This window comes from Castanea sativa, chromosome 3 (genome assembly GCF_040712315.1).
Source record: "Castanea sativa cultivar Marrone di Chiusa Pesio chromosome 3, ASM4071231v1".
Taxonomy (NCBI): Eukaryota; Viridiplantae; Streptophyta; class Magnoliopsida; order Fagales; family Fagaceae; genus Castanea; species Castanea sativa.
In genome coordinates, this window is record NC_134015.1 from 35366286 (window position 1) to 35438374 (window position 72089).

Consider the following 72089-nt stretch of genomic DNA (forward strand, 5'->3'; position numbering starts at 1 on the left):
ATAAACATAGTTTCACAATGTAAATGCACTTAAATCACAACAAAAGGCATTCTCAATATATCAACATTCTAAACATGTCCAACCACGCTTAATTTGCAGTTCTAATCATACTACTCAAATCACAATCTTCAAAGAGGTGCATTGGATAGAGAATTACAAGTACATTCAGCAAAAACCAAAAAGTTAATTGTGCTGATACAATGTAGTTAATTTTCCTAAGATTAGCCGTCAGAACAACAAAAACGTCATCCATGGAAGCATGCCTGAAAAACGTAGACTAATCACGTTAGGAGACAAGATAGTAAACATAATGTAAACATAGAATGAACAACAATTATTTAACCGATCCAGAATTTTTTGCCATCTTTGACCTACCTAGTTTGGAACATAACCGCCTGTGGAAGTGTCACGGGACTGCGAACATTTTCTGCAGTTATGCTCGTAAGCATAACACAGTCCACATGTCTGCTTGGGTTGACTCTCTATCAAATCTACGTCCTCCCTCCGCCATCCTGGTTCTTGATCCTTATTCCTCACTTCATCCATCTCATTCCTTATTGTTGACTTCACTAGTTGACCTTTGGCCTGCAACAATGTTGGATTAGGCAACCACTTTGGCCCCATGGGATCTCTCCACAATGACTCTGACTTAGGAACCACAAATGCATGTGAGTAAGTGTTAAGGGCATACTCCAAACTATAACATGGGTGAATAAATGTGGTCGAATCAATCTTTAGCGCATCACATACTCTAATTGCACGTGAACACGGGATCTTAATGTTTTGCCATTTCCCATAACTGCATGTTCTTTCCGGTAACCAAATTTCATAACTGTGGTTTCCCCCTCTAGTGCTACAATGTTGAGTGAAGTAAATATTTTTTATATTGTATGTTCATTGCTAAATGCCCTGAGATAGTGTTTCTCAGATTTACACCTATTTTTCAACCATGTGGAGAAGGCATATGCACTCCATTTCTTACCCTCCAACAAATCATGAGTTATTTCTTTGTGCCGGTCGTGGAAATATTCAACAAGTTTAGACCAAGTGAACTCACCCATTGCGGCAATAGGAAGGCCCCGTGCACCTTTCAGTACACCATTGAAGCACTCTGATATATTGGTTGTCATTGCCTCAAAATGTCTCTCACCATCATGTGACTAAGTCCACATATCCACAGACTCCCTCATTAGGTATATGTATGGAAGAAAATCTTTTTCCCTGCCATCCTTCCCCATCACCTTCTTCTTGTTCCTAATGGCCTCAATTTCCACTTGCTTAATGAACTCCATAATTGTATCAAATTTAACTGCCTGAGTAGCATATCCCGCTTTCAACGCCATTGACTTTAGAGTCGAGTTCTGAAAATGTGTGTTGAAGTTGCTAGCACATGTCGAAGGCAATCTCTATGAAATACCCATGTTCTTCTATCATCCTCTCTAGGCCAAGTTGCAATGGCATTTTTGATACCAAGATGTCAGTCAGAAATTATGCAAATGCCTTCGTCAGGTATCACATTGCCAATCGTATCTTTGAAGCATTGTAAAACCACCTCCAACTGGACCTTGACTCACAATCCACAACAGCAAAGGCGAGAGTGAATACCTTGTTGTTAGCGTCGGTTGCCATTGCGACCAACAACTTTCCTTGATATTTACCATACAGATGGGTCCTATCAATACTGATAACCGGCTTGCAATATTTAAATCCATCAATGCATGGACCGAAAGACCAAAACACATATTGCAAAAATACAGTGTCATCTACACTAGTGGGTGTGGTACGATAGGATACCTAGGTATTCAGATCTTGATCAATATATGCCATCAGCAACTTTTGCATCCTTTGGTAAGACTTTTCCCAATTCCCAAATATCTTCCCAATCGCCTTTTGTTTCGCATCTCATACCTTGTAGTAAGAAGGCTTATGGCCATCATATTTCAACTCTATCATAGATCTGAGATGCTTAATTAGGGTAGTGTGATCCTCACATAACTTCTTAAGGATGTCTGATGCAATAAAATTACAATTCATCATTCTACCATCATTTCGCACCCCAATCGATATACATGTGTGAGGACCTACATACAAGGTGACCATCCAAATTCTGTGGAGATTGGGCTTCATGACTGCCACAACATACCACCTGCATGACTCATCCACACATTTCATACAAAGTTTGACCTTCGTCGACCTACTGATTATAAAATGTTTGTTTTCCTTGAGGGCACAAATTGTTAATGCGCGCTTCACCTCCACTTTATTGGCAAAAGTCAACCATTTGCACAAATTCATCCCCTCTCTTCAAGTAGACACAAATGGTATCTCAATATTTGAAAGATCAACTATACTTGCCCAAGTATTTGCAAAAAGTGACAAGGCAGGAGGTGCGTAGGCAGGGATTGTGTTCGTAATGTTTTCGACACTAATAACATTGTTTGCATCAAATTCACTATCGTCAAATGTCTCATCGTTATCAATGATTCTCTCAAAGTTTCTAAGATCCCCTCGTTCAATCCTTTCTTCATACTCATCTCTATCAACAAAATCTTCACCGTTAATGGTAGTCTCATCAACATAGTCATCATCATCATCATCATCACCATCATGAACATCATCCTCTACGTGTGTAGAATACTCATATTGAGTATTCAGAACTATAACCTGTAAACTTGTGGTTGTTTGTTGGATTCCTCGATACCAACTTCTGCATGCGGCTCCAACTATATGTACAACTCAATACCATTTACTTTGGGTATTCTCTCCAACTTATAAAACATGATCTTGACATGTTTGTTTGCTTCTATCGCCAGATACTTGTAATTAATTTGGTGCTTTGAGACTTCATGTGGCATACGATAAGTAACTTGTATGTTGTGCATAGCAGGATTCATACACAATTCTTCCATAACTATCATCTTCAATTCATCAAGGGTCTTCAATTCATCAAGGGTTTTCAACCTATGATCAATTTGGGCACAATAGCACTTTATACCCGGCCCTCCAAATGACAATCCCTTGTTCGCATTGGTATTCTTAAGCGAACCACCGTGGTATAGGATTATGTCAATTACAGTCATTGTGAACCTGTTAGAGTCAAGTTACAATGTTAGTTAAAAAACATTTTATCTAGTCAAACTACATAAAGTACAAATTCCAATTCATTCAAAGAGCATGAATTTCATTACACATTCGTTACATATTTCATACCTAAATCATTTTTTAGTCATGCTAAGACTACCCATTTCATACCCAATACCAAAAAAAAAAAAAAAAAAAAAAGCCAAAATCCTTGTAAAAGTATACAACATTTTATCTAATTACATACCCATAACATTTACATACCCATTTCATACCCAATACAAAAAAAAAGTCATTTCATTACACATTCAAAGGGCATGAATTACATACCAATTTCATTACAATTCATTCGAAGGGCATGAGTAAGTCACTCACTTCATTACATACCCATTTCATACCCATTCAAAGGGCATGAGTAAGTCACTCATTTCATTACATACCCATTCAAAGGGCATGAATTACATACACATTTCATTACAATTCATTCATTCACTACCTATTTTGTACCCAAAACAATGATGAATAAAGTCAAAATCCTTGTAAGATCATGATAAAGATAAGAGCCTACAAATGATGAATAAATTTTGATAACAAAAACCATGCAAATGAATACTCAAAAAATTTACACTAACAAGACAAAGTTCTATAATTCACAATATTGGTATCTTAACTAAGTTATGTCAACTATCTACTAAATAAATAGTCAAACTCTTTAACCCACACCCAACAACAAATCATACCCATCTACAATGACAATCAAATCAAAAAACCCTTACTTGAGATATAAATTTGTTGAGAGGGAGGAGTAGTGATAGAGAGAGACAATGTGGTGTGAGAAGTGTGAAAGCTATGGGTGAGTGAGGCAGTGAGTTACTAAGGAGTGTTAGAGGCTGAGTGTTAGAGGGTGAGAGAGTGTTAGCTAGAGAGGCTGAGGGTTATGGGTGATTGATGCGTATCTGTGTGTTTTAAAATTTTGCCTAGCAAAACTTGAGTCTATAAGACTCAAGATCCAAGTAAATTTTAATTAAATATTAAGTCTTATAGACTTGAGATCTATGTGACATTTTTACTCTCCAACTCATCAAGTACAAAGCAAGTCTCTGAGACTTGAGTTTTATATAGATCTCGAGTTTCTAAAACTCGAGATGATAGTTTGCTTAAATCTTTCAAACGTGTATTAACTTACTATAATGACTGCCCTTACTATGCTAGTCACCAAATATCCTCGCATACAGACATGGTAACTAAAATAGAGCCAATGACAATGAAGAAATGAATGCTTATTTAGGATAAATGTTTGTACTTTGTCTCTTGTGCGATGCACGGAAATAGCTACTAAATAAGTTTCAAGAAAAAAATCATTATTTTTTTAGTTGGAGTAGTAAACAAAAATGCATGAAATTAAAAAAAAAAATGATATTAAAAGAAATATCACAGACTTTTATTACTTAGGCTGAAGAAATTAATTTTATTTTATTTATTAGTTTTTTATGGGAAAGAATTAGAGACAGAATGTTGCATCTCTAGTTTAGTTTGTGTTGTGTGTGTGTGTATATATATATATATATATATATATATATATATATATATATATATATATATATATATATATAAGATAGGTTAAAATATATATGTCAAAAGGTGCTTATTAAAAGTTCATAACCCTTCAAATTTGATACTAAAAGGTGTCTATTGAAATGGCATAACCCTTCATATTTGATACACCAAAAGGTGCCTATTGAACGAAAATGTGTCTATTGAATGCAAATGTGTTTATTGACAAAAAATGTGTCTATTGAATGAAAAAGAGTATGTTGACCAAAAAGATACTTATTGAAGGGTCATAATCCTTTGGGTATAAATAATAGTTCATATTTATTTGGTAACTTCTTTTCAACTTCTTTTTTACTTCTTTTTCTCAACTTGGGTATATATGCCAAATTATGGGCCAAAATCTTATTCAACTCTAAAAGTTTCCGCATGTACAAAATTGTGGAAGATACTTTTCTCTCTTATCTTCATTAATCTGACACATTCTTAGCATACAGACATGGAAACTAAAATAGAGCCAATGACAATGAAGAAATGAATGCTTATATAGGAAAAATGTCAGTACTTTGTCTCTAGTCCCACTTGCAAGCTACAGAGTTTTCTTCAATTTTATCATTTATGTAGACAAAGACGAAGAGCAAAATATCATTATCATCACTATGTGACAAGCTGCAAAATCTTTCATGGTTAAATATTAGAGTATAGATGACAACTGATCATTATTGGCCTCAAGGCACTGTCAATTTAGGAAAAGCAGATTAATATATCATTTGAAAAAGAAAATCTTATTACCGATTAATTTTCCTGGAACTTTTTTTAAACACAATGCACAAAGTGCACCCACATAATCCAATGCAAAGACTCCATGAGAGAAGGGATTTGCTTGCTTCTATTTATTTATCGAAACAGGGCAAAACTTTTATGAATTAAAAGTCTCAAAGTTATTGTAGGAAATAAAGTACAAAGATAGGCAAAGAAAAGGAGAAGAACGTACACAAAGATAGGGAGAAGAGAAGTGTTTTATTTTTGTGGGAAGAACTATAAACGTATAAAAAATTTAAAACTAAACTACCCAAAGCCAGGCAGAACGTTGCATTACTTAATTTGGGGATTTTTTTTTAGTCACATTTGCAGAAGTTAGATGTGGCATGTTCAACAAAAAGTAACATTTTTTAGTTATATATATTTTGTAACTTCTACCCAAGAGACAGAACATTGTGCCTCTAAATTAATACATACAATTGAATAGCAACGGTATTAAGAAAATCAAAACGTTTTGCATAAATCACCAAACAAAAAAGACAATGTCTTAATGTTTTTAAATTTAGACGTGTGGCAATAATTTATGTAATCACATGGCGCAAGGAGGAGTAGTTAACAAAAAGTCAAATGTTTCGACTATTAGTTATTAGGCCAAAATGCAAAATTCACCCTCTAAGTTTCACCATTTGTCATTTCAGTCTTTTAAGTTTGGGTTTTATCATTTCAGTCCTCTAAGTTTCATTTCTTCTCAATTAATTTCTTTGTTAACCACCCGTTAGTTGTTGCCGTTATTATTTTTTATCACTCTTTTATCACTTTTCACCTGCAGCTTTAGCATTAACTTGGCAAGGTAATTTTCCAACTTGCATAGTGAGGGGAAACAATATTATAAGTTAGCATGCGATGGAAACAAAATCGGAAACTAGCATCTCAAGTCTATGAAGCTTGAGTTCAGCGACCAATTCGACCTTCAAAAGACTCGAGTTCTGGTGTTGAGTTGGAGCAATATATCCATGTGGAACTCGAGTTTCTCAAACTCGATTTCCATAGAAATATCTACACATGACGATGAAGAAGAACCAAAGAACCAGATTGGAAGCCAAACCAAAGGAAGAATCTGGAGAAGCAAAACAGAGATCTAGAGAAGTAGTGGAAGAGTCTAGAGAAGCAGAGATTTGGAGAAGTAGAGGAAGAATCTGGAGAAGCAGATCCGAAAAAGTAGATGATCTGGAATGAAGAAGTGCAGAACTAGATGAGAAAGTGCAGGGGAAGAAGAAGAAGACTCACGAACAGTATGATCAGAAAGAAAATGGTAGAACTTGAGTTCCACATGAACAAGGAAATGATGGAACTTAATTCTTAAAAACTCGAGTTTCACGTGGATTTTTTTCCACATCAACTGCCACCGCTTGCAACTCGAGTCTTAAAAACTCGAGTTCTATCTTGGAACTCGAGTTTCTAAAACTCAAGATGGTAGTTTGCTCAATAGTTTTGCAAACTAAACAACTAACTAAAATATTAAAAAAAATAAAGTTAGATGCAAAAAAAATTCTCAACTTGGCTTTATGTATGAGCTTAAACTGGATCCAATTTATATACGAAAAGAAAACAACCAAACCCACTTTGTCGGCATTGAAAACCTCGCAGTACTTATCATTAACCCATCAGAAAATTTCATACCCACAAGAAAATCCAACACTTTAAGCCAAACTAAAAACCCAGTTGCCATTATCAAAGTATCAAACTACCTAAACCCACACCCATCACACACCATCGTTGAACCTCTAGGGAAAAAGAAAAACCTGAGTTGTCCATCATAACCTCTGTTGGAAAAAACTGGTTTTGCATCTCATACAAAACACATAGTAAAAGCAACACAAATATCTTGTTCATTCATGTAAGATAACATGGAATATCAAGAATTTTAGAAACAAAGAATAGAAAGGCATACCTTGATGGAGTGAAATTCAAAACAAAAGAACTTCGAACTTGGGAAGACCTTTACTCTTCACCCTAATTCCACAGATGCCTAAGATGCGTGGTCTCTCAATTAGTTCTTGTGTACGTTAATTTTCTTTTGGAAAAGTGTATTTCCAAGATTCTATAAAGAAAAACTGTTTTCTCTTCCTTCTTAATCATACGTACATTTTAACTGCCTTGACAGTTACTTTATTTAATAACTCTTATTAAATAAATAACTGATTATCTAATTGGGTTAACCTTTTGGGCGAGCCTAATTGGGCTAAAGTGTGTGGCTTGGGATGAGACTAAAGGGACTACTAAGGCTCTAACTCCAATGGGCTTCAGACTAATCTGTCAACTCTTGACAAGCCCAAAGTTACCATTAATTATATTTAATACCATTATATAATTATAATTGCACTCTAGGTTTTATTAATTAAATTAAATCCCAAAACTTTATTTTCTAAACAATTAACCTCTTCATGAAAATATTCGTAGTAATATAAAGTCATAATATATAATTGCCATTTTGAAAATCACTACCTCTTGATTCTTGAGTTCCTGGTTTAATCCTTTAAACTATTCGTATATATTTATGAAATTAAATTTCATAAAATATAAACTTTAGTAACTTTTTACTAAAGTGGTCAGGCCTAACACTCTGAATAACCAAATTCATTAAACTTATCTCAAGGAAATATTTTATATCTCTATAAAGAGACTATGAATTTCATCTTGAGGATATGTGTTCCTTTAGCACTACGTGTGACTGTCCAACATACTGAGGTTTTGACCGTTGAATTAGATATCACTCCTGATATATCAAAACAACTTACATTTCATGATTTAGTTCACTATCCTCTCAGGATTGAGAGTTTATGTAAATTAAAATCGTGAGATCTATTATTCATTTGACATTCGTTAGGAGAATAATAAATTTCACATCGGTCTAGTTCAATATGTCTTAACTCTTAAAACATATCAACATATCAATTAGAAGTCTCCACTTCCATGATCAAGACAAATCATCTTAGTTGATATATTATAGTTTTCGCAGATGAAATGTCCACTTTCATCACCGACTACGAACTAAAATTCTGAATTTACAAAGAACTTGTGATCTATATCTTCTGTGACTAAATCACATATTATGCATCTCATGGACTATGTGATAATGTCCAAATATTCATGTTACCATTATTTTAGATAATAATAAAACAATTTTATTAATTATAACATTAAATCATATATAATGTCATACATAGCATCATACAATAGGATTTAAGGCCACACATTTTAACAACCTCTTGGTCCACAAATCATACAACAACAACCATAATTAAAAAAGTGACTCCACTTTGCGATAAAACAATGCCACAGAGGTAAGCATCCATTGCAGGCCCAGCTGATGCCGCCATTCATTCAATCTATTCTCCAACTACCATTCCACCTCACTACTTCCTCTTTCTTTCTTAAAATTAATAAATAAATAATAAATTAAAATTTTAAACTAAAAAAATACAAAACGATGTTGTTTTGCAGTAGATAGCAGTAGCAATTAACAGATTGTTAACAGAGAGGACTTAATTGAGAAAAAAAAAAATGATATGTAAAGAACCGAAATAACAAAACGCAAACTTAGAAGACTGAAATTAAAAATAGTAAAATTTAGACGATAAGTTTTTCATTTCGGCCAGGTTAGGACTTAAAAAGAGTATGTATTTGGAGTGTGGGTTTTGCTTGGGTTGGGCCTGCCTATCTCATAGACCCAGTTGGTAAAAGGTTGGGTGGTGACGGTTGTTGTGAAGTGTAAATAGGAAAAAGAAAAATTGAAGGGGAAATCAATCAGAGTCTGAGTCTGAAGTAGGAAAATGCTGGGTCGCTTCGCCGCCGCAAAGCGTGTCCTTGAGATCCGTGAGCTTCTCAGCCGTCGTCACACATCGTCACCGTTGAGATCCTTCTCCACTGCCCTTAACTACGTGAGTCAATCTCAATCTCTTCTTACATTATTTTTCTAATCTAAAAAGTTTCATTGAATTCATGAGCAGCACCTTGATTCGCCGGATAACAATCCCGACCTTCCCTGGGAGTTCACATCTGCTAACAAACACAAGGTATTTCTATTTCTTCACTCAGATCCCTTTTTAATGAATGGCGATCATTTCTACATTTTGCCTACTTTTTCTTCAATTTTTCATTTTTCATTCCCACTCCCACTCCCACTCCCACATATCCTTCCAGCATATTTCAATTTCCCAAATACACTGTTGTCCCTGAATTTCACATTTGCATTTTTCGTCCTTAATGTTTCAAATTAGCATTTTTAGTGCCTATGTTTAAAAATCGATCGCAATTGGTCCCTTCCATCTACTTATTCAGACTTTGTCTAGCGAATGCTCATTTAAAGGTTGATTAGTTCATATTACGTTAGTCTTGGACCTCTTTGTAACTTTGTGGTCATTCTTGGGGGTGTTGGGATGCTGATTATTTATAATAGAATGTAAAGAAGAAGAAGAAGAAGAAGAAGAAGATAACCAGATTATGAAAAAAAAAAAAAAAAAATTTCAAAGCTTTAGATAATGGTTTTACTCTTTCGTCGCCTGGAATTCAAAGCCTGACAAGCTAAGCGCTAAGTGTTGGGTATTTCCATGATTCATTGAATTTGGAATAAGCTCAAACTGACCCAAGAGATAGGGTATTCAAACTTGATGTGTTTCTTTCTGGCCATACTAGAACCTGTGCACAAGCCTAGTGAACTTTGAAAGTCTAATTGAACTTAATATACGTTTTAAAATCCCTTACTGTTTGCTTAAACTCAAGTTTTAGTAGAGTTTCTATGAAAAAGTGCTGATTCCCCCATTGCAAAGATTTACATTATGAAGAATCAAAATTCCCAAAAATATAATTACTCTCAGTTTATGCATCTGCACGTGCTATAAGGTTTAGTATATTAAGATGCTAATCTGGCGTTTCTTTAAATGAATTCTAACTCAAATGGCACCTCCTCCCACTGTAAGAATAGACTGAAGGGTGAAGTCATGGGTCCAACCCACCTAGTTCTTGTGACTTGTCACTCAATAAAAACATGAATTTGGTGTTTTACCTGTAACCTGCTTTTGCTTGAATTCTATAGCTCATAGTCCAATTAAGCAGAGGTGAAAAATTAATTTGTTGGGAGATATCATTGAACACAAATCTTTCTTCTTCCTCTTCCTTTATTTATTTTTCATTTGGCTTGTTTTTGATATATATATTTATATCTATATATATATATTATGTTAATTAGTTTGGAATTTTAATTAATAACCCAACCCAAGATGTGGGTATTGGCAATCGTTAATTAGCGACAGTGTTTCTTGTGAAGTTCGTATTCTAAGAGTTAAGAGATTGTTTATTTTTATTTTTAATAAGTCATAATATTTATTCAAAAAGAATCAACACTTCCATAGAAAGTATACTTTTTTTTTGGATAAATAACAGAATTGTATTAATCAAAAGTCTAGGTACACCGGGGGTGTACGTGGAAAACAGTACATCAAACACATAAATTACAAAGATCAAGCATTTCTAAAAAATTAGAACAAGGGAAAAGAATAAAGGAAGAACTCCACTCTAGCAAGGTGTGAAGAAGAAGAGATTTAAATTCTGAAATAGACCGTTCCTTCCCTTCAAAACATCTTGAGTTCCGTTCTTGCCAAATACACCATAGGACACAATGTGGGACAGCCCTCCATAAATCAATGCTCCGATGCCCACCGAAGTAACCTTGCCAACCCGAAAATAAATCAGAGACACCATGTGGCATAACCCATTGAAGACCAAATAGAGCCCACACCATAGACCACTTCCATAGGAAGTATACTAGCTGAAGGTTATACAGGAGATCTAAGATGACAATGAACAATAACAGTTGAAATCTAAGAGATACGTAACAAGATGCCCATCAGGTGCTGTGCATCTAATGGGCATCTGTAGTTGTTAGTCTCTCCCTTAGACTCCCACACTGTCATTATGAATTGGTTATTTAGAGTTGAAATCATGCATATATGCCCATTATCCAACCCCCTTGAAAGCTTAGCCTAAGTGACAAGGAGGACTGATTGCGCTAGGCCTTCTTTCTGAATATAACTGATTTGGGTATTCCTTTGGAGCCAGCCTTCTTCTTTGGTAGAGGGATCTAGCAATAGAAGTTTGTATTGCTTTTGAGTTAATTTTATGCTTTACAGTTCTTTACTTACAAAGACCATGAATATTCTAATAAGCTATAAGTAGTAATTGTAAACTCCAATACAGCTATAAGCAATGATGCACGGACACGGTGAAATTGCCAAAACACCTGTGTCCGACACGGGTATGGGTTGGATTCAACTACAAATGTATTGGATATGTGAAAAAAAGTACTCTTTTTTTGGTTACTGGTAGGCCAGGACACAGTGAGGACACTGTCTGGGTACGTCTTAGGCACGGGAGAGGAAGAAAAAAAAAATTTGACACCTGGCAAGCTCCCACCGTAGATCTGTTGTCCTTGCCGCTCACCACTACGTTGCCGGTTGGCGGTCGCTGCCTCGTTGCCAATCTCACTCTCTACATCTTCTTCTTTTTCTTCTTGTCCTTATGTCGCCCTACTCTCCTTCTTTGTCCTCCTTTTCTTCTTTTTTCTTCTCTGTTTTTTTTCTTATTTTGTTCACAAATTTTTTTTGTCTTTTAGACTTAGTTTTCTAGTTTTGTCCGCTTACCCCACGTGAGAGTATTAAGTGATGGACAGTAAATTCAAACAATTGTCTCTTACAGCTTGATTCCACCCACCCATCAAGACACGTGCCAATCTTTTTAACCTTTTGCATCTTAATTTTTTACTTCTTCAATATTTAGGTAGGCCCATTTACATAAGAACATATTAGTATTATTGTTATTATTGGTTAACGACTCTTAAGTCTTAATGTTACTTATCAAAAAAAAAGTCTTAATGTTAGTTGCAACTTGTCTTTTTTTATTTTTTTATTTTGAAATGAAGTTTCTGTGACTTATATAATAAGTCCAGAACTTTTTATTGCCTCACGCCTTGGGTGATACAAAGTCTTGGTGCCTTAAGGTCGTCTTTTACCTTTGACTACCTTGGTCTAGAGTAATTTTCCTTACCCCCTTTCTGGAAAGAAATTTCTTTTAATTAATTTCTTCTGTTTCAAGATTTGTGATTTAGTCGCTATGCTTGGCAGTTGGGGTTTAATGGTAAACAATTTTAGTCTATTGGCATTCTTATTCCTCGTCTATGTTGACACAGTACATAATAATTGGTAAAGGGGGGTGGAATACTAAAGTTTGTAGAAGGGCCCATGGGTGTGGTCTATTTCGTGGTATTAATGATGGATGGGAGAGCTCCAAACATGTGGCCCTAGTGGTGAGTGATGGCTCTTGTATTCTTTTTTGGCATGATAGGTGGGTTGGGGATAACTCACTTAAAATGCTCTATCCTCAGTTGTATGCGTGTTCAAATGACAAGGAAGCTTGCATTTCTGATGTTCTATATTATCAGGAGGGTGAAAATGATAGAATTTGGAATGTGAGAGGAATTAGAAGCTGCCTTTTCTTTCCTTGATTTCATTCAATCTCGGTTTCCTACGGGTGTTGGGTGTGATAGTTCCCATTGGTGCCTTAATGGGAATGGTAAGTTTGATATTCGGTCCTATTACAATAAGATTTGGGGTTCTTCTATCTCCAATTTTCCTTGGAAGGTTATTTCGAAAGTTAAGGTCCCTAAAAGGGTGGTGTTTTTTTGTGGACAGCAGTTCATGGGCAGATCTTTACCTTGGATAATCTTATGCTTAGGGGTCTCTCTTTGGTGAATCGGTGTTGTATATGCTGCTGTAACAAGGAATCTGTGGATCATCTCCTCCTCCATTGTCTTGTAGCTCACTCGTTGTGGGTGCATATGCTTTAGGTCTTCAGGATCCAATAGGTCATGCCAGGTTCTATGGAACGTTTGGTGTTTTGTTGGAGATATTGGCTGGGGAAATTTAATTTGGACATATGGAATATGGTTCAGTTACAAGTTTTATGCGAGAAAACTCTTTTTGATTGGTCTAGGTGCTGGCGTTCCTCGAATTGTTCTTCTATCATTGAGTTTCTTTCGTCTCATAGAATTGCCCCCTTAAGTTCTTTTCTTTGTTGTTGTTTGTTGCTTTTTCTTGTGTTCACCATCATGAACACCTTGTATTTGCTTTCTTCATTAATTCTTCTTGATTAATATTATTCTTATTACCTAAAAAAAACATAATAATTGATAAAAAAACAAAGGATTGAAATGCTCCAATTTATATCTGATGTTATGAAGACCTTTTAAATATCTTGGATTTGATATGGGGATGCTATATAGCTTTTCAAAACCTAAACCTATCTAACCATAGCCATTGATGATGTTGTTTTGTAAATCTAAGGTTTAAAAAAAAAAAAAATTTTAAACCTTGCTTTAACAATTGTAACTTATGCATTTCCAGGTCAAGGAAATATTATCCCACTATCCATCAAATTATAAGCAATCTGCAGTGATTCCTCTGCTAGATCTTGCACAGCAGCAGCATGGAGGGTGGCTTCCTGTTTCAGCTATGAATGCAGTATGTTGGCATGCCTCATTTAAAAAGATCTTGATTTGTATTTGTTTATACATACAAATTTGTTTAGATCTGAGTCAGATCTGCATTTGTTTAGAAATTTAATGATACATCGATTTCATAAATAAAATCTATTATTTGATGTGATACATTAACCTATACTAAATAAAAGTCCTAATTTGCATGCATGCCTGCATTTGATAATGAAATTTTTATCACATGTAAATCAAATTTAGTGTGATTACATGACTGATCCATCTTAATCTTACTTACTTCGGAGAATGTCCATCTTAATCATCATAGCATTCATTCATGTATTTTTCAGTAACTTATCTACTATTTTAATTTTACTCTTAGCCCTGCCCATAGGCTAGTTTCTGGGCCTAAGCAAGCAAAGTCAAAGCTCAATTCTTGGAACTCCGCTGGGAGGCAGTGCCCACTAGAATCTAAAACATTTTTTTTTTGATAAGTAATAAGATATATTGATATAAAAAAGGAAGCACCCTAGTACACAGGGAGTGAACAAGGGGACAGCAAATCAAATACAAAAATTGCAAGAATCTAGGAAATCAATAAACGAAGGGAATGATTGGTTTTGCAAAGCAAACAACCAATCCAATAAAGTTCTAAAAAAGAAAAGCTTGAGGTCTGGAATAGATCTCTCAATATCTCCAAAACAACGACTATTTCTCTCCCTCCAAAGATACCACATTAAGCCATGAGGAACGATGGACCATATATAATCATTTCGATGACGACCAAAGCTGCCTTGCCAACACCCTAACAGCCACAAAACAGTATGCGACATAACCCAAGATACTCCAAATAAACCCAAAATCATAGACCAAAGATCCCTAGCAACGGGACAGTGAAGGAAGAGATGGTCAACCGATTCACCATTACTCTTGCACATGTAGCACCAATCCAAAATCTACACCTTCCTTTTTCGTAAATTATCAATCGTTAAGCATTTCCTTGCTAAAATCTAAAACGTCTCCTTCTCTTTTAATACTTTGACATAATATCATATTACTACATGTCTTTGAAGTATATACCACAGTGTGAATGCTCGTGTGTAACATTACACTATATAGTTGAATGTGATACCCTACTTGACTTTCACTCAATATATGTAGCGCATCCTCTACTATAACACTAGTAGGCTCTTGTTTATTCTTTTTTACCAAGTCAATACTAAGGTACTAGATCTGTGTAGCTAGAAAATTAGGCATAATATTCATACAACTAACATAGTTCTCAGTCATCTCATATTTGGGTGATTACCATCCATTGCTTGATGTGGTGCATTTGTTGGAAAAGGAGTAGCAGGAGCTTTGAAGACACTGAAATTTCTATGCCTAGTCTCAAGCTATTCTTTTTTAGAACCTTATTGGATTGGTTGTCCATGAGGAACCTTTCTTTATTTTCTATTGTTGATTTATTAGATTTATGTAACTTTTGTATTTGATTGTTTACACCAATATATTTCCTGTATACTTGGGTGACTCGTTTTTATGATTTATACAATTTTATTACTTATAAAAAAAAAGGTTCTCAGACTATTGATTTCATTGATATCTAAAGGTGGAAAGATGGCTTGTGTTCAACCACTTTCTACTATTCATTTGTAGTTTGATGGAGAAAATAAGAAAACCAAAAAATTGTGCTCTCTTGCACTCTCTTCTGTAAGCCTGGAAACTAATTCAAGTCAAAGTGCTATATTTTCACCTCTGTTGGTGGAACCTCCAATGCATATTGAGCAATTGACATTCTAACATATCCCAACTACTTCCGTTCATCCTCTTTTGTTATTACATCATCATTGTTGTTGTTACTACTGTTGATTTCAAGAGCTGTCTTGCACACATTATAAGTCTCTCTCTCTTTATTATTTTTGCATAAGTAGATAAAAAAATGGGGCATGTGAATATAATTTTAGTAGATTCCAATCCGGTGCCTTCTGTTTCTGTCCATTCTCTGTCACCACCAAACCATAAAATAACTTAACTAAATTGTGTTTTTGGCACCGCACTTCTAATTGTTAGATGTTGGTTGGAGGTAGTGGATGGTGTTGATGAGTGGGGCTGGGCTTTTGCAAAATGAATGTTTTTCCTTAAAAATGTTGAAGAAGATCGACAAAGATATTCCCTTTGTAATAGAATCCCAGCTTTTCAGCATCACATATAGAATCCTCTTAATAAAAAAACAAAGGTGGTCCTCTGCAATGGGTTCTGCAGTGTTGAAACACATCACTTTTATTATTGAAAAAGTTGAAAAAGTTAAGAGATGAAAGATTAAACAAAAACGTGAGTCTTTCAACCTTTGACCTAAAGCTTCAAATGGGCGTGAAAGCCAAGAGAAAGCTTGATTAGGTAGAGAGAGAGAGAGAAGAGAGTGAGAAAGTGATGGTAGTACAAGATGTTTTCCTTCCTTAGATAAGATGAAGACCAACAGTGTAAAGATGTACAACTTTTAGTGTTACACCCAGTGTCAGTTGATCCTGTTTATATATGAATTCTTAATCTGTGTGCCTGATCAGATTAATGTACCAAGTTGAATTTTGTTCTAATTTCTGTGAAAAGAATTGTTATGTTTTCTAATATGAAGTACCTGAATTTGATATGAAGGCTTCATTCATGCTTTGTTGATAATTAATTATGGCATATAACCTGAAAAGGAGATTATGAATAGGATTTTGGCATGCTGTTACAGAAAATATGAAGAATTGTACTTTTCAAAACTGACACAGTGCTTGTAGCTCCAATCAAATTATGGAAATTCTTAGACCTTCTAGTAATAAACAAATTATTTCCATCAGGCAAACAATTTCTTCAAAATGATATCAATATATGTGTGTGTGTGTGTGTGTGTTTTTATTTTTGGGAGAAATGATGGCATCTTCAATGAAAACTTTGACAGTTAGACACTCAACATCTTTGCCAGCAAAAAAGAAGAGTTTAATAAGAAATTCCAGAAACAAAACAAGAATAAAGTAAAGAAAAAGATATAGGATTGAATTTGGAACAATCAAGTATCAATTTGATTGGATGACTGCAATGAGCGGTCTTTCTATTCCCTCTTTTTGGGAATTTTTAGATTTGTGTTCTTTTGCTTAATGGTTTGTTTCCTTTTGTATACGTCCTTTGTACCATAGGAACAGTTTGTATGCTTCTCTTCTTCTATTAATAAAGTTCTTTTACCTATCAAAAAAGAAAAAAAAAAAGAGTCAAAGAAATATTTGAATTTTATAAAGTCGGTAAGAAAAGCTGCCAACAATGACTTAAAAGAGGTTATTTATAATAGTCTTTAGTAACCCTGAAATCATAACTCTTTATCTTACATAAAAAAATTAATCCTTTTTTTTTTTTTTGGATAAGTAATAGGAGTTTTATTGATTAAAAAAATGTATTTCATGTTCACCAAATTAAAAATAAAATAAAATACACACAAACACACACACACACACACATCCTAAGCATCCAACTAAATTAAAATTCACATGCTAGTCACATAACCTTTTAATATAGTAAAGGCATAATAATTAACAAAATATAATACATAAAACTTAACATAGAGAAATGAAAGACGAGTTTTATAATAGCTATAGGCTTAGAAAAAATGGACTAGTGGGCTTTCTCATCACTGATGCTCCTGCATCACTGGTTCTCTAAGACCTGCCATGTGATTTTTTGTTTGTTCCTTTTGTGTTCATCATCGTGAATTCAAAGTTTTTATTTTTCTCTGATTAATAAAATATTAAAATTGAACTACTTACCTATTGAAAAAGGTATTTTTGATAAGACGAGAATTGCAAAAGGTTTGTACTAAGTAAAAATTTCCTTCCTTCCCCCCCCCCCCCACGCGTATCTCTCTCTCCCATATATTTAAACATATACGTCTAGATAGATAATTATTGTTGATATGCTTGATGCCTCTAATGCATGCGTATGTATAATCGCATGTTTATATTGAATCTCTAAATAATATGTAGGTTTGATATGAGTCAAGATTAAAGTTGCAATTTACTAGGATTTGGAATTTCTAGTTCACAAGTAACTGGATTGTGTGGATCAAAGTGCTTGATTGGGAGGTGAGTTCTATGGATGATTTTTTGCCTTTTCTAGCTAATATTTCCTTTTAAATGAAGATGATGATTGATTGAGGTGGACTTTGAAGAACAATGGAATTTTGACATTCGCTTGTATTATAATGTTCTATGAGGCTCTTCCTCTATCACTTTTCCTTGGAAAGGTATTTGGGGAGTGAAGGCTCCTAGACGAGTTTCCTTTTTGTTTGGACTGCGGCTTGGAATAAGATACTCACTGGGGATAATATGAAGAATAAGGGGTTTGATTTTGTTGATTGGTGCTACATGTGTCGACATTGTGGGGAGACTATGGACCATTTGTTGATCCATTGTGAGAAGGCTCATAGTTATGGTGTTTCATCCTTCGATCTTTTGGGGTTTCATGGGTCTTACCAAGATCGGTGTTTGATCTTATGTTTGGATGGAGGAATTGGTTGGGGAAACACTCGTCAGACATTTGGAATTTAGTACCTTTGCGTTTATTGTGGTGCATTTGGAGGGAACGTAATCGCTGCACGTTTGAGGATGTGGACAGTTCTGATGATCAGTTGCTTGCTTCTTTTAGTGGTTATTGGTTTGATGGTTCTCGGACTTGGGGACTCACTTCTTGTGGCTCCGTCCCATTGTTCATTAGCTCTTATTTTCTGTAATTAGTTCTGTTTCCTGTTTTTTCTTTCCTCTTTGTGTACTTATCTTCTACTTTGTGCTTTTCATGCATACTGTAGTTTTTTTAACATAATTTTTCTTACCTATCAAAAAAATAATAATAATAATAAGACCCATGCAGTAAGCTGCAATATAGAATATGAAGAGTGCAAAATGTGTGATCCTTAGAATATAAGAAATTCTATGAGCCATATGTGTGCTCTTTGTTGGCACACAATGCTCACATGTCTTGGAAAATGGAGTATGTGCTCATGGGATGCCAAGTTCATTAGAGATTTTAATGATTGGGATTGTAATCAGTAGTTTTGTTGTATGCTTTTCTGTACTCAAGCATCCCAAGAAGAGAGGGCCCTTATCATATGAGGTAGAGGTTGAAAGGAAATGGTAGGTTTGATGTATGTTCGTATAATGTGACATTGAGATGCTTGAGAGATGCACATTTCCCTTGGAAAAGCATTTGGTATGCTAAGGCTCCGAAAAGGGCTTCATTCGATTGTGACATTGCATATGCATTATAGTAGCTTGGTTGTTGCATGTGTAGGAGTAGTGATGAGACTATGGATCATTTGTCCTTTTATTGTGACATTGCATATGCATTGTGGGCCCTTGTCTTCTCAGTGTTTGGGATTCAATTGGTTAACGACGAGGATTGTTGTTGTGTTCTATCTGGGTGGAGGAATTGGTCTGGAAAGAAAATCTTCTTTTGTTTGGAATTTAATCCCATTATGCCTGTTGTGGACATGGTGGAGAGAGGAATCATCATACTTTTGAAGATAAGGAAGCTCAGTTGGTTCATAAGAAGTTGTTTTTCATTGGGTTGTTGTTTGAATAGTCTTGCATTTATTCATTCTATTGTAGCTTCCATTGATTCTCTCTCCGTTCTGGTTGTAATTCTCAATTTTTGTATTCTTTAGGCTGTTTTATGTACTCATACTAATATACTATGTACATATGTTATGAATATACATTAAAAAAAAAGTGTTTGTTATGAATACCAGGTCAAATAAATTTGGTTTGGTGGTTGTCGACACCCTTTAACAAACTGTTGGCAAACTGTTGTTAAAGTCAGTTTTCTTTATATTTCTTTTGAAAGTAAAATAGTTCATTCATATTTTAGAAGTCCCTCATTTTTGCATTATCTCATGTCCAAAAGTTCTTCAAATGAAATTTTCTTTTGTTTTTGCACAGAAAATTGCTGTGTGTTTCTATTGCTTTTAATATATTTTTCCATCACCTTGCTCCAATAAAAGACTCGTTATTGCACAAAGAAAATTCTGAGCAAACTTAATGTGACTGAACAGAATGTTTTAATCCTTTGGGAATGTTGGACGATATGTAACTATTGAAAGACTCATTATTGCACAAAGAAAATTCTGAGCAAACTTAATGTGACCGAACAGAATCCTTTAATCCTTTGGGAATGTTGGTGGATATGTAATTATTGATGTAATGATATTGTATTTGAGTGCATCAGGTTGCTAAGGTTATAGAAGTTGCTCCTATCCGTGTATACGAGGTTGCAACATTTTATTCTATGTTCAATCGAACAAAGGTGAGAAATATTTCTTTATTAAGATCTTAACACTTCTGCTGGTACCAAGTACGTTTATGGAAGTTGCAGTTTACCTGCATGGACTTCTTAATTGGTTTTGCAGGTGGGCAAGTACCACCTGTTGGTTTGTGGCACTACGCCCTGTATGATACGTGGTTCTCGAGAAATTGAAGATGCTTTGCTGAAACACCTAGGAGTGAAGCGCAATGGTAAGTTTTATGCAAAATATCTGCTTTAATTTCTCACCCCACATTTGACAAAATCTCTTGATAGTCCTTGAAATTAAAATGCATTTGAAGAATAAGCTTCTAATATTTGTTGTGTGCAGAAGTAACTAAAGATGGTCTGTTCTCTGTTGGAGAAATGGAATGCATGGTGAGTCCTTTTTTCTACTTTTTACTGATTCTAACTCACAGCTTTTGAGCAGGACAGCATGCTTTTACCCTGGTTATGTTTACTTAATTCTAGAATTAATAGGAAACTTATTGGAAGGGAATTGGCGATGCCATAAAATTTTGATAAATGCTATGTACATAACATTTTCACAACACTTTCACAGCAAATCTTAAGTGTCTGGTTATTACTAGCTATTACTAATGCGCAAAAGCTATTACTAATATGCAAAAAAGTAATTTCAGTAGTGGGTTCAAATTAGAACCAATATAAACTTACCACATAGGATTTGTTATGAAAGTGTTGTGAAAATGTTGTGGACATAGCACTTCTCTAAAAGTTTTAAGTTTTTTTAAAACGGATTTTTTATTGACAATTTGTGATGAGTTGCTATCTTCAGGTCCAATTTTTAATGGTTAAAAAAACTCAATAACAGGCAAATTATAAGTGGATAATGTTTCTTACCCCAATTTCCCCATTAAACGAGTTGCTTTTTGACCTCAATATCATGGTATACAAAGAAATTATTTATCACCATTCACCAACTATGGTTGTAAATTGGATCATGAGTTCTTAGCTTTTATGAAATATATTTTTGCTGTTGACTTCAATAGAAAAATGATTTCAAAAGACTTATCTTCAAATACAAAGACTTATCTACAAAGCATGGTGTGCTCTTCAGAATTTGCAATTGTAACTTGATGAGTTGATGTTTTTCGTCATATTTTTTTACTCTTTGAATAAAGTTTTATATATACACACAAAAAGTATGGTGTGCCATAAATCGTTGCTTCTCTGCAGGGATGTTGTGTGAATGCTCCCATGATTACAGTGGCTGATTACTCTAATGGATCTGAAGGATATACTTACAACTACTATGTGAGTCCATGATCATCCTATGAATTTTCTACTTATATATATAGATAGATAATGCATCCTTTGAATTTTCTAAATCATTATGACATCATGATCAAATGGTTGAGAACATTTAGAATTTATTTGAGTATTTTATGTTAATTTCAGGAAGATGTTACTCCCAAGCGAGTTGTTGAGATAGTTGAATTGTTAAGAAGAGGGGAGAAGCTACCGGTAAGGCTCTGGGCATGAATACTTCGGTTCTTATTCCATTCATAATTTTGAGTTCTCGTTGGTTTAGTGTTGTTACTACATACTATAATTTTCTTCTTATATTTCAGCCTGGTACACAAAATCCAAAACGTACAAAGTGTGGACCAGAAGGAGGGAATACTACTTTGTTGAGTGATCCCAAGCCGCCTCCATGCCGAGATCTTGATGCCTGCTAAAGTTTTGGTATTTGTTGTCTCAAATAATGTAAAGCTTGGATATTGTCAGGCTTCCATGAGTCATTGGCTCTTGTTGAATCAGTAAGATTCTCAACCATTTTTAGAATTTCCTGTGCCAGTATGAATCTGGTATACGACTTGGTAAATTTCCTGTGCCATACAATTCCTTGAGTCATGACTCGGTAAATTTACATTCTAGCAGACGAGTGTAAATTGATGTTTTCTACGTGGTTGAACAATTGCCCTTGTAGTTAAGCACTAAGGCCCTGTTTTGTATGCAAACTCAAACAACAGTTTTTAGTGTTTAAATACTAAAAATTGTTGGCAAAAAAAAAAAAAAAAAAAAAAAACTGTGTTTGGTAGGAGTTTTTTATTTTATTTTTTTATTTTTTATTAAGAGTGTTTGAGTTACAGTTGTTTAAAACATGTATTTTGAAAACTCACCATACCAGTTTTTAGTTTTCAAGTAACGTTGCTAAGTGGTATTTTTGTAAATAAGTTGAAAATCATGGGACCTATTGACAAGACTAAGCTCTTTTTTTTCTTTTTCTCCTACGGGCCTACACTTTGTCCTTTTCTCTTATTATTATTTTTTTCTTTCCTTCTCTCCCCTTCAATAAAATAACATTATTTTCATAACTTTTTTTAAAAAAAACATACAATACTAAACATACAATTATGTTTTTTCATATTTTAAAATATGTTAAACATATATTTTGCATTGAGTACTTTAAGCACGTATTTTCATTACATTTTTTTAAACATAGTTTTCACATTATTTTAAACAACAATGCTTGAGTAATACTACCAAACAGACCTTAAGACTCTCATCTCGCTTTTAAGTTTTGAGGATGACAAAATTTTTATGAATTTTAGAAGATAGTCTTAAAAATTGGAACGTTTGCATATGATGTAGCTCAATAGGAGGCCTTACGATGATTCTAAGCTCAATAGGAGGTACTACGTTGGTTCTAATTTCCTTTGTTGTAATTTGTATTGCCACACAGACCAGCACAAGGTACAACTACAAAGTTCACGTATTGGTTTGAAAAGTATCAAACAGGTTTCAAAATGATAGTTTCCTCCTATAAGTAGATAGATAAGTATTCACCCGAAAAAGGGTAGCCAAGAGCTTTATAACTCTATTGATACTTTTTGGTGTTTCTAACAAAAACGTGTTTGGTTTAGGGAGTTTTTATCACTCATTACTCACTTTTCGTAAGCTACACACCAGGTTGTGTTATTTAGTTAAATTTTTGTTTTAAGTTTTCAGAACTTAAAACTAAAAAAATTGAGTTACAGTTATGAAAATTAAGAATAAGTTTTGGTTGTATTCAAGTGATGAAAAATGAGATATTGTAGCATTGTTGTAATCATTTTCACCCATGTGGGACCCATTACAATATCTAGTCTCAATTACACTCCCCTTACGCCTTTTTTTATTTTTTAAATTTTCTTCTACTTTCTTTCTTGTTCTTCTTTTATTTCTTCTCTTTCTCAATCAAACCCATTGTAACTCGTCTCTCTCTCTCTCTCTCTCTCAATACTTTGTGGATAATAAAAAAGATCGACTTCAACAGTGATGGTGGAGGCCCTATAACGAAATTAGAGCTCCAATTTAGGTTTGTGATTTACATTTAGATCAGGTTGAGATGTGCTTTTTGGGCTTGGAATTAGATGTTTAGAGTTTGTGGGTTTTATGGGGTAATTTGTTGTGGTGTTGAAGGTGGTGATGGTGTGAGTGGATCTACTATGGTGGATAAGTTTAATTTTTTGTGATTTGTGCGGTGGTGGACAGAAAATGAAAGCAGTGGTTTGGGTTTTTGAGGGTTGCGATTGGTGTGTTTGTGGGTTGTCAGTGGTGGTAAGAGTGGGGGAGAGAGAGGTTTGCTGTGTCTTCTATCTACTGAGTTTTGAGAGAAATCAAGGATGAGTAGAGGAGTAAGGAAAAAAACAAAAGGGAGGTTGAGAGTTTTGCGAGAAATTTGACATGTGGGCTCCACATGTTGGAGTTGATTTTTGTGAGGAAGTCTTAAGTCAGTTTTCAACCCAAACAAATTATAGTGAGTTAAGTGAGTAATAGAGAATAGATATGAGATATGAATTTAGACTTTTGAGTTATAAAAACTAAGTTATGAAAATTGAGTTTGAGAGATGCTTCAAACCAAACATGGCCTTAGGATTCAAATCTTCCCTCCATTGTAAGTTTGTAACTATCAAGAAAAAAAAAAAATTACAAAAACTCCATTGAAGTCGAAGGTAATGAAGCTCCGCTCTAAATTTAAGGGAAATTCAAGATAATATATCCACACGTGGGACTCATATAGATTGTGAGAGGTAGGCCTTATAAGGTACTTTTTCCCTCCCATGAGGTTTAAAGGAAATCAACAGATTAGTTTGCCTATTAATAAGAGCAAGTCTATAAATACTGAATTGTCCTTCCATTAATAGGAATAAGTATAGTAGTAGAGGGTAGAAACCAAATTCCGGCCAAATTCCGGCTAGTTTGAGGCTGTTCTGGCCATTCCGACATATTCTGGTCAATTTCGGATGGTAATAGACTTTTGGCTTAAAATAAAAAAAAAAAAAAAAAAAAACCTCAGATTGAATGAAACCCATCACTCTCTCGCCATGTCGCTGGTCACTCTTTGCCTTAATGAACCCAAGCCCATTCTACTCCGCCCCCGTTTCACGTTATTGATCTTTCACTCTTTTATTTTCTGTTGTCTTCTAGAGTCTAGTCTTATTATGTTGTTTTTAAGTTTGAACTCTTCATTTGTTTTGCTGTCCTAGCCCAGCACGTGATTAGCTTTGGAAATGAAAAATGAAAGTTGAACAAAAAGTCTAAAAAAGAGTCGGAATTTATTTGCGTTATTTCTTCTCAATAAATTTTTATTTTTATTTACTCCATTACCTAGGAATAATGGTACATGTTAACATTTATTTATTCTAAAAAATCTATTTTTTTGGGAATGCTCAATCCCAGGTCAGGCAGAAATGATACTCGGAACGATTTTTTTTTGGGGCCTTTTTTGGCTTGTCCCGGCCCGGCTTGGCTAGAATGAAGCCAGAATGACATTTTTTAATGTGCGTCCCAAGATACGGCTGTTGGGCCTTGAAGGAATTTGGGCTCACAATCTATTTGTATAGTGGGCTTTTGAATTTCCTACCATGGGTGATGTTGTGCTTGACAGTCCCGTGTACTAGTCCTCCTTCCCTTGTTTCTCACTATCTCTCCCCTGTGTTCCTCGGGGAGAATCGATATCCCTCTCTCTATAATCTTTTCTCTTTGAACTTGCCAACCATTTTCACTGATTCTTCTTTGTCTATTTATAGTCAAATTTAGTGGAATGATCATGATTATTCTCCTGGTGGGTGAAGGAAGGGGTCCAATACTATTACCCTGAAGTGGGGGTTTAGTTGGGAGTGGGAGAAAATGAGTGGCATTGGAACTGGCTCCACCGCTGGGTTTGATGCTCGGCAGGGGCATTCCCTAGGTAATGGAAATGAGGTCCAATACCGTTTCATCTAAGTGGACGTCGAGTGGCGGGAAGGATAAAATGATAGTGCTGCAGGGACCAACCCCGTAGGTAAGTCTGTGATCGGCAGGGCACGTCACAGGTTGCTTCGAGCGCACCTAGATCGGACCTCTTGGACGGCACGAGCATTACTACGTATGGTCGGCACGAGACCTCTATAAGAGTTAGTCCTTATGGGCCTTAGGGCAATTGGGCTTGACATGGGGGAAGGGCCCGTACATTTAATTTTTTGAATTTTTGTGGGAATGCTCTTGCTCGGGTTGGGTAGAAACGGTACCCGAAATGATTTTTTTTTTTCTTCTCTTTTTCGGCTTATCCCGGCGTGTTTTAGTTAGAAATGAAGTCAAATGACTTTTTTTTTTTAATTTTTAATTTTACTATTTTTTTTGGGAATGCTCCAGCCCAGGTTGAGTAGAAACGGAACTTGGAAAGAAAAAAATTTTCCTTCTCTTTTTTGGCTTGTCCTGGCCCGTTTTGGCAAAAAAATGAAGCCAGTAGACTTTTTATTTTTATTTTTATTAATTTTTTTAATTTTTTTTGAATTTTTTGAATTTTTTTTAATCTTTTGGGAATGCTCTAGCCTCGTTGGCAGAAATAGTACTCGGAATGAATTTTGTTTTTTCTCTTTTTCGGCCTGTCCTAGCTCGGTTTGGCTAGAAATGAGGCCAGGATGATCCTTTTTATTTTTTTATTTTTGAATTTTTTCACTATTATTTTTTGAATTTTTTTTGGGAATGCTCCAGTCTAGGTCAGACAGAGTTGGTACTTGGAACAATTTTTTTTTTTTTTTTGGGTCTGTCTCGGCCTTGTTTGGGTAGAAATGAAGCTAGAATGAAGTTTTTTAATTTTTTGAATTATTTTGGGAATGCTCCAATCCGGGTCAGGCAAAAATGGTACTCGGAATGAAAAATTATTATTATTTTCTCTTTTTGGGCCGGTCCCGGCCCAGTTTGGCTAGAAATGAAGCCGAAATGATGTTTTTTACTTTTTTGAATTTTTGTGGGAATGCTCTTGCCTGGGTTGGGCAAAAATGGTACCCAAAATGAATTTTTTTTCTTTTTCGGCTCCACCTGGCCTGGTTTAGCTAGAAATGAAGCCAAAATGATTTTTTTTTTTTAAATAATTTTTTTACTATTTTTTTTGGGAATGCTCCAGCCTAGTCGATTAGAAACGGTACCCAAAACGAATTTTTTTTAGTCTTTTCCGGCCTGTGCTGACCCAGTTTGGCTAGAAATATAGCCAAAATGATGTTTTTTATTTTATTTTTTGAATTTTTGAATTATTTTTTTGAATATTTTTGGGAATGCTCCTGCTCGGGTTGAGCAGAAACGTTACCTAGAATGATTTTTTTTCTTCTCTTTTCCTGTCTGTCCTGACTTGGTTTGGCGACAAATGAAGCCAGAATGACTTTTTTTTTAATTTTTAATTTTAAAAAAATTTTTGAAAATTTTTGGGATTTCTCCAGCCCAGTCGAGTAGAAACAGTACCCAAAACGAATTTTATTTAGTCTTTTTCGGCCTGTGCTGGCCCAGTTTGGCTAGAAATATAGCCAAAATGATGTTTTTTTATTTTTTTTTGAATTTTTTACTATTTTTTTGGGAATGCTCTCGCTCGGGTTGAGCAGAAACGTTAACTAGAATTTTTTTTTTTCCTGCCTGTCCTGACTTGGTTTGGCTACAAATGGAGCCAGAATGACTTTTTTTTTTAAAAAATTTTTTGAAATTTTTTTTGAAATTTTTTTGGGATTGCTCCACACTAATATTCTATGCATTAATTTTTCCCTCCCCAACCAATCCACATTAAGAAATGGTTGTGAGTCTCTGAAATAAGACCTTAAAACTTTACTTAACAATCCATTAAAAAAAATTAACCAAAAGAAAAAGACAATTAATTTTGACCCAACCAAACAAATATGAATCACTCCCTCAGTCACTTTTGAACTTAACAATTCAATCACCTACTCAAATCTCAATTACTCCAACAGTTTTATATTTTCTTTGGTATTAATGAACATGTCAGTTATTATTGTTATTATTTTTTTAATCAAATTATTACGAAGATAAAGAAATAAAATGAGGACATAAAAACAGTAAATGTCGCCCCCTGTTGATGCATATGCAAATTGGGCAACTTACCAAGCGGGCCTAGCAAGCCAGTGGCAATTAGTTGCGGCAATGTGGCTCCAGCTACCCTTTTTCCCATCAAGAACTTGTTTGGACTTTGGAAGGATTAGTGCATGCTAATGTTGACTGGTAATTCGTAAATGGTAATAGCCAAATTTGGTGGATCATGTATGCACTTAGCCACGACGCAAATAGGTATACAAGACATAAGAAAAAAACAAGGCACTAGGCAGTAACTTTCATTTGTGGGAGTCTAAGAAAAAAGTTTATTTGTAAACAGTTTTACCCTCAAGCATTTAGGATTGTACCAAGACTTACTCCTCTCAAATCAAAATCTGGTTCTCCATGCCAAAGTGATTTTAGTATTTTTTGTCTTAACAAAACTCTGTTTAAGCATGGTTCCGAAGATTGGATACAAGCCATTTACGCTTCTCGATGTTTCTACCACTCGTATACACTTCGGCATACAAGCCTACACATCTCAGAGTTTGATAATTTTTTTTTTTTTTCTAAGTTCGGGGTTAGATAATTGGAGTGCACGTGGACACTTCTCGTATATCCATATTTGCATCCCGACAAGCATTAAATCTAACTAGTAAATGATCAAGGCATGTGAAAACTTGAATCTTTTGATACGTGGCATAGAATACAAATATTTATTAAAGTAATTAGTTGTAATATTGCATAAATAATAGACCGGATAAGGCTATTTTAATATACTGATAAGTACAATATAATAACCGAAAAACGATTAAAACCACTCACATCACAAGGAATGAGTTTACGACTCCACATGCTATTGGGCAATACACATCTAGACGAGAGATTGCATAACATAACCATTAAATAACAATAATTATATAAATTAATATAAGATAGATGGAAACATAATTAATACATAAAACCCAGATGATTACGACAGTGGAACATGATCAAAACTAAGGAATGAAAAAAGAAATCCCCATAAATCACGCCCGAAAGTCTTCCTGAAATAGTAGTAGTTGGGGGGGGGGGGGGGGGGTGTTCATAAATTTATGTGGTAAATAAATAAAATTATGATAAGAGTAGTATCATAATAATAGATTAATAATCATTGATCATGCATAAATCATATGTCTCTGTCTCTCTTGCACTCAGGTGAGATTGAAGGGTATCTGACTCTGTCAGTGCAATAGTTGTAGATGGTGTATTTGGTTCGGACCCATTGGAGACGCCTATACTGATAAAAGTCAAGGTCTTGGAACTCTTTCTGGTCCCACCATCTCTTGCCTTGGGTAGCACAAAACTTGGCTTCCACAGAGGCCTCACAACCATCAATATGGAAGCTCTTGTAGGTAGCGATAAATGGGGCCTTAGACCAGTCAGTCTTCTCGAGCCCACCTCTCGTGGCCCAATCATCTGCGTTCCAGAGGCTCGAGTAGATCTTCATGGGTTGGTTGAATGGGAATTTCACTCCCAAATCTTTGCAGTTTTTGAACACTCTTATTGGGATGTCATCCACAAAGAATCTGACAAATAAAATAAGAGACAGTCAGACACATCACCTCCCCCTATTCGCCCATTCCCCAATGTCCACATTTTATAACATGTTTCTACTTTTGAAAAAGTATAAAGTGAACCAAATTTCTGTCAACTATTATTGATTTTGAAAGTTTTGTCGGGTTCTCTTCTCTTGTTGAAAAAACCCTCCCATGTTACCAGTATTCCTTTTTCCTATGAGTATGACCGTGAGCTGACTATAATGAGATTTTTCCAAATTCAAATAGATTACAGGTGTTTGCTTTGTTTGATCATGTTCTAATTTTGTCGGAAAGGACTTTTTGGTTTACATATATGTATATACGTGTGTATCACTATCCAGTGATTGCGGCAAAGATTGGATGTTGATAGAAGTTCAACTTTTCTAAAGAAAAAAGTAAAATGAAATGGGGACTTTGCTAGGGGAGGACTTCATTTCAAATAATTTTGTTTCTTCCGGATGTTTCGATTTAATTAACGTAGGATAAGGTCATTAAAGAAAATAAAAAAAAATAATTTGATACTTTGAGAACCACAAAGTCTTAAAATAACTGAAAATTAATGAACAGAAATCTTGGAAACAAGGATTTATAGAATTAAGCAGGTTTTTCTCCAAAAAAAAAAAAGGTTAATTAAGCAGGCTTATTTCTTTGGACATATATTGTTATAGAATTTTAATCTCTCAATCTCAAATGAAAAAGCCACTTGAACATGAGTAATAAATGAACTTTAAGACAAATCACATCGAGAAAGTAAAAACAAAAAATGGTCATCAGATTATGTCAATCAGGGGACTTAGATTAGAGATCTGATTTGTCAATCAGGGGACCTAGATTAGAGATCTTTTGGACTATTATTTTTCCATTTTGCTCTAATTCTAGATATTTAAATACGAGCAGCTTCATTTCAGGATCTGAAAGGTTCATTTCTAGATGCAAAAAAGAGAAAGAAGAAAGTGAGTAACTTACACAATCTGATACAGATTCCAGAGAACTGAGTAAGAGTGGTAGGCCTTGGTTGGGTCAAACCAAAGATAAATCCTTTGTTCTCTGTCTCCCTTCCCTCCTGTGAACACATTTGTCTGTAAAATGTAGGGCTGTCCTGTCCTGTTCCCCAAGAACTCAAAATCTATTTCATCATGCTCCGAGTTTTGAGATGATAGCTGCAACATAATCAGATAAATACTACAAGTTTAAAACAAATTAAGGTGACAAAAAAAGAAAACTCCAATCTTAAAAATGTAAAAAAAAAAAAAAAAATCTGTGTTTTTCCAACCAAAATTTTATATATATATATATATATACACATATGTATTTTTTCCCTCACTTCCTTTGGAAAAGAGTACAACTTTTCGAGACAAAATAAATGCAATGGGAATAACTCACATAGAAGGCAGTAACGGTTCCAGCAGAATCTTCCGGAACCAACTTTATTTGCATACTGAAGTGACCAAACAAGTAAGAACCTTTGGATTGGAAACCAGTACCTTTGCAAAATCCCAAAAAAAAAAAAAAAGGTTTGAGGAGAATGTAGACTAAGATGAAATTTGTACAAGCATTTTCAATCTGAAACGACAGGCATCAATATATTTCTGATTCAAAAGAATGTTTGTTCTAGCTCATTTTACCAGTGTACTTGTCTAGGTGGAGCTGAATCTCAGAGCCTCCATTGAAGTACTTAATGTGATCAAAAGCCCAAGTGGGCATATAGTTTCTGCCAAATGGGACATCTACAGGCTTCCGTGGAGGAGCTCCCATGGCTCCGGAGACCATAAATAGGAAACCCAGTAACAGAGTCCACACAAAAGAAGCCATTTTTTCCTGCATAGTAAGAGACAAAGCTTGTTTTGTTAAAGAAAAAACAAGCACACTTGAGAGGCTTCTAACAATGAAAGAAGAAAAGGAATAAACCAAGACTGCATAGAGCATTACCCAGAAGAGAGCTGTGTGAGGATGTGATGATGAAAAGTGAAGGAGGCAGAGCCCTTTTGTAGGGTCCGATTTTTATCTGCACACTATTTTTAAGTTTCTCGTGTAGTATTATTTTTTAACCTTGGACACTGTAACTATTATTATTATTATAATAGCAATTAGGGTATTAGTATTACATACAATCATTAGGCGGTGGTGGAGGCTTACCAGCTTCTAATTTTCTATCAACATTACTGTTTCAGTTTGGGCACAATTGACCATTTAAATTTTAAAGGTTGCAAACTGCAAAGTAAGGCTATAACCAAGTTTTTACCTAAGTTTGAGCTTGATTTTTTTTTTCCCCAACTTGAGTTTGAGTTGTTCTTAATCTATTTGATTTATATACAGCTTTTGAAATTTTATAAAATTAATATATATATGGAATTACATTAAAAACACAAGAGTTTTTTTTTTTTTTTTTTTACAAGATAAAATTTTATTTTAGCATAATCGATGTGTACATGCGTATAAAATTCATTCCTAGAAACTTAAATCCTGGTTAATGTCTTCCCATACTTTACAAACACTTATATTTATAGAGTGATCATCGCGCTAAGAGTTTGCGGTAGTAACATGAGAGTTTATATACTTGTATAGATTAAGTTTTAGTTTTTTATTTTTTTTTTTAAATTGAGTGGATTTAAATCACAAACTTATGAAGTAGTTTCAATTTCAAATCTTTATCTTTATTCTCCAATGCAGAAAGAAAAATGGAGAATTATTGGTAAAACTTTGTATTTCACCTTCAATTTTAAATTTCTTATTATGACTTTCTCAATTAAGTTTTTTTCCCTAATTTCTAAACAAAGTATTCTCTCTCAACCTTTTATGTTTAATAGTTGCCAAATTGATTTTATTCAAGTTTCGAGTAAAATGCATGAGATTTTTTTTTTCCCTTTTTTTAGTAAAAAGTAAAATGTAAAGTATAATCAATAGTTTCGTGTCTTTTTTTTTTTTTTAAAATTTTATCTCCTTATTGTTAGAATAACAAAACCTAATAAAAGAGACAAACTAATAATTTTTATTTTTATTTTTATTTTTTATAATTCAATAATTGGAGATCTATGAAGCTTTTGGCCAGAATAAAACTTCAAATTAGAACAATTTTATAAGTTTGAAAAACCCTAATTAACAAAATTAAAATTAAAAATCCAAATATAAAGCAGTGTAGCTCTCTCCCTTGCGGTCATTAAGACATCAAACATGAGTAATGAGGGTGTCGGCTATCAGCGTATCATCCATTAGCCATTGCCATTCTCCGTCTCTCTCTCTTTAGGATTATAAGCAGTTTGCACTGAACCTGGGCCCGGTTTGTTTGTTTGGCTGTACTTGATGACTTGATGACTCGCTGGTTCGGTGGTTCCTCTTTTATAAGGGTCCGCTCCTTCCCCTTTGTCTTTTTATTTGTAGCCTATATTTTCAGCTAACTCATGGGCATAGAATAGATGGATAAAACTCTAGCAAAGAATAGATGGATAAAAAAAGTTAGCAGGTATTTGTAATTACACTGCCCATTCATTTATCCAACTATATCATTAAAGTCAACTGACATGCATAAATTTTCACCGGGAGATGAGACCGCCAATTGCTTAGAATTTGAAGTTCGTATTAGGGAAAAAGAAGAAGAAGAAAAGACATAAGAATTGGATATGAGAAAATGGTCCAAATTAACCATATATGTGGCTTTAATCGTCAGGGACAACCCTTATATATTTTTTCCCTTTTCCAATGGACTTCTACAGCCCAGTCCCACCCTTCTCCTGTCCTGCCCTTCCCTCAATTTTTTTCCCCTTTTTTAGCATTTCTAAGAAAGAAGTTTTTTATTTATTTATTTTTAATTTCTGTTTTTCCCCATTCTCTTCCAATTAAATTGCTAATCGAATAGATATATGTTATTTGAATTCAACCTACACTTAAAATTAATTTGTATTTTGGCTTAATAATAAAAAAAAAAAAAAAACAAATATTATTCTACGGATACCATAAATTAAAATTCTTAAGTGTGTAAAAGTACTAATCTAATATTCCCTACCTCTAGTGATACGGGTAATATTATTTTGGAAATAGAAAAAATAAATAGAGAATGGGAGGTGTGGAAATAGTACCATCATTTATCAATCCGTTGAAGACCTTATGCAAGACCTACCCACTAATTTACCTACATAGAAGTAGTTGCATCAGTTGAAATTCTTAAAGACTGCAATACTTCAACAACTAAAAATAAAGTATACCATAAATTACTAAGAGTCTTGTTCTGATGAAATTTTGTACCTTTGTAGTTACAATAAGTCTATTTTGATAATCCCCGAGCGCAAACTGCTGTGGTCTCAGTGATTTAGGGTACAATGGGCCCAAGTTTACCTAGAACTACGAAAGGGCAGATGGTGTGCGGATACACGAGAGGATGGATAGAGCGCTAGCAACCCCCGAGTGGATTAGCCTGTTTCCTTTGGCAAAGCTTTACCACTTATCATCATCAGTCTTAGACCATGCTCCCATTGTGCTACGAATGCTACCAAAACCAAGGGGGAGGAAACAGAAGAAACCATTCCGGTTCGAATCGATGTGGTTGAAAGACCAACGTTGTGAGCAGGTGGTGATTGATGCTTGGCATAGAGGGTTGATTTCAGCCGAAGGTAATGTTATGCAGAACTGCTTGGAACAATGTAGGTCTAGCTTGGAGGATTGGAACAAAAAAGTATTTGGTCATGTGGGTAAAAAGGTGGCTGAGCTTCAAAATAAAGTAGAGTGGCTTGAGCTTCAACCATCATCAACTGAGATTAACCAAGCCTTGAGAAGTACGCGGTTTGAGTTGAATAGTTGGCTTGATAAGGAGGACGCAATGTGGAGACAACGATCAAGGTTAAACTGGTTCCAAGCTCGGGATAGGAATACATGATTTTTCCATGCAAAGGCATCCTCTTGGCAAAAGAAGAATCTCATTGTTGGCATGCTGGATGGTGATGGTGTGTGGCAGGAAGATGAGTCGAAGGTTAAGGAAATTGTAGTTGGCTACTATCAGAACCTTTTCCAGACAAGTAACCCCACGGAGTTCTCGGAGTTGCTCACTGTTGTACAAAGAAAGGTAACTCCCGCCATGAATCAACAGCTCACCAGAGAATACAGTGAACAGGAGGTGAAGACTGCTCTTAAGCAAATGTATCTGCTCAAAGCCCCAGGCCCGAATGGGATGCCCCCCCTGTTCTTTCAACATTTTTGGCCTACTTGTGGGAATGTGGTCTCTAAAACGGTATTGGACTTCCTAAACCGAGGTATATCTCCACCCAACTTAAATGTTACCCATATTGTGCTAATTCCAAAGATCAAAGAACCTAAACGGGTAACTGATTACAGGCCTATAAGTCTATGCAATGTTGTGTATAAGATTGTATCAAAAGTTATTGCAAATAGGCTAAAAAAGGTCTTACCATCTATCATTAGTGAAACACAGAGTGCTTTCGTGAACGGTAGACTAATCACCGACAATGTACTTGTTGCCTTTGAAACCTTTCATCACATTGGTAATAAGAAGTCAGGGAAAGTGGGGGAGATGACACTTAAACTTGACATGAGTAAGGCGTATGATATGGTGGAATGGGGGTGCTTGGAGGAAATTATGGAGAAGCTCGGCTTTGATGAGAGGTGGAGGGAGCTGGTGATGAGGTGTGTGAGGTCTGTCACTTACTCTATCAAAATAAATGGTAGTCCTAGGGGCCATATTATTCCTTCTAGGGGCATCCGTCAGGGCGACCTGTTATCACCGTATCTTTTCTTATTGTGTGTAGAGGGGCTTTCAGCTCTTATAAAAACTGCAGTGGCCGGTGGCAGTATGAAAGGAGTCTCGGTGTGCCGTGGGGGTCCCGTTTTATCTCACCTATTATTTGCAGATGACAACCTCATTTTTTGCAAAGCTACGCTTGAAGAATGTGATGCACTTCAAAAGGTCCTACAAGTGTACGAGTTAGCTTCGGGGCAACAACTGAATAGAGCAAAAACCTCCCTTGTTTTTAGTAGCAACACCCCTACCACTATCAGGGAGGGAATTAAAAGGCGTTTTGGTGCACAAGTGATCAAACAACATGAGAAGTACTTAGGCTTACCTTCCCTGGTGGGCAAGAACAAGCGCAGCACCTTCAATGACATTAAGGAAAAACTAGGTAAGAAGCTAGCAGGTTGGAAGGAAAAGATGTTATCTATAGCAGGTAAGGAAGTCTTGATTAAGGCAGTGGTACAAGCAATCCCTACTTACACAATGAGCTGTTTCAAACTCCCGGATTCCCTCTGCGACGACCTAACTAGCATGATAAGGAATTTTTGATGGGGCCAAAAAGTGGATGAGAAAAAGATTGCCTGGCTAAGTTGGAAGAGATTGTGCGAACCAAAATCCAAGGATGGGATGGATTTTAAGCAGCTGAAACAATTCAACTTGGCTCTCCTAGCCAAGCAAGGGTGGAGGTTGCAAATGGATCACACATCCTTGGTCTATAGGGTACTTAAGGCAAAATATTTCCCCACGTGCGAGTTTATTGAAGCGTCTATGGGTCACAATCCGTCATTTCATGGCGGAGCATCATGGCTGCTCAGTCTGTGGTAAGGGAATGGATCAAATGGAGGGTTGGTAATGGTAGAAATATCCAGATTTGGGGTGACAAGTGGCTGCCTTCAGGCCCATCTCACAAAGTGGTGTCTCCCGGGCTTTTTCTGCACCCGGACACACTGGTGGGGGAGCTCCTTGACCAAGAAAATGCTTGTTGGAAATCCGATATCTTGGCTACCTTATTCCTACCGCATGAAGTTGACATCATAGAAAGCATTCCCTTGAGCTCTCGCCTTCTGGAAGATAAACTACCGTGGGTCGAATCACCAAATGGGAAGTTCAACGCCTGCAGCGCATACTCAATAGCTCTAAGATTCTCTCTAAATCCCAACAGTGGCGCTAGCTCGGATGTCGACCTCAGCCGGCAATTTTGGAGAAGGTTATAGGCCTTCCCTCTCCCACATAAGACAAGACATTTCGCATGGCGAGCTTGTCGTGACATACTGCCCACCAAATTGAATCTCTTGAGGCACAAGGTGGTGCAGGACAGTTGGTGTGATAGCTATAGGATGGAGGTGGAAACCACGGGTCATGTCTTCATCACTTGTCCAAGGGCACGTGAGGTGTAGGCATGCTCCAAAGTTGTGCTGCTAGGTGGTGCTTTCTCCATGACTTCGTTTTTTGACCTGATGTGGAAAATGATTATGGTAGACCAAACAGATGTTGACATGGTAGCCCGGGTAGTCACTTTGGCATGGGTAATGTGGCATGTCAGGAACGAAGTGCGTTTGGGAGCCCAGAGAAAGTCGGGCAAAGTTTTGGTTAGTTGGGCAGCAACATACTTGGAGGATTATAATGCTGCTATTGTAGCACGAGCAAACCTGGATCCTATCACGCAGGGAGTCTCAGCATGGTCCCCCTCCACCACGGTCTGTGTTCAAAATAAATGTGGATGGTGCAGTAGCAAAAGCATCAAAGAAGGTAGGCGTGGGTGTGATTGTGAGAGATGAGTGGGGTAGAGTAGAGGCTGCGATGAGCAAGAACTTAAATTTTCCTTTAGGTGCCATTGAGACCGAATCCAAGGCTATTGAGGTAGGGTTATTGTTTGCACAAAGATATTGGCATCTGGGACATTGTGGTGGAAAGTGACTCCCAAATCATGGTTCAAGCTCTAAATGGAACTTCAGTCCCACCATTAGCGGTCTCGGCAGTCGTACAGGGTATCACGGACATTAGCAAGGGCTTTCGTAAGGTGGAATTCGCTCATGTTAAAAGACAAGGAAATAGGCTAGCTCACGCACTAGCTAAACATGCTCTTAGCATTGTTGATTTTATTGCTTGGATTGAAGAGACACCTTGCTTCTTAGAGCAAGCTCTTATCCACGATGTAATATGTTAATTTGTTTCCTTTAATATCATTCTCAGTATTCCTATATAAAAAAAAAAGAGTCTATTTTGATAACACTAAAAAAAATAGTGTCACAAATTATTACACAATTTTTTTGTCACAATTTTAATATGAAAGAGTGCAAGTGGTGAAGAAAAAAAATGATAGATTTATATGTAGGTGATAAATAATCACTCATAATCTGTTATTCCCTCCGTTCTAGTTGTTTGTCCTTTATTCCATTTTGGGATGTCCCAAAATATTGTCCTATTTCTAAAAATAAAAGTTATTAGTTTACTAATGTTCTTATTATACTCCTACTTTATTTTCAAAACCATTTGAAAAGAAAACTAACCAATATTTTAAAAAAATCAATGTAATTGGGGCACCTTTTCAGTTGTCTCATTAAGAATAACTATTTTTTTAAAAAAAAACTGATAAATTTATTTAAGGTTAGTTTTATAAACTTATACATTTTTATAAGGTAGATAAGACAATAAATTATGTTCCTTAAAAAGTTTAACTTTTCAAATATGACAAACAAATTGGGACGGAGGAAGTACATCAAATTTGTGACAAAAAGTTATAGAATAGTTTATAGTTTAAGAACCACTCCATTTATAAAGGTAGGGATTAACCCTTTCACACATTTAACATACATCGGAACTATATATTGGGGGGATCCATAATCCCTTAATCTGAATGTGGTGGGGGTCTAGTAGTCACTTACCTTATCCCATTGTTTTTAACTCTTGAGTTCAAGTCATGTCAAACTCATTAACACTGGGCTGTAGGTCAATGAGAGGATCCCATGGAATATCTTACCATGTAGGATGTGACCTGTCACCATGATCATACATTTTTTAAGTTACCACCAAAAAAGAAAAAAAAAAATCTATAATCATCAAAACTTTAATAATTTTTAAATAGTATAATATATATAAATATATATATATATATATATATATTTTTTTTTTTTTTAAGTCTTCGAATAAGAAAAGTATATTCAGCCACCTAAAATTGAAATTTTTCCTAAAAATAGAATACACATCGATCACACTTCGAATAGTGGTATCAGTTTTTTTATTGATTTGTTTGCTTTTTCTTTTTAAATAATCAAATTATTGTGACTGGATTTTGACCTTAATTCAAATCACTGCATATGTGGCACTTTCAATTTGTTGTTTGGGATCCAAAGTTAAAAGATTGCAACTTTGAGATTTAGATTCCATACATTTTGTTATCTGCCTCTACCTTAAATGATTTGTTTGGATTTTTTTTTACTAGGCAACATGTTAGAAGAATATCAGATATATTATAGAACATAAGGTTGAGCAAGTAAGACTAAGTATTTTGAAATTTTGTTTATTGGAAAAATATTTGATGGAATAAAATCATAAATATTATTTTAACTATTTGATTTGTAGATGATGAGAAAGCCCACTACATTAATTTTGATTCTCTTTTTGTAATTAATATTGTCCAAACTAGTTTTCAAAATAAAATGGAATATGGTTTTCTAAAAAACTCTTTGATTTGTAAGTTAAAGTGGAAATTGTTCCAATATCTAGTACAAAATCATTCACAAATACTTTTTGGGATTTAAAGAACATATAGTTCGATTTTAATAATTGATTGAGTTGAAATATAATAAGAAACAGTTGTTCCTTCTTATCTTTTTATTTATATAATGTTCACATTAAACAAATGTTAGTTTAGACTTTCATATTCTATTTTAGAGTTAAATTTTATTATATATCATATATTACTGAGCGGTAAGGGAAAAAAAATTATTCATACTATCACTACAATAAAAATATGGGTAAACTACATAAATGGTCCCTATCTTTTACATCATATGTCAATATGGTCCCTATCTTTTTAGTTGTGTCAATTTAGTCCCTAACATTTTAGTATTGTGTCATTTAGATCCTTATCGTTATTCCTTAAATAAAAAGTATGATGTGTCTAACAGAATAATATAAAATTTATTTACTAGCCTCGTCATCTACCAGCAGTACAACCACTTCATATAAATGGTTAATAAAATAAATAAATAAAAACTAAAATCCCTAACACTCTCTTTCTCGTTAGAACCTCTAGCTCACCCTCACTCTCACACTCTCTCGACGAAAACTGAAGTTGCAGACTGCAAGGTCGAGCCGCGAGGGCCAGTGGTGAGGTCTTTCTCTTCAATGGCTGCAGGTTCGGTTCCCCACATAGTGGAAATTAGATATGGGTTTTGTAGCAGAGAACAACGTAAATTTTACTGCAATTTGGTGAAGCCCTAAGATTGGAAATTAGATCTAGACTTTGTAGAAGAGAAGAATACAGATTTCATTGCAATCCTGCGACCACCGCAATGTCAAAGAAATGGAAGGGTACGTCTATAGATTTTTAACACACAAACAAATAAAATAAAAAAGAGAGTGCAAAGTTCAATCCAAAATAGTCTACTACCACCGTAACATCAAATTTTGATTATTGTTTTTTATATATGGCACCGAAATTTGTAAAACAATCCAAAATCTTAATATTTGGCTTTGGGGGAAACATTAATTATTTTCACTGTGTTGAATATGCCAAAAAATGGGAATGGCGAGTTTGGGTTGTGAATTTTGATGGCTTCATCATAGTCAGCAATGCCGCCAGGTTGTCCAAATGTTTTTTTTATAGGACGTGGTTGTACAGTGGGTAGATGATGCGACAGATAAATTAATTTTTTTATTATTCTATTTGACATGGCATGCTTTTTCATCCAAAGAATAATGGCAGGGAGTAAAACAACACGACACTAAAAAGTTAGGGATTAAATTGACACAAATAAAAAGTTAGGGATCAAATTGACATATTGTATAAAGGATAGGGACTATTTATATAGTTTACCCTAAAAATATTTATTACAATGAAAAAAAAAACGTTGTAATAATATGTGTCATTGCGCAAATTGATACGAATTGTTGCAATAAAATTTGAGATAATAGATTTTTGGAACAAAAAATTTCATTGAATAGACTCCAAATTTTTAATGACAATTTGGATAAAATAATATATATGATTTTGCCATAAACAATTTACTGCTTCGATTTGAAATAATAAGTTACTACTTTACAAATCTTGTTGTAATAGATTTGAAATAATGGAAAAAAATATTTTAGATCAAATTATTGCAATGATATATTCATTGTAATAAATAATTATTTTATGTTTGTCATTGCAATAGATTGTAAAATAATTGATATATAGTTATTGCAATGAGATGTCATTGCAATAGGTTGTGAAATAATTGATATTTGGTCATTCCAATGATATTTTGATATTTGTTATTGCAATAAATTGTAAAATAAGTTATATCAAGTTATTGCAATGATAACTTAATATTTGTCATTGCAATGGATTGTAAATAATGTATGTCAAGCTATTCCAATGATAACTTCATTTCAATAAGCTATTTTTTTAAAAATTTCATTGCAATAGATTTCACAAATAATTGGTATCAAGTTATTTCAATAATGAAATCAAGTTATTGCAATGATTGGTATAAAGTTATTGCAAAAACATGATAACAATTAAGGTGTCTTTCTAGATCTATCACTATCTTATAATACTCATCTCTTAAATAGGCTCTTTCTAATTCATTATATTGTCTAAAAAAATGTTTTCTTCTATCATCATATTCTGGTTTTAAGTAATTATTTTTTAATAATCATTTATCCAAAACAAACTCACGTGAAATAACATTAAGTCAAGGTTCTTCTGATCCTAAGATATCTGTATAGGTAGGGGAATCAAGATTGTATTGGTACACAGGTTGGAAGACATTTGTAGTTGGTTGGGCTGTATCTATTGTGTAAAAAGGGGTTTCAATTCGTCCCTATGGACATATTCCTTCAACTGTAGTATTTATGGGATGGGTGGCTTCTTGGTTTAGAGTCATAGATCTGTAATTAGAAAAAGAGGTTCTAGGTGTAAACATATATGAGGCTGTTCTACTTCTCATAGAACTAGAAGATCTTTTTAAGTTATTAGTCTATCTTTTTGAACAAAAGATATTACTACTGTGTCGTCTGTCTTTTGTGTTATAAAATCAGGTCTATCGTTTTCTATCTTTTGTGAGGGAACAATGGTGTTTAAACTCCACTGTTCAGGTAGTGTAACCTCATTCTAATACATCATCTTATCTTATGATTTGAGGTATTTTATTTGATTCAGAAGAAATAGTCATTGCAATAACTTGACAAAAATTATTTTATAATCTATTGTAACAACAAATATTAAAATGTCATTGCAATAGCTTGATATAAATTATTTTACAATATCACTAGTAATTACAAAGGTTAGGCCCTTTTGTAAGGAATCAAAATCATCTGTCTCACACTTTGTTCCACCCCATGCTCCACAAATCAACTTACTTGAAGCTATTTTAAGCTATTTTAAGCTACTTTAATCAAAGGCTAGTAATTACTTAATTCCTAATTTTAAGCTATTTTATTCAACTTACTTGAAATAAATTAGAAAGAAAAAACCCAGCACATATTCTTCCCAAACCCTCCCACCGCCAACCTCCGCCCAGTGCCTAATGTCATTGACATGAGTTCACTAGCACCGACAACTCTAGTCACAATCACTAGGTCCAAAAAGATCTAAATTCAATTTGAATGCCCACAACCACCACTATCATTGTTGACTTTGCCTTGTCCCTTATTCGCTCCCAGACCACCGCCCTAACCTCCTTTTACTTCTCGTCTTCTTGTACACCCCCAAGGAGCACAACTTGAACTCAAAGAAGATTTTGATTAGGTAAATAGAACATGCTGGTAGTGGTGGTCCCAGGCCCTTATTCTTCTTAATTTGATTCGAATGTTTGAAATTTCTAACTGTGTATATTCTTCTTAAGAAATATATTAGGTGGAAACCTTCTTAATCATGATTCAAATTTTGAAATTTTGGAGTTGAACCAGCGGGGAAGAATATAATCATCAGTATAAGAATAAGGGACCAAGACAAAGTCAACAATGACAAGGTGGTGGGTATTCAAATTGATTGCAATTCTTCCTGAACTTGGTGGCAGTACAGTGGCTATGATTGGAGTCGATAGCGTTGGCAAACTTATGTCAGTGGTGTTGGGCGAAGGTTGGTGGTGGGAGGGTTGGGGGCGAATATGTGCTGGGTTTTTTCTTTCTTATTTATTTTAGTTAAGTCAAATAAAATAGCTTAAAATTAGGAATTAGGAGACATGTGGCTTATTTTGATTCGTGGAGCATAGGGTGGAACAGAGAATGTGAGACATATGATTTGGACTCTTTTGTAAGTGCTAGTGTTATAAGTTTTGTCTTCCCACTCCCTCCTTCCTTATCCCCTAAGTATTCTGTCTATATTACAATGATAAATATTAAGATATCATTACAATAAGTATAAATTTAACAATTTATCTATAGTGACAAAAATGAATTAATTATCTATTACAAAAAATATATTGTTGCAATAATTTTTTTATTGCAATAAAATATATATTATTATATTAAAATTGTTATTTAAATATTTGGAATTTATTATAGTAGAATTTTTTGTTTCACAAATCCATTACCTCAAATTTTATTGCAATAACACAGATGTTTTTTCAACAAGTTTTTTCATTGTAAAAACTCTTTTTTTCTCATAATGATATTGGTATCATCTTTTTGATCCTCCTCTCCACTATCTGCCCATGGACATAAAGACAACAAACTATAAACTTATCATTCTTAAACTACTTATCCTCACTCCACACTGCTCCATTCTTTGACAACTTATCCCAAAGCAGAAACATAAATTCTCATCATTTGATCTCCAAAGATATCTTCCAAGCCCAACCCGAGGAGATACAATAAGCTCATAGCAATGTTGACCTTTCTTGTTCAGATGGCATATAAAAAATTGTCCCTCAAGAAAATTCCAAAATAGGTCTTTGTTGAACACCACTTTTGAACCCATTTTATACTGGTCAGATAATGGGGGAAGTATATTAAAAACTTTCTCTCACCCACCTATCTATCATGAAAAATAGACAACATAGACCAAGAGTTCTTTTCTTTAGGTTTACAAACACTAAGAACATTATTATTGTAAGTAAATTGTAAATTACACCCTTAAATTTGGGAGTGTTTGGATTTTATACCCCTAAATTTTAGAATTTGGATTTTACCCCTTAAATATTGTGGATGTTTGGATTTTACATTCTAACGTTTTAGAATTTGGATTTTATCCCTTAAAGTTTGGGGGTGTTTGGATTTTGACACTCCCAAATTCTGAAACTTTAGGGTGTAAAATCCAAACACTCTAAAACTTTAGTGAGTAAAATCCAAACACCCCTAAAATTTAGGGGGGTAAAATCCAAATTCTAAAATGTCAGAGTGTAAAATCCAAACACCCCCAAAATCAGGGGGTGAAATCTAAATTTTGAAATTTTAGAGGATAAAATCCAAATACCCTCAAACTTTAGGGGTGTATCTTACAATTTACCCAACTTAAAAAGGCTAAATACATTATATTACATAAATTAATAGGTTAATAGCAAATATTTAAAATTATGGATTATGCTTGAAATAATAAAAGGGATTTAGAAAAAAAAAAATCAAAATAGTGGTTGATGGTGAACTAAAAAAATTGAACTCCAATTCATCCATAAGAGGCGTTCAGAGCAGAAAGGACATCCCACATAAAAAGGTCGTCCATAGTAGGACGACCATCCGTGGGAATAAGGGTCATCCATCAGCAAGGCTCCTGGATGACCCCCTGACATTTAGGAAATTCCCAAGTGTGGATTTGTCTACAAAAGCTGGCAATGGAACCACATGCTATTGTTCCAAGGCATGAGTGAGATCCAGGTCCATTGCTACAACTCCTTATTAAATACTTAACTTCCAGTGACAGTTATACAAAAAGGTATAACTCCTATGGCGGTTGTGGAAGTTATCCTTGAACCCTCTGACCTCCTAAAATGTAGGGGAAGTTACAAATCTAATAACCGTTTTTGGGGCCCACTATATAAACACCCATTTAGACCATATAAAGGTACGTTTTTACAATTCCTAAAAAGTTGGAACTCTAGAACTTAAGAGAGAAACTAACTTTGGCATTGGAGGGTTCTTGGCCGGTCTACCTTGGTCACCTTTGATCATTTGTTCTTTCTTTTTCAGGCCTTCAAAACAGTTGCTAACCCTTTGAAGCCCATGACATCTAGTCTACTGATTTTCTTCGCATCATCAGCTGGCACTGTCTGTGGGAAAAGACTTTGATTACTTGCATTTTGACAATTCACCTTTCCCCGACAAAAGGCTGTATGGTTTGGACAAGATCAAGGGCTACCAGCCCAGGTCACCAGGAGAGTAAGGATGCTTCTAGTAATCCCCACCATGATTGTCAGTCAGCACCTGTCATGCAACCGCCTTCCATTCAACATATACAATCCATGGCTGCTGCCATGGCGGAACTAACCCGTTAGAATCAAGAGTTGACTAGGGAGATTAGTCTAAGGAGGCAACACTATGAAAGACATGCGGAAGGCCAAGCCCAGAGTCAAGAAGGTAGAGAAGAAAATGCTAAGCCTGAGAACAAGTTAAGGGGTATTGCTTTAAGAAGGGTGTCGCACTTGGAGAGGGGGGATGGACCAAATGAGGAAAGTTATGGATGAAATGAGGGAGAACATGAGAAGGGCAAACCCCGTAGATGATTTAGTTCACCGAACAGACTCTTCTTTCATGGCTTTCATCAATAGTCATTCCTTACCCCCAAAGTTCAAGATGCCTTCCTTGGATTCATATGATGGAACGCGTGACCCGTGTGATCATATCGCCACCTTCAAGACTACCATGCTCCTTTAGGGGGTTCTGGACGAGATTATGTGTAGGGCTTTCCCTACCACCCTCAAGGGGCCAACGCAGGTGTGGTTCAGCAAGATACCCCCAAACACTATGGGCTCATTTGAAGAACTGAGTAAGTTGTTCGTCAACAATTTTATTAGAGGACAACGCCACAAGAGTTCCTCTTCTAGTCTGTTAACTATAGAACAAGGGGAAAATGAGAGTTTGCGGTCCTTCATTACCCGGTTCAACAGAGAGGCCTTGACGGTGGATGAGATGAATGACAAGTTGCTATTGGCTGCCTTCCACAATGGAGTCAACTTTGATTTATTCATTCATAAGTTTTACGAGCAAGAGCCACAAACCATGGCTGAACTCATCCATTCGGCCTAAAATTTCATGAATGCGGAGGATGCGATCATAGCTAAGAAGAGGAAGAGAGCAGAGCATATGGAAGCAGATCCCCCGCGTCATCCTGAGAAGGGTCCTTGTCTAAAGAAGGCTCGGGCAGGAGAGAAAAAAGATAGAGATAGCAAGAAGGCGGGTTCTTCAGCGAGGAATCAGCAATACACTTCCTTGAATACGCTACTTGAGCAAGTGCTTATGCAAATCAAGGATGACTCGTCCTTGAAGTGGTTAGAAAAAATGAAAGGAGATCCCAACAAGCGTAGTAGGAACAAGTACTGCCGCTTCCACAGAGATCATGGGCAAGACACAAACGAGTGTTTTGATTTGAAGTAGCAAATAAAGAATCTCATCAAGCAAGGAAAGTTGAAAAATTTTCTTGGACGAGACCACAAGGACAAAAAGTTGAAGGCAAAAGTGGAGGAGCTATCACGACCCACACTTGGAGAAATAAGAATTATTATAGGAGGAACCTTAACAGATCAGTCATCCAAGTCAAAGAAGACATACCTAAAGGTGGTGTAAAACGTCCAATTGTCTGGACGATCTCCAAGGATAAGGGGAGTTGACGAGAAAGCCATTACGTTCACGGACAAGGATGCTGAAAGAGTTCACCACCCACATGAAGACGCGATCGTCATTACTTTGCTCATTGTTGATTATACGACTAGAAGGGTGTTGGTAGACAATGGCAGCTCAGCGGACATCTTGTATTACCTCGCCTTCCAACAAATGAGGCTGGGACGAGATCAACTCCATCTAGTGAATTTGCCCTTGGTGGGATTTGGAGGGATGAAAGTGCAACCTGTGGGCACCATTACATTACCTGTGGTAGTCAGAGCGTACCCACAACAAATAACCAAAGAGGTAAACTTCCTTGTTTTTGATTGCTCATCATCATACAATGCCATTATTGGAAGACCGACTTTAAATAGTTGGAAGGCGGTAATGTCTAGCTACCATTTGTCTATCAAGTTCTCGACTGACTATGGAGTAGGTCAAGTACAAGGAGATTAATTAGCCGCCAGAGAATGCTATTTAGCCATGTTGGCTATGGTGGAGCACATACAGACAATGAAAATAGACGAGAGAAGGATTACTGTGGAGCCCATTGAAGTACTAGAAGATATTCCTTTGGACGAGAATAACCCCGAGAAGTTTACTAGAATTGGGGCGAGTGTGGAAAAGAAGATAAGGCAGACCTTGGTCTAGTTCTTGAAGAAAAGCCTTGATGTGTTCGCATGGAGTCACGAGGACATGCCAGGTATCGACCCAAGTTTCATTACCCATAGTCTAAAGGTGTATCCTTCCTCCAAGCCTGTACGTCAAAAGAAAAGAGTTTTTGCTCCTAAACGAGACAATGCCATCGAAGAAGAAGTCTATAAGTTGATCACGACGAAATTTATCCTAGAAGTCTATTATCCAGACTGGTTGGCTAATGTGGTTATGGTCAAGAAGGCTAATGGCAAGTGGAGGATGTGCGTGGACTTCACTAATTTAAACAAGGCTTGCCCCAAGGATAGTTATCCGCTACTACGCATTGACCAGCTGGTGGATTCGACAGCGAGTCATAAACTACTAAGTTTCATGGACGCCTTTTCAGGCTACAATCAAATAAGGATGGATGAGATGGATCAAGAGAAGACTTCCTTCATTACTAGCCAAGGATTATTTTGCTACAAGGTAATGCCTTTTGGTTTAAAAACGCAGGGGTGACTTACCAAAGACTAATTAACCATATGTTTCGTCCAAAAATTGGATGGAATGTAGAGGTTTACGTAGATGACATATTGGTAAAGAGTTTGGACGAGGAGAAGTATTTGGACGACTTTCAAGAAACCTTTGATAAACTTAGGCGGTATAACATGAAATTGAATCTAAGTAAGTGTGCTTTTAGAGTTTCGTCACGGAGGTTTCTGGGGTTCATGGTTTCACATAGAGGAATTGAGGCAAATCTCGACAAAATCTAGGCGATATTGAATATGGAGCCACCAAAGAATATTAAAGAAGTCCAATCTCTCACTGGACGAGTCGCCGCCCTTAACAAGTTCGTCTCGAAAGCTATTGAAAAGTGTTTACTGTTCTTTAAGGTTCTCAGAAAGGCATTTAAGTGGATGAATGAGTGTCAGGAGGCCTTCCGAGACCTCTAAGCTTACCTCACCACAGCAGCTTTGCTGAGCCCGTCCGTACCTGGTGAAGAATTATATTTGAACTTGGCGGTGTCCCCACATGTAGTGAGCTCGGCATTGATTAGAGAAGAAGGGCGGATTCAGAAGCCAGTTTATTATACGAGCTAGGCGCTAAGAGGAGCGGAAGGACGATATCCAATGATGGAGAAACTAGCCTTTGCTTTGGTCACGGCTTCTAGGAAACTGAGGCATTATTTTCAAGCTCATGTTATCAACATCCTGATAGATCATCCCCTAAAGAAGGCAATGAACAAGTTGGAAGTTGCAGGATGACTAAACTAATGGGCTGTGGAACTTAGTGAGTTTGATGTCAGGTACCAACCAAGGAGCGTGATAAAAGCATAAGTATTTTCAGATTTCATTGCGAAGTTCACTCCCGGTCAGGACGAGCTAGACAAAGAGGTAGGGGCTCAAAGGTGGGTTTTCAATGTAGATGGCTTGTCCACGTTATACATGATGGCAATATGCATATGCGCAGTGGAAAAAACAACGGATCTACTTCATTCATAGAAGTTAACATGTACTATATAAGTTTCAGAATTTAAGAACAAGAGAGTGTACCTTGGAGCGGTGAATTTCAAAACCGAAGATCAGAAGTACTTGGGAACACTTTCAATCTTCACTCCAATTTCACTAACGCCCAAGATTTGTGGTCTCTCAATCAGTTCCAAAGGGAAAATGTCAAAAAGTGTCTAACACTTTTTTGCACCACTTCACACTTGTGTTCTTTCAAAATTCTCCACAGAAAAATCTGTATGTTTCTCCCTTTGTATCTAACTGATTATCTAATTAGGCTGGCCTTTTGGGCCTTTCCAATTGAGCTTAAATGTGTGGCTTGGAGTGGGACCAAAAGGGACCAATAAGACACTAGCTCTAATGGGCCTTGGGCTAATCTGTCAACTCTTGACAAGTCCAAAATTACCATTAACTATATTTAATACCACTATATAAATATAGTTGCACTCTAGGCCTTATCTATAAATTATATCCCAAGACTTTATTGTACATGCAACCCCTTTATAAAATATTCATAGTAACACAAAGTCATGAATGTAGACTGTCACTTTGTAAATTACTACATCTTATCCTTGAGTACCCCGTTTAATCTTTTAAGTTATTCATCATATATTTATGAAATCCAATTTCATAAATATATACTCTAGTAACTATTTACTAAAGTAGTTAGGCCTAACATTCTGAATAACAAACCCATTAAACTTATCTCAAGGGAATATTTTGTATCTCCGTTAAGAGACTATGAATTCCATCTTGAGAATATATGTTCCATCAACATTAAATATGGTTGCCCAACATATTGAGGTTTTGACCGTCACTCTAGATCTCACTCCTGATATATCAAAGCAACCTACACCTCATGATCAAGTCCATTATTCTCTCAAGATTAAGAGTTCATGCAGATATAAGTCGTGAGTTTATTATTCATTTGACAGTCGTTAGGAGAATAATAAATCTCACACCGGTCCAGTTCAATATGTTTTAACTCTTAAAACATATCAACTAGAAATCTCTATTTCCATGATTAAGACAAATCATCTTAGTTGATATGTTATAGTCTTCGCAGATGAAATGCCCAATTTCATCACCGACTACGAACTAAAATTCTGAGTTTACAAAGAACTTGTGATTTATATCTTCTGTGACTTTTCACACATACTATGCATCTCATGGACTATATGATAATAGCGAAATAACTTTATTAAACACAACATTAAGTCATACATAATATCATACATAATAACATACATAGCATCATACAATAGGATTTAAGGGCATATATCCTAACAGTCTCCCACTTGCCCTAAAGACTATTGTGCACTAATCTAACTCCCATCTCCTCCAAATGTGACTCGAAAGTCCTTTGGGGCAAGACTTTGGTAAAGGGATCCGCTAGATTCTTTGCACCATCAATCTTTGCTACTACCACATCTCCACAAGTAACAATGTCTCGAATGATATGATACTTTCTCTCAATATGCTTTCCTTTCTTATGATTCTTTGGATCTTTGGATTGTGCAACCGTTCCACTATTGTCGCAGAACAATGTAATAGGAACTTGCTCAATTCTCATAACACCAAGATCAGAAAGGAATTTCTTGAGCCAAAAAGCCTCCTTTGCTGCCTCACAAGCAACAACATACTCGGCTTCTATGGTGGAGTCAACAATACAAGATTGCTTAACATTCCTCCAACTTATGGCTCCACCTCCCAAGGTGAAAACACATCCCAACGTGGATTTTCTGAAATCTAGATTCGACTGAAAATTCGAATCTGGATAGCCAATGGGAATCAAATCCTCACAATGGTAAACAAGCATATAATCTCTCGTTCTCTGTAGATACTTTAGAATATGCTTTACAGCTTGCCAATGTTTTGGTCCTAGATTTGATTGATATCGGCTGACCATGCCAACTGAATAACAAATATCCGGTCTAGTACAAAGCATGGCATACATGAGACTTCCCAAAGCAGAAGTATAGGGAACTTGTCTCATCATATTTTCTTCCTTTTGAGTCTTATACCTTTGGTCATCAGACAGAGGAACTCCATGTCTAAAAGGAAGTAATCCTTTCTTGGAGTTTTGCATGCTAAACCGTTCTAGAACGTTATCAATATATCGGCCTTGAGACAAGCCTAACATCCTATTCTTTCGATCTCGCCAAAGCTTGATCCTTAGAATATAGTTAGTTTCGCCCAAGTCCTTCATATCAAATTGGCTTGACAACCAAACTTTAACCGATGACATTACTCCTACATCATTTCCAATGAGTAGAATGTCATCAACATAAAGCACTAAGAACATTACTACTTTGTTTTGATGTCGTTTGTACACACATAGTTCATCAAGATTTTGTTCAAAACCAAATGATTTGATTGCTTGATCAAATATGATGTTCCATGACCTAGATGCTTGCTTAAGTCCATAAATGGACATTTTCAAGTTACATACCATATGCTTTTAGTTCTTTGTTATGAAACCTTCCGGTTGCATCATATAGATTTCTTCTTCAATATTGCCATTTAAAAATGTAGTCTTGACATCCATTTGCCAAATCTCATAATCATAATGAGCAGCAATAGATAAGAGAATTCTGATAGATTTAAGCATGGCTATTGGGGAAAAAGTTTCATCATAGTCAATGCCTTCTTTTTATGTATACCCTTTCGCCACTAGTCTTGCTTTAAACGTTTCAACATTTCCATGTATCCCTATTTTCCTCTTGTAAACCCATTTGCAACTAACAGGTTTAATGCCGTTAGGCGCCTCTACAAGATCCCACACATGATTGGAATACATAGAATCTAATTCAGATTTCATAGCTTAGACCCAATGATGTGCATCTATATCATTTATTGCTTCATCATAAGTGTAAGGATCCGATTCAACCTCTTTTGAGATAGCTTCATAAGTTTCTCCCAAACCTATGAATCTCACAGGAGGCCAAATAATTCTCCCACTACGATGAGGCACCTGTGTACTAGACATCTCATGAGTAGTATCTTGTGGTGTATCTAATACAACCACATCATCCTTAGTTTCATCCATTGATTGTTTAACTACAGGTTCATTCATTTCAGCCAAGACAACTCTACTTCTAGGAGTAAAATTATTCATATAGTCATTTTTCAAGAATTTGGCATTTGTGCTAACAAACACTTTATTATCCTTATGACTATAGAATAATCCTCCAACTGTTCCTTTTGGATAGCCTACAAAGAAAACCACTTCTGTTTTAGACTGTAACTTGTCAAACTTTCCTTTTAACACATGTGCTGGACAACCCCAAATATGGAGATGTCTCATACTAGGCTTACGCCCATTCCACAACTCTACAGGTGTTTTAGGAACAGACTTCGAAGGTACTAAATTCAGAAGAAACATTGCAGTACTTAAGGCATATCTCCAAAAAGAAATTGGTAGAGTCGAATAACTCATCATGGATCTAACCATATCTAAAAGAGTGTTATTCCTTCTTTCTGCTACACCATTTTGTTGTGGAGTTCCAGGTGTAGTCAACAGGGATATAATCCCATTTTTAGTCAAGTAATCCTTAAAATCACCAAGAAGGTATTCGCCACCTCGATCAGATTGAATGACCTTTATGCGTTTACCCAATTGATTCTCAACTTCAGCCCTAAACTCTTTGAACTTTTCAAAAGCTTCGGACTTCTGTTTCATTAGGTAAACATAACCAAATCTAGAGTAATCATTAGTGAAGGTGATGAAATACTCATAATCACCTCTTACTTGGATTGACATAGGACCACATATATCTGAATGTACTAGTTCTAGCAAATCTTGAGCTTTTCTACCTTTTGTATTAAAAGGTCATTTTGTCATTTTACCTTCCAAACAAGATTCACAAACTGGAAATTCATCAAAGTCCATGGGCTATAAGAGTCCATCTTTGATAAGTCTTTGAATTCTGTTTGAATTAACATGACCCAAACGCAAGTGCCAAAGATATGCTTCATTAGTAGAAGGAAACTTTCTCTTTAATGATTTCACATGTGAATTATTATCTAATTCAGAATTGTATAATTCATGCTTATCAAGAGTTAAAATATAAAGACCATCAACAATATTGCCTGAACAGATAAACACTTTACCCTTCTTTATTACAACATTGTCTTTAAGGATAACACAATATCCATCTTTACCTAAAGAAGTTGCAGAAATTAAATTCCTACGAACATTAGGTACATAAAGACAGTCTTTCAATATTAAAACTCTAGACTCAAAGCACAAATTAAGCTCTCCAACAGATACAACTGGAACTCTACTCCCATCCGCTAAGGCAAGAAACAATTCTCCTTCATTCAACTTTCTGGTCTCCTGAAACCCCTGCAAAGAATTGCAGATATGATTAGTACAACCTGAATCCACACACCAGGAATCCATGGGATTCTGTACCAAACATATTTCAAGAAGAAAGGAAGTTTTCATACCCTTGTTCTTGGCAACCTTAAACTTTGGACAATTTCTTTTCCAATGTCCTTTCTCACCACAATGGAAACACTTTCCTTTGAGCTTCTTTCCTTTGTTGACAACTCCCAAAGCAATTTGTTTACCCTCTTGCTTAGTGAAGTTCTTCTTCTTCTTCTTACCATTGCCTTTCGACTTAGGTTGAGAAGTAGAAGCTTCACCAACATTGGCTTCAACACCAGAAGTACCAAGGATGCCTTCCGCCGCTACCAATTCATTCATTAATTCAGAAAAAGAATAAACCTTTTTGTTCATATTATAATTCAGTCTGAATTCCTTGAATGATTCCGATAGTGATTGGAGTATCCACTTGGGATTCTCCATCAATGTCGGCACCTAAAACCTTTAATCTATTTAGATTAGAGATCATTGTAAGACAATGCTCTCTCACTGAAGTACCTTCAGCCATTTTGGTAATATAAATTTGCCTTATGGTTTCTTGCCTTGCAGAACGGCCTTGCTCACCAAATATCTCCTTCAGACTGTGCATAATGTTCGAAGCAAGTTCTACATCCTGCATTTGATGCTGTAGAACATTTGAGATGGATGCTAGGATATAGCACTTGGCCACATTAGATTTTTGCCAACGATCATATCATTGTTTTTCCTCAAGAGGAGCATCTAATGAAGGAAAGCTAGGACATAGTTGAGTAAGCACATATTTGTGCTCTTCAGTTGTTAAAACAATGTCCAAATTTATTTTCCAGTCAACACAATTGGACCTAGTCAGTTTGTTTTGATTAAGAATAGAAACAAGTGGGCTAAATGATGCCATGTTCAAATATGAAAATAATAAACATGAATATAATAAGTAAACTGGACATTATCAATTTTGCATATAAACATATAGTATGGAACCTTAATAAAACCATAACATAATATATGCAACGACAACGCAATCCCATATTCAATATTCCTCAGCATAGAGTGAACATTAAATACTATGATTGATTGAGAACTATTCTCATTATTAGTGCTATCATGATAACTCTTATTAAAAACTAATAATATGCCGTTTTACATTTAGCCTCTAAGTAATATTAGTAAGAACTCAGCATTGAGGATACTATAATACTTAGTCTAGTGTATACCATTGTCTAGAATCATGTGTAGCCACATTTCATCCCTTTAACAGGCTTATTTTGAAGTACTATGATACAAACACCCTCCGTATGGAATGCAAAGCTCGAAGCTAAGACAAGGCGTTTGATCAAACCACTATAAACCAAGAAATTCAATCTTGTAGGACCATGAAATAAATACTCTCCGCATGGAATGCTAAGCTCGAGGCAAAGACAAAGTATATACTTCACACTACTATGAACCAACAGTGGAGGCCATGAGATCCAACCCTTGTATCTCTCTCCCACTAGATGTTTTAAGATGAAGGTTTTTAAATTTAAAACATGCATAAACTAATTACACATTGCCTTGATCTTTATATATGTAAAAACACTTTAGAAAAATTCTGAATCCACAGTCCTCGATCGATTGAGGACGTACCTCGATCGATCGAGAAAAGTTCTGGTTTCTCAATCGATCCTCGACAGATTCTCGATCAATTGAGAATAAGTTCTACGAAGCTCGATAAATTCTCGACAAATCCTCGATCGATCGAGAGATCTTCTGTCAGCTCGATAGATGCTCAACAGATCCTCGATCGATCGAGCGTCACAAATTTTGAATTTTCCAAAATTTTTCTAAGACAGTTTTTCTATGTTTTCATGTACAAAACAACCAACATACGATCGTAATGAACATAAATTGATATCAAAACTGAATTTCATTGATGCTATAGCCTTAAAGTTCAGTTTAACATACTTAAACTAAAAAATTAAACAACATCATAACATCAAAATCAGTTTTTATCAATCAATAATTTCAAGAACCATGCAGAAAACAAATTTCTAACAACATGAAACTATTGTCTATAGTTCCAAAACTATAAACATGTTAAACATATATGAAAAGAAGACCGCTCTGATACCATTTGATGGCAATATGCATGTGCACAGCGGAAAAAACAACGGATCTACTTTATTCATGAAAGTTAACATGTACTATATAAGTTTCAGAATTTAAAAACAAGAGAGTGTACCTTGGAGCGGTGAATTTCAAAACCGAAGATTAGAAGCACTTGTGAACACTTTCAATCTTTACTCCAATTCCACTAACGCCCAAGATGTGTGGTCTCTCAATTAGTTTCAAAGGGAAAATGTCAAAAAGTGTCTAACACTTTTTTGCACCACTTCACACTCGTGTTCTTACAAAATTCTCTATAGAAAAATCTGTATGTTTCTCCCTTTGTATCTAACTGATTATCTAATTGGGCTGGCCTTTTGGGCCTTTCCAATTGGGCTTAAGTGTGCGGCTTGGAGTGGGACTAAAAGGGACCAATAAGACACTAGCTCCAATGGGCCTTGGGCTAATTTGTTAACTCTTGACAAGTCCAAAGTTACCATTAACTATATTTAATACCACTATATAAATATAGTTGCACTCTAGGCCTTATTTATAAATTATATCCCAAGACTTTATTGTACATGCAACCCCTTCATAAAATATTCGTAGTAACACAAAGTCATGAATGTAGACTGCCATTTTGTAAATTACTACATTTTATCCTTGAGTACCCCGTCTAATCTTTTAAGTTATTCATCATATATTTATGAAATCCAATTTCATAAATATATACTCTAGTAACTATTTACTAAAGTAGTTAGGCCTAACATTCTGAATAACAAACCCATTAAACTTATTTCAAGGGAATATTTTGTATCTCCGTTAAGAGACTATGAATTCCATCTTGAGAATATATGTTCCATCAACATTAAATGTGATTGTCCAACATACTGAGGTTTTGACCGTAACTCTAGATCTCATTCCTGATATATCAAAGTAACCTACACCTCATGATCAAGTCCATTATTCTCTCAAGATTAAGAGTTTATGCAAATATAAGTCGTGAGTTTATTATTCATTTGACAGTCGTTAGGAGAATAATAAATCTCACACCGGTCCAGTTCAATACGTTTTAACTCTTAAAACATATCAACTAGAAATCTCCATTTTTATGATCAAGACAAATCATCTTAGTTAATATGTTATAGTATTCACAGATGAAATGCCCAATTTCATCACCGACTACGAACTAAAATTCTAAATTTACAAAGAACTTGTGATTTATATCTTCTGTGACTTTTCACACATACTATGCATCTGATGGACTATATGGTAATAGCAAAACAACTTTATTAAACACAACATTAAGTTATACATAATATCATACATAATAACATACATAACATTATACAATAGGATTTAAGGGCACACATCCTAACAATACACAAGGGGGATTGGAGTCAAACTAAAGTCCTCGGAGGGAGATAAGTTGGAATACGTAGCCTGTCTACAATACCAAACCACCAACAACGAAGCTGAATATGAAGCTCTCCTCAAAGGACTGGAATTGGCTAAGTCTTTAGGGGCAAAGTCAGTAGTAGTTAAAGGAGACTCTCAATTGGTTATTAATCAAGTGAATGGAATGTGTGAAGCTAAGGAGGATTGAATGAAGAAATATCTCAACAAAGTGAAGTGGCTCGTCTAGAAGTTTAAAGAAGCTAGTTTTGTTCAACTCCCGAGGGAGGAAAACATGGAAGCAGATGCCTTGGCGAAAGCAACTTCAGCAGGAGGAATTATGGACGAGTATGACAAAATCCAATACATGCCAAGTATAGACCTTCTAGAGATACAACAGAAAGGAGGGGGAGAAAATTGGATGAGTCCAATAATAGTCTATCTCAAGGATGGAAGGCTTCCAGAAGACAAGGATGAGGCTAGGAAGTTGAGGATCTGGGCTACCAAGTATGTCCTCATAGACGAAGTACTATACAAATGAGGCTTCTCTTAGCCTTACCTAAGGTGCCTAACTCTGGATGAGTCAAACTATGTATTGAGGGAAGTCCATGAAGGAGCATGTGGGAATCACTTGGGAGCGAGATCGCTAGTCCATAAGGTTGTCCGTGCAAGCTATTACTGGCTAACTATTCAAGTAGACACTAAGGCTTATGTCAAGGTGTGTGACTGGTGTCAACGCTTCAGCAACGTCCCTAGACAACCCTTGGAGTACCTGACCCCATGGCCTTTTGTGCAATGGGGACTGGATATCTGAGGTCCTTTTCTACTAGAAACCAAACAGATGAAATTTTTGGTAGTAGGGATTGACTACTTTACCAAGTGTGTGGAGGACGAACCTCTAGCAAAAATTACTCAGCAAAATGTTAAAAACTTTATTTGGAAGAACATTGTATGTAGGTTTGGGGTACCTAGGGTACTAGTATCTGATAATGGACGACAGGCAATTTGGAATCAAGAATCACCATTCCTCACCTTCTCACCCACAGGTGAATAGACAAGTAGAAGTACCATTCCTCACCATTCCTTGCTGAATATCATCAAGAATCACCATTCCTCACCGTGCCTTAGTGAATAGACAATTTGGAATCAAGAATCACCATTCCTCACCGATCCTTGCTGAATATCATCAAGACTCGACTCGAGGGGGTAAACGGGGTATGACCAAATGAGCTGCCAAGTGTTCTTTGGGCTTACAGGACGACTGTGAGGACCCAAACAGGAGAAACCCCTTTTAAGCTAGCCTATGGAAGTGAAGTAGTCATACCTGCGGAAGTTCATATGGCTAATCATCGAGTGATGAAATACCAGGAGAAGGAAAATGAAGAACAACTTCGTCTCGACCTCGATCTTATTGATGAGGTAAGGATGGATGCAGAGCAAAGGACAGCAAGATACAAAAATCTTATGACTAGGCAATATGATGCCATGGTAAAACCCAAGCGTTTCAGCATTGGGGACCTTATCCTTAAAAGGGTAACCTTGGCAACCAGGAATTTGGCTCATGGAAAACTAGGGCCTAATTGGGAAGGACCCTATAAGGTTATCAATTGTAAGAGGCAGGGGTTATATTACTTGCAAGCTCTAGACGAACGGAAGCTAGAACACCCTTGGAACATTGAGTATCTGAGAAAGTACTATCAGTGAAGGGTGAGCTTGGACGAGAATTACCATGGACGAACATCATGGACGAAGTTGCAGCTATGTGGTCTACTATTATTACATGTTTTTGCTACTACTATTACGTGTTTTTAAGAAAAAATAAAAAGTGCACTAGTTCCTAAATTTTGCACCGTCTATGGACAAATTTGTGAAGGACGAAGTCATGTACTTGTATAAGTATTTTAATTTCCTAAGGCACTAGCTTCTAAGCGTGTTCCATATTTGTGGACGATGTTTATATCATAAATATGGTTTGGATTTCCAATGTATTTGATGCATGAATCTAATCTCCATAATTTCACCCACAAGGAGGCTAAGGCCTAGGACAAACGAAAATCTCTGGACGCGGGGATGTAATGTTTATAAGCTTTCCTTGAAATGTGGATAAAGCGAAGAAAAAATATGCTAAGGCATGCTTGTCTAGTCAATGGACGAGAAAATATATACTCGTCCAAAGGATAGAATTAAACCTTAAGCATAAACGCCCAGGAAATGGACGAAGTAATGCATCCATATAAAAATATGTTTAATTATTTAAATCCATGGATAGACATACCCAGCCAAGGCAATCCAACATTCTGGACGAGTTGAATGCTAAAGACATCTTATCTAAAGACGAAGGTAAACCGTCCAGCCTATGGACGAGGAAAAAAAACTGGTAAACCAGTCATTCATAGGATGAGCTATACTTGAAAAATTAAAGAATGGCAAACATGTTAAACATAAAAAAAAATGAGTGGACGGGCCACTTCAAAACCAGTGTAACATGAATGGTCTAAGCAAGGGATGAACTTGTCCATACAACAACAATCAATAATGGATAAAAATAAACATTCATTCATCAAAGTTTAAAAAGGTAAACGAGTGAAATGTACTTACATAAATTTTAAATGGTCCTAAACAATGGACCTCATAAAAAAAAGAAGAAAGAAGAAAGTAAACTGGTCAAATTTTTATACTTTTCCTGATGGATAGTCTCTGGTCTTAGACTCGTCCTGGGCTGGTTGGGTGGTAGCGTCATCCTTGATATTGACGTCTTCAGAACTCGTCTGGTGGAAAGAGCTAGCAGCACCACCAAGTTGAAGTTTGATAGAGCTAAAGTCGACTTCAGGAAACTTTTCCTTAGCGTCCATACGAAAATCTTCAAGCCCAGTTGCATAGTTGGCGTCTAGCAAATCAGTCAATTGCTTAGAAGCGTTGAACTCCTCCACTGCACCTTTTATGGCTTTCTTAAGAGAACTGCTCAACTCATCATTCTTTTTCTAAAGGTGATCAAGACGAGTGTCCTTTACCATAATATCAGTTCTTAGCTCTTCGATGAGATTTTGCAGCTCCTTGGCTTCGTCCTTAGCCTTAGCTGCTACTTTAGCCCAGCCTTTGCAATTGTCCTTAACTTCCTTGATCCTTTTTTCAAGCAAGATCCTTGTCTTGTCTAGCTCAGTGGCCTACCTGGACGCGGTGATGAACTTCGTCATAGCTTGCATAAGTGATCAGAAATTTTTGTTAAAAAAAAAACAAAACGTATGTATATGCTGTGACAACAAGGACGAGATAAAAGAAAGGGGAGTTTTTACTTACCTTGAAAAGATCGTGAACACCTGAGTGCTCAAATTCTCTCATGGACATGTCATAGCACGCGGCCACGTCCTCGCCAGTCACGGCCTTCTCAAATCTCTTCCAAGCCAAATCTTCATTTTCAATGATGTCGTAGGGAGCTTCTGAGGAGGCTGAGATGAGGTAGACACAGTAGTCTTGGACGAGGGAACGTGAGCAAGCTCGGACGAGTCGACGTCCTAGATTGAATGGACGGTTGCTGAGAGGGAGGGGGAATAGGGAGACCAGGAGTGACAACCCTAGTCTTGGACACCCTATGTTTTTCCCTCTTTTCCTTACGACGGCTTGGAAGATTCTCCAAGTCAATAGCTTTTGATAAATTTCTTTTATCACCAACGGTTGGACGAGGTTGATTTTCAACCTTCTGCCTGGTTGCCTCGTCCACCACTTCCTTGCCCTTGTTCTCTTTCATGGTTGCCATCCCTAAAGGAAAAGACTTAGTCATCCAAGAGGTAATGAAAGTATAAACTCTTAAAATAATAATAATAATAATAAAATAATAAATAAGTAAATAAAGAGGAGGGATAGAAAACTTACACTTGCAGACAGTGAGCTCGTGAGCTAGGGCTTCTTTGGACGGCTCGGGACCAAGTCCCTAGATGGCAAGATGTTGAAGGCTTACCAAAGAGTGAAAAGCCCTGTCAATATACAGACGAGCCTTCTAGACGCGGTCAAGATAGAACCTGTTCAAGGTTGGTCGTCTAACACCTATAAAAAAAAAAAAAAAAAGAGAGAAAAAGAAAGAAGAATGAAAAATTGTCAGATGACTATAGGCAAAAAATAAGATATATAATACTGATAGTAAAATAATCATAAGCGTATCTTCAGGACGAAGGTTCCCTAACTCTCTAGTATAGGGGGCAAAAGGATCCCTGCCAACCTCGACAGGGTGTCCAGCCCAAAAACTAGAGACGAAGAAAAACTCTGTCTTCCAGTTCCTATCTGATGTGACCAAGGATTTTATTAACCTACAATCTTTCCCTCTGGCTGTAAATTGGTAAAAGCCAATAGATTGGTTAATTTTTGAGGCTTTGTAACAATAAAGGAACTCATCCACAGTAAGAGGACGGTTCCCTTTAAACACTTCCCTCCACAAAATTTGCATAGAGATGACAAGTCTCCACGCATTAGGGTTAAATTTGCAAACTCCTAAACCTAATCTGGTAAGTAATTCTCTAGCAAAGGCATTCAAAGGTAACCTAAGATCCCCTAGAAGATAAGCCTCGTAAATGCCTATCCCAAAACGATGCTGGCAGCACCATTCCCCATGGACGGCTAGCCTAGGGTTGAGGTCGTCAAGGATTTGGTACCAACTTCTAAGGGGAGCTAATCTCTTCTCGTCTGTCTTGGAAGGAATACCTCGTCTACAGGAATGGACGGAGGAACACTTATTGAGGTGCCAGCTAGAGACCCTGAGGCTGCCCTCGTCCTAAGGTGTTCTTGAAAGACCTCTAAGGGAATCCTAGGGACCCCAAACGTGTATTCCTTGGTATCCCCACTACTGCTACTATTGCTATCACTACTAGAACCACTATTGCTATCGCTACTAGAACCACTATAACTGGAGTCATGATACTCGTCTATAGCTTTCTCTATACTATTGCTAGATGAGGAAACAATAACCTCAAACATACCGAAATTTGAAGGAAAGCCTAAGAAGGGGGATGAGGAGATTACTTGGCTCTAGACGAAGGAATACTAAGGATGCTGGAATACTTCTAGACGAGGCAATGGATGAGGAATGTCAAAGAAGAAAATTTGAGAAATGTAAAGGGTATGAGAGGATTCTACTATTTATAGGTGTTGAAAATTAGTATTTGAAATGACGTGACCAACCAAGAAGCACCACGTGGCATTTTCCTTGAAAACTTAAATCGACGCGACAAGTCGCCAATGAAATTATGACACGTGGCACAATCCGAGACAATAAAATTCAACCATTGAAATTGTGACACATGGGACGACATCTGACTACTAATACGAAGACACGCGTCCAAAGAACAACAGTAAATCCTCTAGTGCTTTGGATGACCCTTGGACAAGGGGGCAATTGATGGTGAACTAAAAAAATTGAACTCCAATTCGTCCATAAGAGGCGTCTAGAGCAGAAAGGACATCCCACATAAGAAGGTCGTCCATAGCAAGACGACTGTCCGTGGGAATAAGGGTCGTCCATCAGCAAGGCTCCTGGACGACCCTCTGGCACTTGGGAAATTCCCAAGTGTGGATTTGCCTACAAAAGCTGGTGATGGAATCACATGCTATTGCTCCAAGACATGAGTGAGATCCAGGTTCATTGCTACAAATCCTTATTAAATACTTAACTTCCAATGATAATTATACAAAAAGGTATAACTCCTATGATAGTTGTGGAAGTTATCCTTGAACCCTCTGACCTCCTAAAATGCGGGGCAAGTTACAAATCTAATAACTGTTTTTGGGGCGCACTATATAAACACCCATTCAGACCAGATAAATGTACGTTTTTACAATTCCTAAAAGTTGGAACTCTTGAACTTGAGAGAGAAACAAACTTTAGCATCGGAGGGTTCTTGGCCGGTCCACCCTGGTCACCTTTGTTAATTTGTTCTTTCTTTTTCAGGCCTTCAAAACAGTTGTTAGCCCTTTGAAGCCCAAAGCATCTAGTCTACTGATTTTCTTCGCATCATTAGTGGTGATTTTGTTTTATAGTATTCTAACATGGGAGTTTTTTTTTTAATTACTTAAAAAATTGCTAAGAATTTCATTATGTAAATGAAAATTGATGAATTTTATTCTATTATGGATCCCCAAACTTAACTTTTGAAAGCTCGGATTTGTGTTAAAAACGCACGAGCTTTTTAGACCCCAAATTAATAAATTACGGCTAGATTGCTTTTACTCTAACTTATCTAAGTGCGAAACAAGAGTAAAAGAAGCGCAATAAGCTGATAACTACTCTAGTGCATAAACATGAACAACAAACAATAAAATTAAAGCACAAGAGTAAGGGAAGAGAGATGCAAACACAAGATAACACGCCGATGTGTTATCGAAGAGGAAATCGAAGAACTCGGCGAAAAACCTCTCCGCCGCCCTCCAAGCAGTAAATCGATCCACTAGACAATAAGTTGGGATACATGAATAGCAAGAGACCCTCCAAGCCTAATATACTCAATGTACCTAAGCCCTCCAAGCTCCTACTCCAACAAGGCTTCTCGGAACCATGTCTTGTCTAGCTTTCTGGATCGCGCAATACGCCCGATTGCATCCACCAAGCCTCACCGGCTTCTTTTGGCAAATCTCCAAAACTTCCCGATCTACAAAACACTCTTTACACTTTGAAAAGGTGTGGGTTGTGTTTGGGTACAAATCTCCTCTCAAGGTACGACAATGGGAGAGGGAAGGAGAAGAGGTTACAATGATTTCTCACTAAGGATGGGTAGCTGTCTCTCTAAAAGATGGGTGTATGTGTTGTAGAAAACCAATCTAGGGTTTTTCTCTCTAAATAGCCTCTCATAATTTTGTGGGTAATGAGGGTATATATAGTATGGGTGAAGGGTAAGAAAGTCACACTAAAAAATCCTCCAGGTAAAGAGTTTCACGGGTATCTCGCGGGAAGGCGTTACCCGCGAGACACTCTCGAAAACGACAGCCTGGCATGACTCTTCAGCTTCCAGCATGTGCTTCTCACGTGGCTCTTTCGCGAGTTAGCTTCTAGCGAGACAGTCGCGAAATCCACTGATTCTTCATTTTATGCTTGATTCTTCACCAATTTAATACTAAACCCAATACAATAAAATCCCACAAAATACAAGAAACAAATTAAAGCAAATACAACACTTTTTGTCATGGAATAAAGCCAATATAAAACATAATTGTAAATCACAACTTTACAACTTTAATTTGAGAACTATTCCTCTTTTTTTTTTCTTTCTTTCTTTCTTATTTACAACAAATTAGATAATTTTTGCATACAAATTAGAGTTTAGATAAATGATAAGTTCTTTTCAATTATATATATATATATATATATATAATTAAAACTTTTGATATTTTGTTGACTGCTCCTTATTATACTATATGTCTACATAAATTAATGTCACGTATACATTTAAGGCGTAAATGCACTTTAGTCCTTACGTTTTGACTTTTTTCCATGTTAGTCCCTACATTTTACTTTTACCACTTTTAGTCCTTAAACCAATTTACGCGGGACATTTAAGTCCTTGAAGCACTATTCCGTCAGCCAACTAACAGTAAAAGCTGATGTGGCTGACGTTGGCATTAAAATATTATTCAAAAAATTATTTTGCATTTTTAAATGCCAAAATTAAAAAAAAAATTAATTACTCAATTTTAATTAAAAAAAAATTTCTATCAAACAAAAATTTTACATAAGAACATATTTTCTTTTCATTATTTTTTTCAGAAGAACATATTCACGTTCTTTGTGTTCTTCCCTAGCGTTCCTCCCTATAATCAATCTCTGGCAAAAAACAAACCCTAAACAATCCAAACCAAACCCCAAACCCATATTTCTAGTAAAGCAAACCTTAGCCTTCAAACTCATAAATTTTCTTGGCAAACAAACACAAAAAAAAAACCCACTGGAAAAAAAAACCCCAAATCACCACCATCGAATCAAAGAACATGAAGATCAAACCCAAGCAAAAGAATGGAATCCCAGCAAGCAGCAAAGCACAGCCACAAATCAAATCATCCACTACCACACATCAACGAAACCACTCCCAAACCAAACCATTGAAAGAATAGAAACCCAACAAAGCACCCAACTCATCCACTCCCAAACCAAACCATAATCAAAGAGGCTGAGATCGGGTGCAAAGGGTTTGAGATAGAAAGAGGCTGAGATCGGCTTGATCTGGGTTAGAGAGATGCTGTGATCAGTTGGTACCTGGTGATCTTATCGGACGGCTGAGAATGCAAACACAGAGACACACAAACAATGAGTAAATGTAAACAAACCCAACAGTACATTTTTCACCTGAGAGAGAGAAAAAGTTAGTACCTGGTGAGAGCGAGCGCCGGAAACGGTGGCCGGAGATTCCGATCGAGGGACTTCTGACTAGGTAAGTAGATCGGCGGTGGATGTGTGAGGCTTTCTCACTGGTGTGTTTCTCTCCATCTCTCACTCATACTCGCTCACAGAGTTTCTTGGTCTCTCTCTCTTTCTCTCTCTCTCTCTCTCTCTGAGTTAGAGATATTTTAAAAAAATTGGAAATTTTCAGATTGATAAAAAAATCTTGGATGGTGTAAAAATGTCATCCACCAGACTTATTATTATTATTATTTTTTGCCATTTGGGTTTGCTTGGGTCTATAAATTTGGATTCAGGCGTGTAAGGACTTTAGGTTTGTTGAAGGTATTTTGAATTAGGTCTTTGTGTTTGTAATGGGAATGTGAAAGAATGAAGGAGTAATTGATGAATGTCTTTGTGTTTTGTAAATCTATGGGCATGTGTTTGTGTTTGTAAATCTGACTGATTTTATGGGTTTTGTTGCTAAGGAAATACAAGAAAAGAGAAAAAAAATTATTTTTTAAATTTATGGGCAAGGTTTGCTGGGAAGAAAATGAAGAACATGATTAACGAGGAAGAACACATGTTCTAGATTCTTCATGTTCTTCCCCAAAAAAGAGAAACAAAATTAATTTAATTCTTTTCTTTTCTTTTATTATTATTTTATTAATCCGTTAGTTTCTCCGTTAGTTGGCTAACGGAATGGTGCTTCAAGGACTTAAATGTCCCGCGTAAATTGGTTTAGGGACTAAGAGTGATAAAAATAAAATGTAGGGACTAAAGTGGAAAAAAGTCAAAATGTAGGGACTAAAAGTGCATTTACGCCTACATTTAAAAACACCAAACAGTTGTGGTTTTTTATTTTTTAATAGGTAGCTTTTTGGTCAACAGACACATTTTCATTCAATAGACATATTTTCGGTCAATAGACACGTATTCATTTAATAAGTACATTTTCAATCGATAGACACCTTTTCATTCAATATGTATATTTTCTATTAGTAGACACTTTTTCATTCAATAGGAATATTTTTGGCCAATATGCACATTTTCATTCAATAGACACTTTTTTTGGCCAATAAGAATTTTTTGATATATCTAAAATGAAGGGTTATGATCTTTCAATAGACACTTTTTGATAGACACTTTTTTATTCAATAGGTACATTATTGGTCAATAGGCACTTTTTCATTCAATAAGCACTTTTTCAGTCAATAGGCACCTTTTGACATATTCAATATGAAGGGTACATTTCAATAAACATCTTTTGGTATATTTAATATAAAGGGCTATGACCTTTCAATAGACACATTTTGACATATATATTACAACCTATCTTATATATAACTATATATATAAACAAACTAAACTAGAGACGCTACATTCTATCTCTTATTTATTCCCACAAAAAACTAATAAATAAAACAATATTACTTTCTTCTGCCTAACTAATAAAACTGTGTTATTTCTTTCAATATAGTTTTTTTTTTAAATTTAAATTTCATGCATATTTTCTTACTACTCCAACTCAAAAAATAGTGGCATTTTTTTCATGAAACTCATTTAGTAGCTATTCCCGTGCATCACACGGATTAGTGACTAGTATAATATGAAAGCGAAATGTTTCACTTTTGTTGACCACTCCTCATTATGCCACGTGGCTACATAAATTAGTGCCGCGTATATATTTAAAAACACCAAATAGTTGTGTCTTTTCATTTTCAAAAGGCACATTTTTGGTCAGTATGCATTTTTTCATTCAATAGGCACGTTTTTTTTTTTTTTTTTTTTTTTTTTTTTTATCAACAAACACCTTTTTATTCAATAAGCACTTTTTCATTCAATAAGCACATGTTTGGTCAAAATGCACTTTTTCATTCAATAGACACTTTTTCGGTTAATAGACATCTTTGCATTCAATAGGCATATTTTGGGTTAATAGGCACATTTTCATTTAATAGGCACATTTTTGGTCAATAGGCACATTTTCAGTTAATATGCACTTTTTTGGTCAAGAGGCACCTTTTGGTATATTTAATATAAAGGGCTATGACCTTTCAATAGACACCTTTTGACATATATATTACAACCTATCTTATATATACCTATATACGCAACATAAGCTAAACTAGAGATGCAACATTTTATTTCTTATTCATTCCCACAAAAAACTAATAAATAAAACAACATTGTTTTCTTCTGCCTAACTAATAAAACTTTGTGCTATTTCTTTCAATATCATTTTTTCTTTAATTTTATGCATTTTTGCTTACTACTCCAACTAAAAAATAAAAAAAATGATTTTTTTTTCTAAAACTTATTTAGTAATTATTCCTGTGTATCACATAGGTTAATGGCTAGTGTGTGTGTGGGTGTGAATATATATATATATATATATATATATATATATATTTATATATCTATATATATATATATATATATATTTGTGACGTAAAATCTTGTTAAGCTAGGGCCTTTTAGATTCATCATTATTGTCAAGTAAACTCCGGATGCACAAGTTAGCTACACAAACCCCGGGGGAAAAATGGGCTTTTGCCCTCATTTTGCAAAAAATCTAGCAATATGTCCTTGTTTTGAAGCTATTTAGGTTTGTGTTCCTATTTTAGTACTTGATTATATAAAAGTCGGCTTATACATGAAACTTGATCGTACTAAAATCGGGTTCCACTGTAACTTGATTTTACGATGATCGAGTTTGTTTCACGTTTTTGCCACATTGGATTGCCACCATGGCTTTTTCCCAATAAAATATTCCAGCTGGACAGTTTGAAACTCGGCAATGGGAATATCGAGTTCTATGCAGAATAAAAGCAAATTTTGAATGTAATGTCTCTGAAGTACTTCCTCTCCCTTAGTTTGTTCAGTAGCCTGATAGCTCCTCTATCTCCCTCAGTCTAATCAGTACATCAAAACCTCTCCAAAGCGCCTCCTCTCTAAGTTCTCTTCTTTCTACCAGTGGACTAAAACACAACGCAAACCCTAATATAACTTTCATTTGCAACTCTCACCATCAAGCTTACAAATCAGAGTTAAAGGATTAGAATTGCATTAAGGTAATTTCTAAAATCTGGGTTCAATTGTTTTTAGGTTTTCAATCTGGGTGTGAGTTGTTGTTGTTTTTGTTGTTAATTGTAATTTATTTTGTGTTTAATCGTAGTTGTTGATGTGGGTTTTTTTTTGGAAAATACTAGTTTTGTATCTCATACAAAACACACAGCGGAAGCAACAAATAAGGATCTATTTCATTCATGATTGATTACATGCACTATGTAAATTTTAAAATTTAAGAACAAGATAGCGTACCTTGGTGTGGTGAAATTGAAAACAAAAGATTAGAAGTACTTGGGAACACTTTTAATCTTCACTGTAATTCCACTTTACGCCCAAGAAGTGTGGTCTCTCAATCAGTTTCCAAGGGAGAATAATCGAGTGGCTTCACTCACACATACACACACCATTTCAATGATGTCTCTCTTTCTCTTATAAAAAATTCTGTATGTTTCTCCCTTTATAACTAACTGATTATTTAATTGGGCTAGCCTATTGGGCCTTTCCAATTGGGCTTTAGTGTGTGACTTGGAATGGGACCAAAAGGGACCAATAAGACACTAGCTCCAATGGGCCTTGGACTTTTCTGTCAACTCTTGACAAGTCCAAAGTTACCAATAATTATATGTAATACCACTATATACATATAATTGTACTCTAGGCCTTATTAATAAATTATGTCACAAGACTTTATTATACATGCAACCTCTTCATATAATATTACAAAGTCATGAATTTAATCCTTTAAGTTATTCATCATATATTTATGAAATCCAATTTCATAAATATATATATACTTTAGTAACTCCTTACTAAAGTGGTTAGGCTTAACACTATGAATAACCAAACCCATTAAACTTATCTCAAGAGAATATTTTATATCTCCGTTAAGAGATTATGAATTCCATCTTGAGAATTTATGTTCCATCAACACTAAATATGGCTACCCAACATACTGAGGTTTTGATTGTGACTTTAGATCTCACTTCTGATATATCAAAGCAACTTACACTTCATGATCAGGTCCATTATTCTCTCAGGATTAAGAGTTCATGCAAATAGAAGTCGTGAGATTTATTATTTATTTGATAGTCGTTAGGAGAATAATAAATCTCATAGCGGTCTAATTCAATATGTCTTAACTCTTAAAACTTATTAACATATCAACTAGAAGTCTCCACTTCCATTATCAAGATAAATCATCTTAGTTGATATGTTATAGTCTTCGCAGATGAAATGCCCAATCACCGAATATGAACTATAATTCTGAGTTTAGAAAGAACTTGTGATTTATATCTTCTGTGACTTTTCACATAAATCACATACTATGCATCTCATGGACTATATGATAATGTCCAAATATTCATGTTACCATTATTCTAGATAAAAATAAAACAACTTTATTAATCATAACATTAAGTCATACACAGTATCATACAATAGATTTAAGGGCACACATCCTAACAGTTTTAGATAAGCTTGTTGTTGTATTTAATCGTAGTTGTTGTTTAATCCAACTTAAAGGAGGATTTACTTGTGAAAAAATGGAACATTTGATAAATGGAGCAATTCGAGCAGGATTCTTTCTATAGATTTGCGGGCTTTGGTTTAGCTATTCATAAAGAGGCTATGGTGTTAGATTACACTGAGTTGATAAATGGAGCAACTCATTGGAATCTTACATTTGTGAGATTTGCTGATGATTAGGAGCCAGATCAAATGCAATCACTCTCCTAAACTCACTTTTAAATAATCTTGAGCAAATCTCAGTGTAATCTGACACCAAGAAAGAACTCCGTTTTAGCTTTTATCTGTTTGGTGCTCAACTTCACTGGTTTAATATGTATCTTTTTCATACTCTAGTGTCATATATTTCCTTGTGTTAGCTTATCATAATGATTATAAGGATGAGGATCATGTCCAAAAATGTATTTGCATTTGCTTTGTATGTACAACTTTGATAACCTAATTTTAAAAAGTGACTCTTGGTCAATGAGACTATTTATGAAAAAGGCAGTGATTGGAGCAATCTCAGATTTGGAAGACAAAAGGTCCTAGAATGTTCAGTGAGACCATTCTCGTAGTTTGATAGCCTTTGATTGTAGGATTGCTGCTTGTGTTGGGTATATTGGTTTAGCTTTGGTAATTTGACTACAATAATGACTAGTGAGATAACAATGTTGTGAAATGTAGCTAAATTTGGCAATAGAAAAACAACTAAAAACTATTAGGAGAGATGCATAAAAATCATCAAAGTCCAGGGTAACTTCCCTTCCACAGAATTCATGTGTGCTTACTCTAAGCATCTCTGTCTCTTTCTCTGAAGCAGAGCATGTCAACAAGAAGGGGCTAAGTAGGCCCGTTGGCATATTCTTTCTGTTTGAATGATTATAGTCCATGTGGTGGTGATTTGCTCTTTAAGATATTAGAATTCAGATTTGTTTTGGAAATTTTTTTTTTATAAAAATAAGTTTATAGTTCTTTTTTTATTTTAAAAGTTTATTGGAAGACATTTGATATTTATTTCTATCCTTATCTCCTTTGAATTCACCTAGGAATTTAGAAACTTATTATTTTGAAGAAACTTGGGTTGTAGTTAGTCTCAAAGGGCCGTAATCTCTTAAGATATTTCTATTTTGTTTAGGCTAAACACAGCTTGTGATCATAGTTGGTAGTTAAGAGAAAAAATAAAAATGCAAGAAAATATAAGTATTTTTGAGTATGTGGAATCAAATTATTTTAAAGGACATAATGATATAGGTGTTAATGTGTGTGAAGCCTTATATACACAGTTGGCTCATGTCCTACTAGCAGGGGCGGAGGGAGGGGGGCGAGGGGGCGGTGTGCCCCCCCTGAAATTTCAATTGTTTTGACTAGGAAATACCATATTTGCCCCCCCTACAAAAAAAAAAAAAAAAGAAGCTAAAAAGGAAAAGTAACGTGACTTAAAAGCTAGAAAGGAAAAGTAACGTGACTTAAAATCTAGAAACGAAAAGTAACGTGACTTAATTGAGTTTTTTTTTTTTGATAGAAGTGATAAAACCTTTCCTGCTTTCCTAGTAGTAGTAGACTTCTACCCCTAGAAGTAGTACAATTCTAATGATCTCTATAACAACTTTGCTACACCTACCCGGATTAGAAGTCAGTAGAACTCTGAAAAAAAAAAGTATATATAATGCAAACAAGGCACGCCTCCCATCACAACGAAAAAATTTCTTTACAATCCAGTTTCTTTCTTTGGATCTCAGAGTTGCTGTGCAGTTTTTAAAAGCATTCAAGTTGGGTTTTTAAGTTACATTCAAATATTTATAGGTATGCATACTCTTAATACTTTTGCTTTGATTTATTTATTTATTTTTTTAAAGAATCAAATTATATGTTTAAACTATTTATATTTAGATGGATCTCTTAATTTGACTATTCTTAACCATAAATTTATAATTCAAATTATATGTTTAAACTATTTGTATTTATAATGATCTCCTCATTTGATTATTCTTAATCAAAGATTGTAATTTTTTTTCTTTATTTTAATGATATGACATATATATTTGTAGTTAATTGAGATTATGGAGAATCTTGATCATAATAATGAGTCCGGATCAAATCCTAAACGAACTCGTATCGAAGTGGATGTTGCAAATCTTCCCACGGATCCTGGTTTAAGAATAAAAATTTGTAACTATCATCCTAATGAAAGAGATCAAATTAGAAGGCATTATCTACAAAATAAACCTTGTCAACCAATTGATCATGATTTTCCACAAAGTCAATTTGGCAAAACAAAGCGTCGATTTAATCCAGTGTGGTTCAAAGACTATCCTAGTTGGTTGGAAGATAGCATTACGAAAGATGCTGCATATTGTCTATTTTGTTATCTATTTCGACCTGATACTGGTGATCAAGGAGGGGGAGACTCATTTGTTACTGAAGGATTCATAAATTGGAAAAAGAAGGAGAAATTACAGAATCACGTTGGGGACCACAACAGTGCACATAATATAGCTCAAAGAAAATGTGAAGCTTTGTTAAACCAGAGACAAAGTATTCAAACAGTTATAAACAAGCAATCGGATGTCGAGAAAAGGGAATATTGAACTCGTTTGAATGCATCAATGGATTGTATTTGTTTTCTACTACGGCAAGGATTAGCATTTCGTGGCCATGATGAATCTAAAGACTCCAATAATCAAGGAAATTTTCTTGAATTATTATGGTTTCTTGCAAATCACAATGAAGAAATTGATAAGGCAGTCCTCGAAAATGCTCCTGAAAATCATCAAATGACCTCTCCTGATATCCAAAAAGAAATAGCAAATGCTGCAGCCATTGAGACAATAAATGCTATTATTAAAGATATTGGAGACTCATTATTTGCTATTATAGTTGATGAATCACGTAATATGTCTACTAAAGAACAAATGGCGATTGCTTTGCGCTATGTGGACAAACTGGGACATGTGAATGAGCGCTTTTTAGGCATTACACATGTTAATAATACATCAGCAGTGACACTAAAGAGTGCAATTGGGGAGGTATTTAATAAACATAGCTTAAGCATTAGTAGATTGCGGGGACAAGGCTACGACGGGGCAAGCAACATGCGAGGTGAGTTAAATGGACTAAAAACTCTTATTTTGAAAGATAATCCTTCTGCCTATTATGTCCATTGCTTTGCACATCAGCTTCAACTAACATTAGTTGCAGTAGCAAAAAATCACATCCAGATTGCAACCTTTTTTAACTTGGTTGCAAAGGTATTCAATATTGTTGGAGCATCATGCAAACATCATGATATTCTTCGTGAAAAACGTAATGCTGAAGTTATAG

At 35.6% G+C, this 72089-nt stretch overlaps 3 protein-coding genes and 1 pseudogene across 3 annotated transcripts; 3 read left to right on the forward strand and 1 right to left on the reverse strand.

Annotated features, from left to right (window-relative positions):
• Positions 1–9024: 9024 nt before the first annotated feature.
• LOC142626663 (NADH dehydrogenase [ubiquinone] flavoprotein 2, mitochondrial) lies at positions 9025–22331 on the forward strand. Its single transcript, XM_075800373.1, has 9 exons — positions 9025–9335; positions 9405–9470; positions 13851–13967; positions 20192–20269; positions 20373–20478; positions 20598–20644; positions 21464–21541; positions 21686–21751; positions 21859–22331. The coding sequence occupies exons 1-9, from the start codon at positions 9228–9230 to the stop codon at positions 21964–21966; spliced, it is 774 nt and encodes a 257-aa protein (XP_075656488.1). The 5' UTR covers positions 9025–9227; the 3' UTR covers positions 21967–22331.
• Positions 22332–28470: 6139 nt separating this feature from the next.
• Positions 28471–31206, reverse strand: LOC142627790 (xyloglucan endotransglucosylase protein 34). Its single transcript, XM_075801694.1, has 5 exons — positions 31078–31206; positions 30774–30966; positions 30532–30632; positions 30115–30308; positions 28471–29136 (listed from the first exon to the last, which is right to left on the reverse strand). The coding sequence occupies exons 2-5, from the start codon at positions 30958–30960 to the stop codon at positions 28737–28739; spliced, it is 882 nt and encodes a 293-aa protein (XP_075657809.1). The 5' UTR covers positions 30961–30966; positions 31078–31206; the 3' UTR covers positions 28471–28736.
• A 2314-nt stretch (positions 31207–33520) lies between these two features.
• Positions 33521–34015, forward strand: LOC142628862 (uncharacterized). Its single transcript, XM_075802898.1, has one exon. The coding sequence runs from the start codon at positions 33521–33523 to the stop codon at positions 34013–34015; it is 495 nt and encodes a 164-aa protein (XP_075659013.1).
• Positions 34016–70828: 36813 nt separating this feature from the next.
• Positions 70829–72089, forward strand: part of LOC142628863 (uncharacterized) — a 2372-nt pseudogene continuing 1111 nt past the window's right edge.

Coding starts and splice junctions, on each gene's coding strand:
- LOC142627790 (XM_075801694.1), bottom strand. CDS start 30,960: ATGGCTTCTTTTGTGTGGACTCTGTTACTGGGTTTCCTATTTATGGTC. Junction 30,309..30,531: donor GAACCGTTACTGCCTTCTAT/GTGAGTTATTCC, acceptor ATTATGTTGCAG/CTATCATCTCAAAACTCGGA. Junction 29,137..30,114: donor TGGAATCTGTATCAGATTGT/GTAAGTTACTCA, acceptor TTTATTTGTCAG/ATTCTTTGTGGATGACATCC.
- LOC142626663 (XM_075800373.1), top strand. CDS start 9,228: ATGCTGGGTCGCTTCGCCGCCGCAAAGCGTGTCCTTGAGATCCGTGAG. Junction 20,645..21,463: donor TTGGAGAAATGGAATGCATG/GTGAGTCCTTTT, acceptor GCTTCTCTGCAG/GGATGTTGTGTGAATGCTCC. Junction 21,542..21,685: donor GATATACTTACAACTACTAT/GTGAGTCCATGA, acceptor TGTTAATTTCAG/GAAGATGTTACTCCCAAGCG.
- LOC142628862 (XM_075802898.1), top strand. CDS start 33,521: ATGGATAGAGCGCTAGCAACCCCCGAGTGGATTAGCCTGTTTCCTTTG.